This window comes from Corylus avellana, chromosome ca1, assembly GCF_901000735.1.
Source record: "Corylus avellana chromosome ca1, CavTom2PMs-1.0".
Lineage (NCBI taxonomy): Eukaryota > Viridiplantae > Streptophyta > Magnoliopsida > Fagales > Betulaceae > Corylus > Corylus avellana.
This window is the reverse complement of record NC_081541.1, coordinates 35499817-35571905: the sequence shown is the minus strand read 5'-3', so window position 1 is coordinate 35571905 and position 72089 is coordinate 35499817. Positions and strand designations below refer to the sequence as shown.

Below are 72089 nucleotides of genomic sequence, written 5' to 3'. Positions count from 1 at the left end.
ATAAAATAAAAACAAAAGGATAGGCACACAAAAAGAGTTTTATTTGTGCTCTTATATTTCAACCAATAGAATTAGTGACCTGATATCTTTCTTTTAACTATTAAAACAAAGGAAATCTTGCGTAGTTCAATATCTCTTGAGCTGTTCTCTGCCTCACTCACTCACTCTCTCTCTCTCTCTCAACATTTCTTTCATTCACATGAGAAAGTGCATTTTGAATAAAGGTTTTAGAAAAAAAAAATAATAAATGTTTTAGCATAAATTTTTCTACTGTGGGAATCTATCAAGAAATGTGAGATTAAGACATGACTGAGACTCACGTGAAACAAAATGCCTTCTTTGTAACAAGTTGGTTGAGTTACTTTTGAACTTGGTTGTCTGGGTGCTTGTTTATGCGTCCATCTAGAGCCATTTCTTTTGCAATGTTATTTATGCTTTATCACATCAGTGGTTTGCAGACATACTATTTGTCTAGCACCAGTACCGATGGAACAGATGATTACTGTGAGGGACTTGGGTGGAAAAAACTGCAGGAATACAACCCTACCCAGAGGGGTTGGAAATATCTCAGCACTTTAGCTGAAGGAAATGCCACGCCGGAAGAAAATCTGCCTTTTGAAGATGAACTAGAAGAAGAAGATTACTATCCAAGCTTGCCCTTTGCTGCACTTTTTTCTTGTTTCAAGGTATTGTTTGTTTAAGTACGATTATGATGATAAACTTTTTGTGCAAATTACATCTTTGTCCTGAAAGAGAAAAAGAAGAGATTCACACGTTATGGTATATGGTTGTTCATCTATGTGTTCGGTTAGTAGTCTTCCTCATCTAAGTATTTATTACTCCATTAGTGACCACCTATTTCCCCCTTCCAGTTTTTGTTTCTAATTTCTGGGCTGCTTATGTGGAGTTATTTTGCTATACCATATTTTCTATGACAACTCTCATTGTATGGAATTAGGTTTATGACTTCCATGATATGTGGGACACCTCTCTCTCTCTCTCTCTCACACACACACATTATTGGTGTTATATAACAGTTGAGACAAGACCTGCATCAACTAGCTGTTAATCCACTAGAGTTCATGCATGCATACTTATACTACGACAAAACCTGCAGAAGGCAGGATAAAAAAAAGTTACTACTTCGGACTATAATATAGCATCATCCTTGCTTCTAGATCAAGGTGATCTGTCATGCCTGACATCTCATCTATTTCGAGCACTTTGGCTTGAGTCCATAAATTGTGGACTACTCTCTCTCTCTTTCTCATAGTATCCTTAGGGGAGAAAGGACAAAGTTTTCATCCAAACTGGTTTGGAGGAATATCCTTCAATCTAGTCTATAAAAGTAATATGCGTCCCTTGAACATGTGAGATGCACATGTTTTTTTAATAGCAAGGACAAAGTTGGAATACATTTTATTAAAAACTTATGTGCATCTCACATATCATTAAAAAAATGAACACATGTTACTTTTATAGACTAGGTTGAAGGAAATTCTTCCAACCCAGTTTGGAGGAAAACTTTGTCCGGGGAGAAAAATTGTAATTAAATTGTGTTAATTTGTATGCCAGCTGTTCAGTTTTGCAGAGCAAGGCAAGTTTGACTTACAAAAGGTTTTGGTTTGTTGATCAGGCCAAAGGTTTGAAGGTCACCTGCTTATTATGCTACTGCTCAGAAGGGGACAACATGCCAGAAGCTTTCCATTTGGCTGAGGCGGCAAGCAAACTTCTGGGGCTAAGTCCCAGTAATTTCCATGGTATGTTTCCCCACCCCCATTATATAAGGCCTTTGTGTGAGTGACTATCTGATCGAGCTGAAAATCTAATCATTGCCACATGGCCATATGACTACAGTCACATATCTTGAAATCCCCCATTTTGAGCTTTCTTATTGTTACCATTGTAGTGCTCTTTTTGCAATTGTCAAATATAAGAATTTAGGGCATATATTTCGCATCTTATGGATGTTAAGACCAGCACATGCTTTAAAGCAACTTGAAGCTTGGGGATGTCATCGACATGGGGCAAAACCCTCTGCCACCTTCACCTACGCCATTCACTGGCCAACACAGTGTAGCCTGATAACTGAAATTGCAAGGTCTTTGGAAGTTTAAGCTGTTTAACGTTTAATCTTCTTTACCCAAATATTTTCCATGGATTCATTTCCACATCAAATTTTTTATCTCTAGGCCGGAACACCATTCCTATTAATTCATTTTATCTTTATGATTTTTTACTCCTTATGATGCTCTGTTTGTTTCATGTGGAGATATTTTCTGGCTGATTCTTGTTTCCGATGTGTAATCGTTCAACAGGTTAATTCTGAAAAATCGCTTTGATGGCTTGGAAATCTTTGAAAAGTTTCCAATACTACATTGTTTAGTTGAGAATAATTTTACAGGAAAAAAAAAAAAAAAAAAAGAGATGTATATTCATTCTTGTACCTTTTCATAGTTTTTCTTGCAGTGCATTCATGCAGTGATTTCTACGTCATTTTGAATTGTTATAGGATGCTGATATGTGCTTGAAATTTTATCATTAATTTGGCATATTCGTTTTATAGTGTTGTTCCAGAATTCTCTGGAATTCATTTCATTAAGTTTGGCTTCCTTATTTTCTTTTCACTCCAGATTTTAGCCTAGATTTGTGTAGATTCTGAATTTTATTATCACAGTAACTTCATTATTGAAAATTGCATATGAATATTAACATTTGCCATTGGGAATTTTGTAAATTCACACAAGATTATCTAATAGTTTGAGTATTTTAGGAAGAGCCGTTTTAACCGTAGATTTGTGATCTTTGTGTCATTGGCTTTTGCTTAGGCAATGAAGGTGGTAAATGGGTCATTCCATATTCGTGGAGGACTGTGTATGGACCACCCCCAGATATAGGCATGTTTTAGGCTGTATTGAGCTGATGACCTGAGATTGGATCTGCAAGAATATGAGGTGCTTCCTAAATCTTCATTCTTCTTCTTCTTCCCTTAAGGTGGTTTTGAGTTATGTGCAAGTGTAAACAGTAACTTATTACTGTATCAATGGATGAGCAGTTATAAAATTTTGTTATTTTCATTTTGTTCTCACTTCTCCCTCTTCTCTTTTCGCCAGCACAGTTGTTAAAAAGACAATTACCGGGTTGCTTCTGAAAATATTAATCACTGGTGATTAATTTATTTATTTTTATAAAGGATGTTTGGAAAATAACTAACTCTCAAAGAATGGTAGCTATGTAGAATAACATATTCTTCTCCCGAAGAACATTGATTTGGTCAATTTTTTATTTTTATTTTTTATGGGGCATGTAAATTAAACGTGTCTGTCATGTACCAAAAGTGCCTCCATTCTTTATTTCTTCTTCTACGGACCAATAATTCAAAGTTCAAACCAATCCGCAGCCAGCATTATGATAAAACGTTTAAAACGTTTGTGAGAAATGATGGAGGACAGCATTATAAAGTTTTAATATTCTACATATAATAATATTTAAAGGGGACATTCCTTTTCCCAGATCTGTAAATTGAAATTAAAGATTTCCAAGATCTAATTATAATTATAATAGTAGTTATATTCTGATTTCAATAAATGCGATTTTAAAAATTATGTTTTTGAAATCGCCACTTTGTAAAATTACACAGGCGTTTGGTAAAACATGTTAAAATTGCATAAAATTTTTTCACGATTTTAAAATTTGCATTTTTAAAATCGCAATTTCAAATACTCCAAAATTATGATTTAATTTAAAAACACACTCTCAAACGGACTCTTATCTTTATACGATATTTTTCATAGGATTCACGTGAATCACATATTTTTGATGCATTTCCTTCAAAGTTGAAACTATTACCCCTATTGTACCTTAATTGCCAATAACTCCTTCACAGCTAAAACGTACGAAAACATGTCTTCTAAGCGAAGTAGGGAGTGGGAAAGTCATGTCCAGTTGCAATCACTACGACGCTACTGGTACTGCACCAATGAATTCTTCTCTTCTGCTACTAAATTCTCTCACCGCTCACCATCACTCTTAAAAGCCCCAAACCGGAACGCCTCTTTTTATGATTATTCTGACTAAACAAATTTGAAATTTAAATGGAATACAACATACATAAATTTGCCTCGCTTTGAAGTACCATTAAAAGATAGAGTAGAAAGATTAATAATTTACGGCGGTTGTTAATGATTTACGGCGAGAAGAGTATGGGATGGTGGTGAATGATGCAAAAATTAACTTACAATAGTTTTCCAACTGGAAAGTAAGGCAAAAGTAGAGACCAAATATAAGAAGTTATCATTAAAAGATAAGAGTACAAAGAGTAATAACTTACAGCGAAAAGAATATGTAAGAGTATAAGATGGTAGCGAATGATGCAAAAGTTAGCCTACACCAATTTTCCAATTGAGAGGTTAGGCAAAAGTGGAGACCACCAATAAGAAATTATCATTAAAAGATAAGAGTACAAAGAGTAATAATTTACGGCGAGAAGGACCATGTAAGGGCGAGTACAGGATGGTAGTGAATGATGCAAAAGTTAGCTTACAACAATTTTTCAACTGGGAGGTAAGGTAAAAGTGGAGACCACCAATAAGAAGTTATCATTAAAAGATAAGAGTACAAAGAGTAATAATTTACGGCGAGAAGAACCATGTAAGGACGAGTATGGGATGGTAGTGAATGATGCAAAAGTTAGTCTACAACAATTTTTCAACTGAGAGGTGAGGCATGCAAGTCGCCAAGCCAATGAAGTGGCCGACAAATTTGCTAATCTTTCATTAGAAAACTGAATTGAGGGAGAATGTCAGCTAACAATAGGATAGGAGTGACCGTATGAGACTATGATAGAAAAATATAATAGTTACAAAAGAAAGATTAAAGTAATCATAAAAGAATATAGAATAAAGAGAAAGTTTTAAAAAATAATATTTAAAAAGTTAAAAAAAAAAATTTGAATAAAGAAGAAAAAGTAGCTTTAATTTAAAGAAAATCTACGAAAGAATATGAGAGTGACCTAAATCTACGGCTAAGAAAAAAGGTTGGATGGGCTAAACACTTTGAGAGAATCCCTTAAAAAAAAAAAAAAAAAAAAAAAAAAAAAAAAATCTTTTGAGAGGAAATGAATAAAAGAAACAAGCCGTCTCTGCTTAACTCAATCTACTGCTGAATAATCTATTTTACAAGCTGGAAGATCACTACTAAATTTTTTTTTTAGGGTCAGCAACTCATATATATATATATATATATATATATGTATATATATAGAAGAAACCAAGTAATACATACAAATCACAAAAGAGAAATAGAGACATTTAAGTAGCGACCAGCCTTCCCATTCCCCAACACCAACCATTAATATTCATTTTCGAAACTCCCAGCCATGTCTGCAAATTCTTCCTTCAAACTCCAACCCTCCTCCTCTTCCATTGATGATCACTCTGCATCTCCTCCATCAAAACTCCCACTAAAGCCCATCCCCGGCAAATACGGCCTCCCATTTCTCGGACCCATCAAAGACCGCCTCGACTACTTCTACAACCAAGGCCTCGAAACCTTCTTCCGAACCAGGATCGAGAAACACCAATCTACCGTCTTCCGAACCAATATGCCTCCCGGCCCTTTCATTTCCTCCAACCCCAGAGTCATTGCTGTTCTTGATGCTATCAGCTTTCCCATACTCTTCGACACGTCAAAGGTTGAAAAACTCGACGTTCTCGACGGCACTTACATGCCCTCCAAATCCTTCACCGGCGGCTACCGTGTTTGCGCCTACCTCGACCCCTCCGAACCCAACCACACCGTTTTCAAGCGCTGGTTTTTCTCTCTTCTCGCCGCCCGCCACCACAGCTTCATCCCGCTCTTCCGAAACTCCTTGTCGGAGCTTTTCATCAACCTCGAAGATCAGTTATCCGACAAACCCGGGGAAGCATACTTCAACACTCTTAGTGACAGCATGTCCTTCAACTTCGTGTTTAGGCTCTTCTCTGATCGAAGCCCTTCCGACACAAAACTCGGATCGGACGGTCCCAAACTGTTTGACATGTGGCTTTTTGTCCAACTTGCGCCGTTGATGACACTTGGGTTATCCAAGTGGCTAAACTATCTTGAAGATTTGTTGTTGCACACCATTCCTTTACCATCATTTCTGGTGAAGTCCAGATATAAGAAGCTATACGGTGCGTTTTATGAGTCAACGAAGCCGATTTTGGATAAAGCGACTGAGGATTTCGGGCTTAAAAGAGATGAGGCTTGCCATAACCTAGTCTTCATGGCTGGTTTCAATGCGTACGGTGGAATGAAGACGACGTTTCCCGGTCTGATCAAGTGGGTCGGATTGGCAGGAGAAAAGTTACACCGGCAGTTGGCTGATGAGATCAGGACCGTTGTTAGAAATGAAGGTGGGATCACTTTATCTGCGTTGAATAAGATGACTTTAACGAAGTCAGTTGTCTACGAAGCATTGAGGATAGAACCTCCGGTTCCCTTCCAGTACGGGAAGGCAAAGGAGGATTTAGTGGTCTACAGCCACGATGCTGCTTTTGAGATCAAGAAGGGGGAGATGATCTTCGGATATCAGCCGTTGGCTACCAAGGATCCCAAGATTTTTGAAAACCCGGAGGAATTTGTGGGCCATAGGTTTGTGGGTGAGGGAGAGAGGCTGCTCAAGTACCTTTACTGGTCGAACGGACGTGAGATTGATGATCCAACGGTGGGGAATAAGCAGTGTCCGGGGAAAGATCTGGTGGTTCTATTGTCTAGGGTAATGTTGGTGGAGCTTTTCCTCCGTTATGACACATTTACGGTTGAGGCTGGAAGGTTGCCGTTAGGATCATCGGTTACGTTCAAGTCGTTGACCAAGGCCACGGGGAGTTGATCTTGGTCAACTATATATAAACCCTTTCTTTCATATATAGTTTAATTTCACTTATCATGTTGTGTGGAATTGAAGTAGTACTTGAGTTTGCATGGAGCTCAGCTCATTTGATCATTGTAAAGCTCTTCCCATTGTGCATGTCTTTCTTCTTTTATTTAATTTATTTATTTATTTATTTATTTTTGGGTTGATTTAAAGAAAAGCATTTGTGTGATCAATTTATCCTTTAGAAATTTGATTTACCTGCTCATAATATACATTGCTTTTTATTTTTCATTCATTCAATTCAAGGCTTTTTTTTTTTTGGTGCATGATTCATGAGGATTGATTTTTTTAGTAAAAAGAATAAGCCACGTAAACTTTGAAATGAAAAAAAATAATAGAGTAAGGTAAAACGCATGATTCATGAGGATTGATTTTTTTAGTAAAAAGAATAAGCCACGTAAACTTTGAAATGAAAAAAAATAATAGAGTAAGGTAAAACGCATGATTCATGAGGATTGATTTTTTTAGTAAAAAGAATAAGCCACGTAAACTTTGAAATGAAAAAAATAATAGAGTAAGGTAAAACGCATGATTCATGAGGATTGATTTTTTAGTAAAAAGAATAAGCCACGTAAACTTTGAAATGAAAAAAAATAATAGAGTAAGGTAAAACATTACTTGCCACACATGATTTGTCCTCAAACAAGTCATATCACGTCGGCTCAGCTTTTATTTTTTGTCAAGTTGTACACGTACGTGGGTTATATGTATTTTACCTACTGATCGAGATCTGGGATTGAGATTCATTGTCAAATAATTTTGTAGCAATTCCGATAATAAAACTTTGGAATATACTTGCTCACCTCGGGCCGGTGACCAAATGATGGGTTCATGCTACTCTTTGTTGGCCGGGGCCCAAATCAAAAGAAGCATAAACAATTGGCTAGGGTCACCCGTGACCCATCATGATTATTGATTTCATACTAGTTACCTTTTGTTATATATATAAAAAGAAAATATAAGATTATGTGAGAATGTTTCCAAAAATAAGATTGGAAGCGATCCATTTATCTAGAACATATGCACGAAAGTTGGCACATCGAAAAACTTTCAAAGCATTTTAATTTTAAAAGAAAGAAATAACTAAATTAATATCATAAATACAATTAACAAAAAGTCCAAAAAAAGAATAAAGAAAGGTTGTTAATAGCCAACACAACCAGGCATCACCTACCAACATAAACTTATGCCAAGCCACCTCTCTCTCTCTATATATATGTATATAGAGAGAGAGAGAGAGGTGGTTTCCAATATCGATCGTTGTGTTCATATATATATATATATATATATATATATATATTGATTTGCTTTTGTCTTTGTGCCTGTGGGAACAGTGGGATTACTAATATATGTAAATCGCACCCCACCGAGAACGTGGGTATCACTGTACCTAACCTTCCCTGGCCTCGCTCAATTGCCCCCTTTGTCACATATCCTATATTAATATTAGATATAACCCACTGTTAATTACCTGCATTATCTATCTATATATATATATATAATTTCCTGGAGAAGCCTAATTCAGTTGTCTGAGTCTCAAAATAACACCGCCGCCCCTTGAATAGAAAGCATGCATGCAGGGGGACGTTTGAAGTTTGAAGTGGGAATTACGTATACGTGAAGGTTTTGGTAGCTTAGGCAAAACCAGGAAGATCTATCATATCCTTATGAGGACCTTATATACTATATATGTTGACCAAGTTTCCACAGTGCGGAAAGCGACGACCATGGCTTCCGTGTACGTAGGCTTCCAGTTGTAGCACTAACATCATCCATCGTCTTCTTCAAATTTCCTCACCTTGACTGTACGTTGACCACTCACCACTTCTCCCCACATGGAAAGCCCATCAATCCCCAACCCTAAACAAAGAGTTTGTATATATAAAGAAAGATATCTATATATATAATGTTTTGTTTAGACATAATTAGCCCAGACAAGAGTGAAAAAGAGAAGCAAATAATTAGTCTCAACCAGCTGTCACATCTTTTATTTGGACGAGGATTGAGAGAAAATAGAAGGGTTACGGTCCTTACGGAACCCACTATTCAACAATAATTGAGGCTTGATATCCACAAAAACTACAATAAAGAGATTTTTGGGCCAGGATTTTGTGATGGGTCTGCATGTTAAACTACAAGTTGTTTTAAAAGTTTAAATTTATAAGAAGAAGTAAATTAATTTAATTACTTAATCATTACTTTAACACTTTTCTTTACGTGTGGGCTCAACTTTCTTTTTAATAGGTGAGACTCAACACGTGAAATATCTAATTTAAATGGGGGGTTATTTGATAGAATCAAGGTTCGATCCCATGACCTTTGGATCTGATACCATTTTAAATTACTAGTTATTCTAAAAACTTAAGTTTATATATATATAAAAAAATTAATCACTTAGTAATTATTTTAATCTATCAGACTACAGAAGGCAAGTTGCAATCATTGTCTTCCTCAGAAAACCCCTAATCTATTTCATCCTGGCCTTATGCTCAATCCTGGGCCTTAATGTTGGGCTCTAGCTGTTGCCTTTGTTACTTCCTTTCAGCCAATCAATAAGGCTTCAGGCCCAAGAAAGGGGGTTTGAAAAGCCATGAGGCTTAATGAGATAAAAGGTGCTTTCCAAAGTTTACTCGGCTTTAGGACGTAGGGTTTGTTTGAGATTGTAATTTTAAATATGTGATTTAAAAATGTAATTTTTAAAAATGCACTACAATGTTTAGCAAAATTCTGATTTGATCTTTAAAATTGAGCGTTTTTTTTTTTTTTAAAAAAAAAACCCTCCTTATTTGTGATTTAAAAATGTAAAAATCTGCATTTTCAAATCACAATTTTTTAAAAACGCAATTCTAAATAATCAGTTTTTTATGATTTGGTTTAAAATCACATTTTTTGTCTATAAAATCACAATGCCAAACACACTCATAAAGAAGTAGACAAGTTATTAGAATTGTCCTTATTTTCTATTACTATATAAAAAATAAAATAAAAAATTGGCTATGTAGTTGTATGTTGTAAAAAGTTATGTAAAATATAAAGAGAAAAATATAAAAAAGCCCCCCAAACTACAAGTCGTTTTCGATTGAGCCCTATAATGTTCCAAAAGTGATAAAGTAGCCCCCCAAATTACCAAACTATTGTCTTTTTGCCACTCTGTTAGTCGAAACTGTCAATTTGGACGAAAACTGCAAAACGACGTCGTTTTGTTATGGGTAAGTTACTACAATGCCTTTTTATAAAAAAAAAAAAAAAAAAATTGGAAAAAATATAAGAAAGCCCCTCAAATTACCAGCCGTTTTCATTTTAACCCCCTAATGTTCAGAAAGTGATAAAGTATCTTCCAAACTACCAAACAATTGCAATTTGGCCACTCCGTTAGTCATTACTGTCAAATATGATGAAAAATTTAAAACTACATCGTTTTGACAAGTGTAAGTTACCAAAATGCCCTTTTTGGAAAAAAAAAATCATATTAAAACAAGCAAGCAAAACAACGCCGTTTTGCTTGAAATTAGAGTTTCCTTACACTTACCAAAACGGCGCCACTTTGGTAAGTGTTAAGAATTAAAAGAAATAACCCTACACCCCACGCAGGTGACCCACGAAAAAATCCCCAACCCTAGTTTATCTCTCTCCCCAAAACTGCCTGCCACCACGTCGTTCTATCTCCGGTAGCATATAAATCTTACCCATAACTCAATCTTTTATTGTCTTTCATGGTATAGTTGTCGGATCGGTGTTGTTTATCTACGAACGTGGTTTTTTTGTTTGATTTCTACAATGGATAATAATTTTTTGGTGGCGCTTCATAGCCACTGGATTTCTACAAGGGGTAATAATTTTTTGATTGCGCTTTGTTGGCCGGGGCCCAAATTAAAAGAAGCATAAACAACTAGCTAGGGTCACCCGTGACCCCATTAGGATTATTGATTTCATACTAATTACCTTTTGTTATATATATAAAAAAGAGAATAGAAGATTATGTGAGAATGCTTCCAAAAATAAGATTGGAAGCGACCTATTTATCTAGACTATGTGCACAAAAGTTGGCACACCGAGAACTCACCTCGGGTGACCAAATTATGGGTTTGATGCTACCCTTTGTTGGCCAAGGCCCAAATCAAAAGAACCATAAACAATTACTGTCTCTAGGGTCACCCGTGGCCCCATCATGATTATTGATTTCATACTAATTACTTTTTGTTATATATATATATATATATATATATATATAAAAAGAGAATAGGAGATATTGTGAGAATGCTTCCAAAAACAAGATTGGAAGCGATCCATTTATCTAGAACATGTGTACAAAAGTTGGCACATCAATAAACATTCAAAGCATTCTAACTTTGAAAGGAAGAAATAGCTAAACTAATATAAAAAATACAATTAACAAAAGTCCACAAAAATATAAAGAGAGGTTAATAGCCAACACAACCAGAAGAGCATCACCTACCTACATAAGCTTATGCCAAACGATTATATATATATATATATATATATATATATATATATTGAGAGAAAGAGAGAGGGGGGTGGTTCCCAATATCTATAGTATATAAGTTTGTGTTCATATATATATTGATTTGCTTTTGTCTTTGTGCCTGTGGGAACAGTGGGATTACTAATATATTTATATGGCACCTCACCAAGAACGTGGGTATCACTGTACCTAACCTGCCCTGGCCTCGCTCAATTGCCCCCCTTTGTCTCATATCCTATATTAATATTATATATAACCCACTGTTAATTACCTGAATTATATATATATAATTTCCTGGTGAAGCCTAGTTCAGTTGTCTGAGTCTCAAAATAACACCGCGCCCCTTGAATAGAAAGCATGCATGCAGATACGTTTGAAGTTTGAAGTGGGAATTACGTATACATGAAGGTTTTGGTCGCTTAGGCAAAACCAGGAAGATCTATCTTATCCTTATGAGGACCTTATATATTATATATGTTGACAAATTTCCATAGCGCGGAAAGCGACGGCCATGGCTTCCGGGTACGTAAGCTTCCAGTTGTAGCACTAACATCATCCATCGTCTTCTTCAAATTTCCTCACCTTGATTGTTGACCACTCACCACTTCTCCCCACATGGAAAGCCCATCAATCCCTAACCCTAAACAAAGAGTTTGCATATATATATATAATTGGTTATGCAGTTGTATGTTGTAAAAAGTTATGTAAAATATAAAATAAGAAAAGAACAGTGAAAAGCAAGAGAGAGATTAGAGAGATTTGAGGTAATTCGACTTTAGAGGCCTATACATATCCACCGTTAAAAAGTGCATTCAGGTCTACATTTTTATTGTATTGAATTGGATGATATAACTCGGTCACATCTTCTACTTACAGAAAAATGTTTGTAGGTAAAGTAGACTATACATAAAGGTAGAGATTTAAATGTTGGTAAGTAAATTGACCACGCAAACGATTTTATTTAAATAAAAAAATCAAATAAAAAAAAATGGCATGGTTCAACCTTTAAATAGTCTGCACGGCTGTACCTTACAACTCAAAATTAACACAAACTGACAAACCCAACCCATTTGATTATTGGCAAATTTGGCATATATGCCACGAAGACCGAAGTACTTGGTCAACAAAGCATGAGTCAAACTGTGAAAGGAAAGGGTTTATCGTTGACCCAGATCAACTCCCCGTGGACCCCGTGGCATTGGTCAACGACTTGAACGTCACCGATGATCCCAACGGCAACCTTCCAGCCTCAACCGTAAACGTGTCATAACGGATGAAAAGCTCCACCAACATTACCCTAGACAATAGCATCACCAGATCCTTCCCCGGACACTGCTTATTGTCCACCGTTGGATCCTCAGTCTCACGTCCGTTCGACCAGTAAAGGTACTTGAGCAGCTTCTCTCCCTCACCCACAAACCTATGGCCCACAAACTCCTCCGGGTTGTCAAAAATCTTGGGATCCTTGGTAGCCAACGGCTGATATCCGAAGATCATCTCCCCCTTCTTGATCTCAAATGCAGCATCATGGCTTTCGACCACTAAATCCTCCTTTGCCTTCCCGTACTGGTAGGGAACCGGAGGTTCTATCCTCAATGCTTCGTAGACCACCGACTTTGTTAAAGTCATCTTATTCAACGCAGATAAAGTAATCTTCCCACCTTCATCTCTAACAACGGTCCTGATCTCATCAGCCAACTGCTGGTGTAACTTTTCTCCTGCTAATCCAACCCACTTGATCAGACTGGGAAACGCCGTCTTCATTCCTGCATATGTATTGAAACCAGCCATGTAGAGTAGGTTATGGCAAGCTTCATCTCTTTTAAGCCCAAAAACCTCAACTGCTTCATCCAAAACCGGCTTCGTTGACTCATAAAACGCACCGTAAAGCTTCTTATATCCTGATTTCACCAGAAATGACGGTAAAGGAAAAGTGTGCAACAACAAATCTTCAAGACCGTTTAGCCACTTGGATAATCCGAGTGTCATCAACGGGGCAAGTTGGACAAAAAGCCACGTGTCCAAGAGATTGGGACCGTCCGATCCGAGTTTAGTATCGGAAGGATTTCGATCACAGAAGAGCCTAAACACGAAGTTGAAAGACATTTGTTCGCTAATGGTATTGAAGTATGCTTCCCCGGGTTTGTCTGATAACTTATCTTCGAGGTTGACGAAAAGCTCCGACAAGGAGTTTCGGAAGAGCGGGATGAAGCTGTGGTGGCGGGCAGCGAGAAGAGAGAAAAACCAACGCTTGAGAAGAGTGTGGTTGGGTTCGGAGGGGTCGAGGTAAGCGCAAACACGGTAGCCGCCGGTGAAGGATGTGGAGGGCATGTAAGTGCCCTCAAAAACGTTGAGGTTTTCAACTTTTGAAGTGTCAAAGAGAATGGGAAAGCTGATAGCATCAAGAACAGTAACGACTCTAGGGTTGGAGGAAATGAAAGGGCCGGGAGGCATATTGGTTCGGAAGACGGTGGATTGGTGTTTCTCTATTCTGGTTCGGAAAAACATTTCCTGGCCTTGGTTGTAGAAGTAGTCTCGGCGGTCTTTGATGGGTCCAACAAAGGGGAGGCCATAGTTTCCGGGGATGGGCTTTAATGGGAGTTTTGCAGAGCTGGACGAGGAAGAAGAAGAATTTGCAGACATGGTTAATGGCTTAATGCTTGGTGTTGGACTAGGAGGCTAGCTGAATGCTGGTTGCTGAGTGTCCTTTGCCTCTTGCTAACATATTATATATATCAACTCACTTGGCACACTTGGGCCCTACCTCTTTTCTCTATTCATTTCCCTCTCGCCTCTCGGCAGACTATGGTTTTTCTGTCAACTTTTTTAGCCGACGTTCTATTTCTTATCCAACACAGTGTACATTTGCTGGTTTAAAAATGAAAATGTGTTTAAAAATTACTATTTAATCAAAATTTAATAGTGATTAATTATAAGTTCAATAATGATTTTAAGAGTTGTATTATTTTTATAGAGATACAAGAGAAACTTTAGAATTATTCCTTACTAGGAAGGCAAGTGGACATGATTTTTCATTGGCTACTTTAATTTGCTGAGAAGATTGTTTTGGTATGCTAAAGTCGGGGGAGGAGCTAGAATTTTACTTTGGGGATGCAAATTTTTTTTTTTTTTAAAAAAAAAATTTGGGGTGGGAGAAAAATTAATTTTTAAGGGTATATATATATATATATATATATATGTATATATAAGCGGAATAATAATAATAAAGGAAATAGAATAAACACAGAGATTAAGGTGGTTCTACATATACCTTACATCCACATGCTAAAGCCATTATAGGCTATATCTTTCCTTGATGAATGATTTGATTATATAGCTCTATTTATAAAGCTTTAACATAATTTCAAATACAAAACAAATCCATTGAATTAAGGATAATTAATAACAAATTAAATAATCAATAATTACAAATCAAATCATCATTAATCAAAAGGATTTACATCCTTAACAAGCCCCCCAAGATGAATGGTCCGTTAGTGATCGTTGATTTTGAACATATCAAGTGACTGGAGTTGATGACACCTGATTTGAAACATGCTCTTGAACTTGAACTTTAGCGACTGTGGCTTGCTCTTAAGCATCGGCAACTTTTTGGCCTGCACCGGTTACTTTGATCGAAATTTTGATATCGACAACTTTTGGCTGAAATTTTGTCATCGGCAACTTTTGGCCGGAATTTTGTTATCGGCATTTGTGGCCAGAATGAGCCAACTATGGGCTTAAAATGGGCCACAAAGCCAAAAGATTTGCCTCTTCGGCCTTCCTTTTTTTTTTTTTTTTGTCTTGTCTTGTTTACTTTTTCTTGATAGTCAATATTTTTGTAGATCTTACAATTATATATGACCATATTAAAAAAAAACAAAAACAGGAAAAAAAAATGCAATCTGGCAGCTTTTTGCCTTCACCAACAATCATACAACTCAGCACCACCTCTTGCCATGGCCCAGTGTTGGGTTCCGCCATTCGCAGCCCAATTTGATCTCTCTGCCGCTGTCCCGGCCATCCACGGCTTTGATCCGGTGCCTTCTGCTTCATCACCATCCCTATGGCTTGTCATTGTCATTGCAGCCGCATTAAACACCTCCTGCGTCTTCTTGTTCATCTCACCCGGTAAGAATCAAGTTTTGGTTTGAGGTTCAACGACAAGAGAAGAAACTGACTTTTAGTTTGGTTTGGAAAAAAAAAAAAAAAAAAAAAAGATCAAAAGAGTAATTTCTAAAAAAATTTCTTTTTTAGGACCACCTTAAGGAGAAGAACACGTTTAACATTACAGAACACGTTTAACATTACAAAATAGTTATTGGCATTTAATTAAGCTTTAGCTGTACAAATTACCCTAGAGTGTTGTTGAAAGCCAATCATATACATATAGGGGGTAATAGTTTGAAGAAAATTAATTCTTTGATTGGCTTTTCAACAACCCTCTAGGTAATTTGCACAGCTAAAGCTTATGAAAGTGTCACATTGTGAAATATAATTAGTACGGTAATTCCTTTTATTTACATCTCAGAAATCTTTAATCATTATAGGTAATGGTGCACCACCATAAGTCATCATTTCTGATCACCAACTGGATTCGCTTTAAAAAATTGTGATTGGCTTTTCAACAACCCTCTAGGTAATTTGTACAGCTAAAGCTTATGAAAGTGTCACATTGTGAAATATAATTAGTATGGTAATTCATTTTATTTACATCTCTGAAATTTTTAATCATTGTAGGTAATGGTGCACCACCATAAGTCATCATTTCTGATCACCAACTGGATTCAATACTTGCAATTAATAGGAGCCCAATGGAATGGATGAGTGACCGTACGTTGGATCAGATCTCGATAATTTCTTCGTCCCTACCAATTCAAACAGGAGATTGTGAGAGACCTCCTATGAGCACCGGTTAGTTCAGGCGAGGCCAATTAATTGGAAATAGTATACGGTGTGGGCATTTATCACTTTTAAATAACCTTATGATTAGATTAAACAAAAATACTTAGCACAAATATATGAGCTTAGTCTCCAACATTGCAGTGAAGGAAATGCAGTGATCGAATAAAGCAATGAATTCACATATTACTTCCGAAATGAGATTTGACTTACGTGCTTTAAAAAAATTAGAGCACATGGCATGTGCTGTAATTTAAAAATAGATAAAGTTAGAACATGTCATTTTTTTTTCATTAAAAAAATTAAAAATAAATTTTGATCGTTGAAAAAATGGCAGCATACTATAATATATATTTCTTTTCAGTACCAAACTCATACATATATACCCCTCCGTCAAATTTGAACTCTTGAACTTTCAACTACAATTAATTTGAACCCCTCCGTCAAATTTGGACTCCTGAACTTTTAATTGCAATAAATTTGAACCCATCCGTCAAATTTTAACCATTAAAAGTGATACAATGACGTTTATACCCCTGAATTTTTTATAAAATTTCAAATTTACCCTTAATTTCAAATTAAATTTTTTTAAAAAATATATATATGATAAAATAAAAAAAACAAATCACAAGGTGACCCACGGTTGGGCCACCTTTGACCTTTTAATTTTTTTTTTTTTTTTTTTTAAGGGAAATTTTGTCATTGTAGGGTTTTAATGGCAAAAATTGACGGATGAGTTCAAATTAATTGCAATTGAAAGTTTAAGGGTCCAAATTGAGAGGTTTTAAAGTTTAAGGGAATTGTCAAATCGTGTGGTAGTTTGGGGGTCTAATGTAAAGTTTTCAAATATATATATATATATATAGGAACAACTGGGGGTGGCCGTAGCAAAGGGAGTTGCCAGCCACCCCTTAATGGCCCGCCACCCCCAATTGTCCTCTATTTTTATTATTTTTAGGATAAACTTCAGCGTAGCCCCTTAAACTTGCACGTGATTTGACAAACCCCTCAAACTTTCAAATATCTCACTTTGGACCCCTGAACTTTCAATTGCTCTCAATGTGGACCATCTGTCAGATTTTAAACGTTACATAACGTTTATACCCTTGACTTTTGTATAAAATTTTAACTTTACCCTTAATTCCAAAACATTTTTTTTATTTAAAAAAAAATGAAATTCAAGGATATTTTAGTCTTTTTTTGGTCTTTTTAATGGCTAAAAGTGACGAAGGAGTCCACAATGAGAGCAATTGATAGTTCTGGGGTCCAAATTGAGAGATTTGAAAGTTTAGGGGGGGCTTGTCAAATTGCGTGGAAGTTTAGGATGCTAAAGTGAAGTTTCCCCTTTTTTAATTTTTTATTATTTTTAAAATTTTTTAGGGGCAATTTGGGGAGAATGGGACTAAAAAATGCATGTGAGACGCACATGATAGATTTTCCGTTTTCTTAGACAAAAATGAGTGACGGAGAGGTTGAATTGCAAATTTTTGAAACATTAGGAGGGTGTGTTGCAAATTTTTTTAAAAAGAGAATAGGAGACTGTGTGAGAATACTTCCAAAAACAAGATTGAAAGCGACCCATTTATCTAGAGCATGTGCACGAAAGTTGGCACATCGAGAACTCACCTTGGGTGACCAAATTATGGGTTCGATGCTACCCTTGGCCGGGGCCCAAATCAAAAGAAGCATAAACAATTGGCTAGGGTCATCAGTGACCCCATCATGATTATTGATTTCATACTAATTACTTTTTGTTATATATATATAAGAGAATAGGAAATTTTGTGAGAATGCTTCAAAAAACAAGATTGGAAGCGACCAAGCTACCCATTTATCTAGAGCATGTGCACGAAAGTTGGCACATCGAGAAACTTTCAAAGCATTCTAACTTTGAAAGGAAGAAAGAACTAAACTAATATTAGAAATACAATTAACAAAAAGTCCAAAAAAAGAATAAAGAGAGGTTGTTAATAGCCCAACACAACTAGAACGGCATCACCTACCGACATAAGCTTATGCCAAACGAGTAGAGAGAGAGAGAGAGAGTGAGAGAGAAAGGTGGTTTCCAATATCGATCGTATATAAGTTTGTGTTCATATATATATACATATATTGATTTGCTTTTGTCTTTGTGCCTGTGGGAACAGTGGGATTACTAATATATGTATATCACACCCCACCAAGAACATGGGTATCACTGTACCTAACCTGCCCTCTCTCAATTGCCCCCTTTGTATCATATCCTATATTAAAATTATATATAACCTGTTTAAACACAATTTTTTGAATGATGACGTAGCATGAACCCTGTGAATGTTGTGATGTCCGAAGAATCACCTTACTACAAAATAATAAGAAAATGATCAAAGCGCAGGTGTTGGCCGGCGGGGAGTAGCTCCGACTAGAGCTGGCAATTTTGACACGACCTGCGAACCCGACACGAACACGACACGAAAAAATAGGTATTGAGTTTGAGCTTATCAGGTTCGGGTCGTAATCAGGTCTACCCGATTAAGACCCGGTAATTTCGTGTCTGGCGGGTCGACCCGGTGGGTCTGACGGGTTGACCCGCCAGACACGGTTACTGTGCGGGTCTAGCGGGTTGACCCGCCAGACCTTTTTTTTTTTTAGAATAAGTCGTCTGCCTCTTTCACTCGTCATTGTTGGATCTGGAAACTTCTTCAAAACCTGTAAAAAAATGAAGAAACAGAGAGAGCAATGGGGAGAGAGAGAGAAGAGAGAGAAGAGAGAGAAAGCTCCTTCTTTGAGAATGAGACCCTTTTGGTAGTTTGGGCTCTTGCAGGATCTGGAAACACCCAGATTGAATCTTCTTCAAAACCTGTAAAAAAAGAAAGAAACAGAGAGAGCAATGGGGAGAGAGAGAGAGAAGAGAGAGAAAGTTCCTTATTTGAGAATGATTGAATGAGACCTTTTGGCTTTTGGTGGTTTGTATAATTCGGTTCTATCAATGTTAAATGCTTTTTTTTTTTTTTTGGTTTATCCAAAAATAACAATTGGATCAAAATTTAATTGCGATCTATCACAAATTCAATTACGATTTTAAAGTCCTATCAATTTTGGAGGACACAAAAGAAACACAAGGAAAACATGTAGCAAAAGCAGAACAAAGAGAAATTCTAAAATCTAATAAAAACTCTATATTTTGTCCATAAAAGTCCACATGGCAAGATGCCACACCATTTTTTTTTTTTTTTAGGGAAAAGGACAAAGCAAAAACAAGATAATGTGGCATCTTGCCTCTAGCATATCTCCAGAACGAATGTTATCTAGTATTCGTATTTAAAAAAAAAAAAAATGAATTTCTATTGGTTTAGATATTACTTTTGACAAGAGAAAATGAGATATAGAATTTTGAGGCCTAAGACAACAAATTTAGGTAGGGCCTTTTTTATATTTAAATATTTAATTAAATGATTTTAATTTAAAAAATTCTTCTTGCTTTTTGCCCTTAATTTTTTTTTTCTTCAAATGATTTGTAAAATTCATCTACGTTATGAGACATTTAATTTCAACAGATTATAGATATTATATTTTGTGCTGAAATATACATAATTCTTTTTTAGTGAAATGTAATTTGAGCAAAATTAAATTTCTTTATACTAAAAATTATTTTAATAAATAACCTTAGTCAATATGCTTGCTTATTTTAAGTTTAAGTGAAATTATGAGTTTAGTAATTTTTTTTGGAGTACAATTACAGCCATTTTCCTTCTTTCTCTTTTTTTTTTTTTTTTCTTTTTTTTTCCTTTATTAAAAGCCTTTAATATCTTGAAACTCAATTTTTTGCATTGACTGTATTGATGTATTAGTATTATAATATTATTATTATAATTTTTATTTTTATTTTTAAATTATTGTTTATGGTAATCGGGTCGGGTCTACCCGATTAGACCCGATTATTTTAAACAAGTAAAACGGGTCGTGTCTACCCGATTAGACCCGATTATTTTAAACAGGTAAAACGGGTCGTGTCGGGTTACCCGGCTATTTTCATGTCATAATCGTGTCAGACCCGATTACCTGTTTAGCTAAACGGGTCGTGTCTGGGTATAGGCTAATCGTGTAACGGGTATCCGCGGGTTGTAATCGGGTCGTGTCAGGTACCCATTTTGCTACCCCTAGCTCCGACGCCTAAATCAGTTACTGTGTATAAGAGAAAATATAAACTTTGAGGATTATAAATGAAATGAAGAGAGTTGAGAATATCCAATTAAGGAAAAATAAGTCACCAAAAAACTGAGATGAGACCTTCTTTTATAGGCATCAGATAGTAGCTGCTTATCTGGCATAGTGGTCCTACCGAGGATCCACATGTCATATATTGTATTGATGAATAATAGGAGAATGCCACGTAAGCAAATAAAGCCTCCCGAGGAGAACCTTTGGGAGTACATGCTAGACTCGGTTTACCGAGTCTTTGAATTGAGTGTTGCATACCGGACTTAGGTGGGTATAAAATTACCAAACTTAAGTTCGGTAAGCAGGTGTAAATAACCGAGCTTGTATTATGGGCCGAATGATTGTTTTGTTGGGCTTAGTATGGCTGATCCATGATCCAACAGTTACCCCCCAATTTCCTAGTTTGACAGACTATGGAAATTTCATATTTCTAAGAATGGGTCAGCTTTCATTAGTTCGGCCTTGTCTTCGGTAAAACAAGGTGAGTTGGCCCTCAAAAATTAAATTTTAGAACTTTTGAATTTCAAGAGGGAATATTTGGAGCGACAAACGATTTATCTTCCCTCTTTTAACCACGTGTCAAGCCTATTGCAATTAAAAAATCAAGTAACCATGTGTCATCATATGCACAAGGGGTAAGAATTAAATGGCGCGCCTTCTCGAGGAACCCTAACTACTAGGGTTTTAAATGCACAGCTTGTGTTTCACCTTTCAGAAGCCTTTTTAAACCGTTTTCACCTTCATTCACCCCCTATTTTCATTCCAACAGAAGCCATTGTCGTCTTTCTTCAAGCTTGTGCTAGGTTTTTCATAACTGGCACTCCTTCATTCGGATTGCTCTACTTAATACTATTTCTTAAGAGTGGTATATTTTAGAACTGCGGTTGAGTTTGTCCCTTCTGCCGAGCCTTTTGTCCATCCAAATAGCCTAATACTCCATTATTTAGATTTTCTTCTTCCTCTGGTTGAACCATTTGTTGGTCATCTTCGTTTAAGTGTTACCCACCTTCTAATTCAACAAGGTTATCCTTTTATTCCTCATCAACTAGTCCCCGAATTTCGGTACCTGATGAGTCGTAGAGGTGGTGCTGGTCCCAGTGTATTGGGTAATTCATACCCAGCTACATGGGAAACAACTTTAATAGATCAGGCTGAACCTGAAGTTTGTTAAATCTGTTGCATCCCTAATTCGGTACAACTGCGCTTTGATAACGAAGGAACTGGAGCTATGGTTGATGTTGACAAAAATGAAGTTTGCTTATATATGGATATGTTTCGGATAGGTTTTAGATTATCCTTCCCGAGGATAGTTCGTGAACTATTGAGCTACATTCGAATAGCTCCTCATCAACTATACCAAATGGTTGGAGAACCTTCTTTGCTTGCATGATTGTTTGGCCGAAGGTTCTTGGGACAGAACATCCCCTTACTGTCATGGAATTTCTGAAGGTGTACAGACTATCAAAGGGTCCTAGAACCGGCCATTTGTTTACCTTCCAAACTCGGAAAAGATTAAAGCTCCTCTCCTTCAGGAGCTTTTATACCAGAAACAATGGATGGAAAGATGAATTTTTCTTTGTCCAAGGTGAATGGGAATTTGCACCTTTAAAAGTAATCAGAGACCCAAGTATCCCTCGGGAAACCATTGCCCCTTCAAATTGAGGTATAAACCGAACATTGTCTTCTTTTATTTTTCTCTTTTTGCAGCAAAGCTAATCTTAACATAATTTATTATTTTCAGGTCAGCAAGAACGTTCTTTAACCACAGAAGAGATGAACCGAGTGAGGCAAGTTCTGGCTTATGCCGAACTACATCCACTGGAGGTGGATTATGATGCTATCATGACAGAGAAGAATAAGAGGCTATACTTGAGGGCTTTCATAGCGAAGAGACCAACAAAAGTTGCTCCACCGAAGAAGTCCTCTGCTGAGGCTTCAGAAAGATCAATTGCCGAGTCTGCCGAGCCTCCGAAGAAAGGAGCTAGCAGAGCTGAAGTGCCTTCTAAAGGAAAAGGCAAAAGGAAAGTTGGAGATGCTTTCCCGAAGAAACCTTTGGCAAGACCTCCAATTGCTGCAAGAGTATCTCTGGTGATTGCTGACGAGCCTGAAGATTCTGATATTTCTCCTCCTCCTCCTCCCCTGAAGAAGAAGAAGAAGAAGAAGATAAAGGAAATCGAGGGTGGCTCAAAAATAGTGAAGCCTGTTATTGATTTGGAGTCAGAAGGGCTTGAAATACGCTCGGGACCAGAAGCAGTGGGAGCAGTATCTGATGTCCTCCCTGAAGAACAAGGAATCATAACTACTTCTGATTCAGGAGCAAGTGGAAAGAGAACTACCCCTGAAGTAGGAGCACTTGCTCCTCATGTCAGAGCGTACTGTAGTGTTCTCGGTGGCATCAAGAAGTTTCTTGGCACAAAAGATACATCAGTTCGAGATGTCCTTCTTGCAAACCGACCTTCCCGGTCATCTTCCATTAAACCAACAAGAACCAAGCTTCCTTTTCCTGCAATATTTGAGGTTGAACCACTCTCTGATGTGCCTCTTTCCTCGACTCCTACTGAAGTTGTGCCCTTGAGTGTTTCTGAGTATGAAGAAGGAAGCCCTGTAGATGTAGGCTATATCCTCAGAGATCTTGCTTCAAAGATGACAATAATAAAGCCACTTGCAATGATCCTTCCAGGGCAAACTGAAGCAGAAAGTTCATCTGTAAACCTTTAGGTTACTAGCACTGAGGCTGCAGTTTCTAAATTTGTGACTACTGGACTTATGGACAAAGCCCCTGTCATGGCTGAACCTTCGATTACCGAGCTTGCTGATAATGTGCTAGTAATTATAGAATCTGTAGTTGCTGAGCATACAGTTGCTGAGAATGTGACTGCTGAATGTGAAGTTGCTGAAGCTGCAGTTACCGAACAATTGGCTGCCGAACCTGTAGCAGCTAGATCAACGGTTGTGGAACTTGTAGCTGCTGAACATGAAGTTGCAGCTAATGAATTTGAAGAGGTTAGCTTTAACTTTCCAACTGGTGGGGAATTTGTTAAACCTGAAGAATTAACTCAGCTGCCGAGAAATAATCCAGTTGGTGATGATGCACAGAATCCTGCCAGAACTTCACAAGCAGCTGGTTCCTCCGTAAACCGTACACTTAAACCAATCACTTGGACATTCGGAGAACTTCTTTCTCGACTGGGTGATAGTTGGTTTGGCAACCCCTTCATTGCCTTAGCTAATTTAATCCAGGCCAATTATGCAACAAATATCAGTGCTCAATTCCTGAAGGAAGTAATGGAACACATGTTGGGTCATCAACTTGAGGTAAATATTTCTTTTATCACTTTGAATTTTGATAATAATATTCTCATTTTGATAAACTTCTTTTCCTTGTAGGGATCAATGCACAACATGAATTACTACCTCCATTTTAGAAGGTCTGTTGAAAGTTCGGCTTTGGAAGCCGAGAATTCAAATAAGAGACTTGAAGATGCTGAGGCTGAGATTAAACAACTGGAAGGAGTATCATCTCAGCAAGAGAGTGAGCTTCTCCTTTCTGGAGAATAGATAACTAAATTGGAAGCTCAATCTGGTCAAGCAAATTCTTGAATCCGATAATTGGAAACTGTGTTAGCTGCTGAGAAGGCCAAAAATGAGAGGTTGTTAACCGACTACTCGACTCTTAAAGATGAAGCTAATCAGTTTAAAGATAAGCTTGTTGATGCCGAACTTCAATGCCAAGCTACCGAGTCTCGTATCAATTCAGTTTCTGAAGAACTTGAAGAAGCACAAAAATAATCTTCTGTTCAATGTACTAGAGCTGAGATAGCTAAGGGAAAGCTGAAAATAGCTAAAGAACAACTTCTAGCTACTGGGAAGAAACAAAAATCAACAGACAAGAAGCTTAAAGCTGCTGAAAAGAAGACTTTGAGTCTTAAAAGAAAATTTTCCCATGCTAAAGACCAAGTGATCAGATACAAGGATAAAGCTCAACATTTCTATAAGCAGCTTTCAATTGCTTCTTGGGGTCGAGATTATGGTTGGGGCATAGGTTTCATCTCGGGTTTTGAAACTTTTCGAAGCTGGTCTAAGAACCTCCCCTGAAGGTGTTGACCTTAATACTATTAAACCCGAAGATATTCCCCCTACCGAAGTAGCTATCACGAAGATTGCTATAGTTGGACCGGAGCAAATGCTAGACTGCAACGGTATTACATACTTCGGTTTCAAACCATTTGCCAGATATGAAATTGGGAAACCTTCTGCTACTAAAGAGCATCCCGAAGAATCTTCATTTGATGATAACTCGAAAAAATTAATAAATGTATCAGATGAAGAATGGGACCATGTATCAGATGGAGCTGATTGAATCCCCAAATGTAATCCTTTGCAATGAAATGAATTCTTGTTTCTTCCATTTTTGAAAATGAATAGAAAGTTTTTGCTTTTTGCTCTTCTTACTTTGTGATTTGTGCTTTGTGAATGAAGTGCTTTGTAAATTGCTTCATACATGTTTACCCCCAGATTCCCATAGGTTATGAGCTCAATTAATAAACAATGGGAATCTTTACAAATTACATGGTGGGAGTTTAATCATTGTGATTGTTTTGCATGATACTTGGTCTCGGGAAAAAACTTTGTTTGACTATGTTTCATTGAGAATGTTTGGTTCAGAAAGTACTTGGTTCAGCTATAGTAGTTGACCATTTGCCTTGGGAAAGCGCTTAGTTTATCTATTTTTCACCGAGGTCTTTGCCATAGGAAAACACTTTGACTATATTTCTCCAAGTGAAACTTGGTAAAGTGCCATAGCTATATTTTGCTAAGTGGTGCCTCAGGAAAGAGCTTTGATCAGATATATTTCTCTGAGGACTTTTGCCTTAGGAAAGCGCGTTGGCTATATTTCTCGGAGTTATGCTTAGGAAAGCGCCTTTGCTATATTTCACTAAGGTTAACCTTCGTTTAAAGGTTAAGTTTGGAAAGCGCTTAATTCAGCTATATTTCCGAACTCGTCCTCGGGAAAGCGCCTCGGTTGTATTTCACTGAACTAAGCTTGGGAAAAACTTTGGCTATATTTCATCGAAGGGTTTGGAAAGCACTTTTGACAGCTATATTTCCAAATTGGATGCTTGAAAAAGCACTTAGTTCAGCTATATTTTCCTAGTGTGGAGTAGAGCACCTGATTTACTATGCACATTTAGATTTTTTGTATGATTATAACCTCAAAAGATTCTTTATTCATAAAACACTTATTTTACAATAGGTAGATAAGAAAAAATGAATCTCTAAAATTATAATGCTTATACAAAATACTTTTGAAGATGTTCAGCATTACATGGTTGTTGGAGTAGTTTTCCTTCGGAATCTGCGAGATGATATGCTCCTGCTCTTGAACATTCGATTACCTTGTACGGTCCTTCCCAGTTTGGTGCTAATTTTCCATCAGCTGAATCTTTAGTGGCTATAGTGACTTTTTTCAAGACTAAATCTCCAACTTTAAAATTGTGATGTTTAACTCCCTGATTAAAATACCGAGCTATCCTCTGCTAATATGCTGCCATAGTTATCTGAGCTTGATCTTGCTTTTCTTGCAACAGATCGAGATGTAACTTCAGACCTTCATTGTTAAACTCGGAGTTGAAAGTTTCTACACGAAAACTCCCTGATCCGATTCAGCTGCAATTACTGCCTCAGTTCCAAAAGGTAAAGCATAAGGATTTTCCTTAGTTGGGGTTCTTCTGGTAGTGTGATATGCCCATAAAACTTCTGAAAGATCCTCTGCCCAGTTTCCTTTGCATTCACCGAGCTTTTTCTTCAGAATTTTGAATATAGTCTTATTTGTTGGTTCCACCTGCCCATTTGCTTGAGGATGCCCTGGAGATGAGAAATAATTTCTAACATGAAGTCTAGCACACCATTCCAGGAATAAATCACTGTCGAATTGCTTGCCATTATTTGTGACAATTGCATGTGGAATTCCATACCGGCAGATAATATTTTTTCAAAGAAATTTTTCAATCCTCTTTGTTGTAATATTTACTTAAGCTTTTACCTCCGCCCATTTGGTGAAATAATCTACAGCAACTATAGCAAATCGAACACCCCTCTTCCCTCGAAGTAACAGTCCTACTATATCCACCCCCCACTATGAGCATGGCCAAGGTGAAGAGATTGAACTAAGCTCCCCAGGAGGTTGTTTAATGATATTAGCAAACCATTGGCAATTGTCAGAAGTTTGACTATCTGCACAGAGTCTTGATTCATATTTGACCAGAAAAATCCTGCTCTAACAGCTTTGTGTGCTAACATTCTTGCTCCAGAATGACTACCACAAATCCTTTCATGGATTTCCCGAAGAATATAATTACCTTCTTCTTTAGAAACACACTTAAGAAGAGGTAGTATAAAACCTCGTTTAAAAAGAACTCCATTGAGTAGAGTGAACCGAGCAGCTTTTTTCTTTAATTGCACTACTTTCTTTTTATCCTCGGGTAGAACACCTTTTTCTAAATATTCAACTATTTCTTCAGCCCAAGCAGGCATGACTTCAATTGTTAAAACCATGACCTCCTCGGTTATAGCAGGTTGTTGTAAAACTTGAATTGGTTGATCAGTGTCTTCCTGTTCATCGTCAGTTGCTGAACCCATCTGAGCTAATAATTCTGCTTTTTCATTTTCCTCTCTTGGGATTTTAACAATACAGAACTTTTGGAAAAAATTTTGCATACACTGTACTTTAGACAAATACAACTTCATTTTACTTCCCTTGGTTTCAAACTCACCACAAATGTGGCCAACTTCATTAGCCAACCAATTGGAATAATATACTTCTTCAATAAACCGAGCTTTGAGCAGTTTATCTACTTCCTCGGCAATAGCCATGTTTCTTTCAGGAGCAAATTTTCTTCACTTCTATTTCACTAGTTTTCATCTCTGGATTCACATTTAATCGAAGAATAATATCTTTCGGATCAATCCCAGACATATCTTCATGAGACCATGCAAAGACTCCCAAATTTTCTCGAAGAAACTGAATAAGAATTTCTTTAACTTCTGAAGTCAACTGGGACCCGATCTTCACAACTTTCCCACCTGCTATCGGTATATTAATCAACTGCTTGGCTAGTTCTTTTTTCAACTGAAACTTCTTTTCACTGCTCACATTATCGATCATCGACAATGCTGACTCTGAAGATCTTTTCAGAGATGTTTTATAACACCTTCTTGCTACAACCTGATCACCTTTAACCTCACCAACCTCTTCAATTGTTGGAAACTTCATCTTCAGATGATAAGTGGAAATTGCAGCTCTTAATTGATTTAAAGCTGGGCGACCGATAATTGCATTATAAGCAGATGGTTGGTCAACTACCAAAAAATCTACCATAATAGTAGATTGTTTAGGGGAAATCCCTGTTGTAATAGGAAGAGAAATCAATCCTATCGGTTGAACATGCTCTTCTGCAAACCCGATCAATGGTGATAAAATAGGTTTGATTTTTTCCCGACCAATAACCAATTGCTGAAAGATTGTCCAATACAAAACATCTGCTGAGCTACCATTGTCCACTAAAACTCGGTGAACAGCATGGTTAGCCACTATTACAGTTATCACCAGTGCATAATCATGAGACATTGAAATCTCTTTCGCATCTTCTTCTGAAACCATCAGGATCATTGGATCTTGTTTTTGTATTTTGGAAGGTTTTTCAAGAAAGAAGATTTCTTCCATTTTTGCTTGCCTTGCATAAGCTTTCCTTGCCGACCTAGATTCTCCTCCATAAGCTAATCCTCCTGAAATTGCTTGAATCTCACCAACAATAGTCTGATTTTGAGAATTTTGTTGATTGTTCTGAGAAATCCTTGGTTCCTCACACCTTTGCTTTTGATTACGCAAATTATCACTATTCTACTCCGACCTTTGATTCTGACTTTCTTGAGGATTTCTATCTTTCCCTTGTTTTTCAGTTAGGAATTTTAGTAACTTCCCATTTTTTTAAAAATTTTCAATCTCCAACTAAAGACTTATACAATTTTCAGTATAATGACCATGATCATTATGATATTCACAAAATTTCTAAATATTACGATTCTGGGGAAAAGCTTTTATCCTTCCTGGCCATTTGAAGTTCGGTTTCCTCACTTCCATGAACACCTTGTAAACAATTGTATTTAAAGGTGTCCATCCTACATACTGCTGTTGATTCTGCTTGTGTGGTAGCTCAATCTTCTTTTCTGGATTTTTAAAATTTTATTGATCTCTCTTCTTGTTTTCAACAAAAGCCCTTGGTGTTGCTTTAGCAGAGCCAGAAATAGGCTTACTTCCTTTGGCTTTGGACTTCATCAAAGTTGAAATAGTTTCTTCTTGATTGATAAATTCCTCAGCTTTATTCATAAATTGCTGGAGAGTTCCCAAAGTTGGTTTCCGAGCTAATTCAGCCATCAATGGGCCATCAGTTTTTATTCCATGCATCAAAGCTGAAAGAACTGTCTGCTCATTTGGACTTTCCACTGTCAACTTCTCCCAATTAAACCGTAGCATATAATCTTTTAAAGATTCAGTTTTTTCTTATGTGAGAGATAATAAGTATGCAGGACTTTTCTTTCTTTTCCGAATTGCAAGGAACTGACTCAGAAATTGTCGTATGAGAGAATCAAAACTATCAACAGATTTAAGACTCAAGCCTCCAAACCATTCTTTAGCAATCCCTTTTAAGGTTAAAGGAAATGCTCTGTAAGCAATTTCATCAGGGGTATCACGAAGAATGATATGAGCTCAAAAACTCTCCATATGATCGGAAGGATCTCCACTTCCATCATACTTATCAACTCGATGAATCTTAAACTTATCAGGAAGATGAAATCTCATTACCCGATCAGTAAAAGGTAAATTGGTATACTGCATAAGATCTTCGGTCACATACCGATTTTTACCATTTTGAATTAAAGGAACCATTTTTTCATATTTTACTTTAAGATCTTGAACATCTTTGTTTACAATAACCTCCTCAAGCTTGACATGATGTGAGTGACTATGATGAGAATGACTATGATGAGATTTAACAAAATTAAATTCACCATGATGAGACTTGCCACCAAGATGTATATCATTACAAGACCGTTCTTGGTGAGAATTTTCTTTTGTTTGGACAGTGTTATGACTTCCATGTAGTGAACTTTCATCATCTTCCCGAATTGATTGTTGTCGGATTGGTGGTTGTGGCTTCCTAAATACTTCTTCATGCCTCTCTTCAAATCCTGGATCTTTTCTAAGAAGTAACGTAAAAACAATATCTTCATTTTGTTTCTTCATAGCTTTAATTGATTCAACACTTCGCCTCATAAAACCTTCTAATAAAACTGTTTGAGTATTCGGATCATGTGACGTTCTAGGAACATCAGTTTGAACATTCGGAATAGGGTGTGGGGATGTATTCACCATATTGGAATTTTGAAATTAATAAGAATCGATAAAAATCGAATTCCCACAGACGACGCCAAACTGTTTAAACACAATTTTTTGAATAATGACATAGCATGAACCTTGTGAATGTTGTGATGTCCGAAGAATCACCTAACTATAAAATAATAAGAAAATGATCAAAGTTGCCGGTGTTGGCCGTCGGGGAGTAGCTCCGATGCCTAAATCAGTCACTGTGTTTAAGAGAAAATTTAAACTTTGAGGATTATAAATGAAATGAAGAGAGTTGAGAATATCTGAGTAAGGAAAAAGAAGTCACCAAAAAACTGAGATGAGACCGCCTTTTATAGGCATCAGATGGTAGCTGCTTATCTGGCATAGTGGTCCTACCAAGGATCCTCATGTCATATATTGTATTGATGAATAATAGGAGAATACCACGTAAGCAAATAAAGCCTCCCAAGGAGAACCTTTGGGAGTATATGCAGGACTCGGTTTACCGAGTCTATGAGCCGAGTGTTGCATACCGAACTTAGGTGGATATAAAATTACTGAATTTAAGTTTGGTAAGCAGGTGTAAATAACCGAGCTTGTATTATGGGCCGAATGATTGTTTTGTTGGGCTTAGAATGACTGATCCATGATCCAACATAACCCACTGTTAATTACCTGCATTATATATATATAATTTCCTGGAGAAGCCTAACTTAGTTGTCTGAGTCTCAAAATAACACCGCCGCCCCCTGAATAGAAAGCATGCATGCATGGAGTGTTTGATGTTTGAAGTGGGAATTACGTATACATGGAGGTTTTGGTAGCTTAGGCAGAACTACGAAAATCTATCTTATCCTTATCAGGACATTTATATATTATATATGTTGATCAAGTTTCCACAGCGCGGAAAGCGACGACCATGGCTTCTGTGTATGTAGGCAGGGTCGGCTCAAGCCCTAGCCTAGGGTCCCCAATTTAATAAGACCCAAAAAAAAAAAAAAAAAAAAATTGAGCCAAAAAACATTTGGAAAAATATATATATATTTTGGACCCAAAAAAAAAAAAAAAAAAAAATGAAGGCCCAAATTTTTTTTTAATAGGGCCCAAAAAAAATTTTCATCAAAATTTAAGGCCTCAATTTAATAAGGCCCCAATTAATAAGCCCATTATAAATTCTAAAAATAATTCAAGAAAAAAAATTTAAAAAAAAATAAAAGAAAGGGACAAAACCTTAAAGGCCTTACATGCCTAAAGCCTTACACGCATACACGCCTACATCATGCTTTTTTTGAAATTTCTTTGTTCTTGGTGAGAAAATCTAATCATTACAAATAAAATATTATGATTTATTTCCTATTTATTATCTAGGGAAAGCCAACAGCCAAAAATATAGACTTGAGTATAATGCTGGCTGCCAGCCTAGTAATCTTACCATGGACATTTTAAATACCAGAGTCTCTATTTGCCACTCTACCTCTTCTCTTTGCTCGCCCTTTTCTGAGTTTCTCTTCTCTGCCTATCTCATCTGCTAAGTGCTAATTTTTTCTTCCTCTCTTCCTCTCTTGTTCTGTTTCCAAGAACTGCTACATAATTCCTTTGTCAAATCAGGTTTTATTGTTCTATTTTTGTGATTTATTTTATTATAGTCATATTTTTTTTTTTTTGATAAATTGTGTTTGTTTGATTTGTTAGTATTTTTAATTAAACATGTCTACTAGAAAATATGCATATGGATATGAAAAACTTAAAAAAATTAAAAATTAAAAATTAAAAAATTAAAAAAGAAAAAGAAAAGAGTAGACAAATTGATTGAATCTCAAGGAAGAGCTCTAAATAAATTTGTTATTAGCAATAAACAAAATACTGAGGATAATTTAGGTGAAAAACTCATAAATGAACAAGAAACTGATCAAAAAGAATTAGAAGATAATGAAAATATTATTGATGTATCTAACTCTATTGCTATAAATATTTATGACTCAGGCCAATGGAAAAATATTAATGCAAAATTAAGGGATTTGTTAGTAGAAAATGGTCCAATAAGATACAATACTATAGATTTTCCTAAAGATGAGAACTCTAGCCATTTTTTTAATACATATTATATATGAAAATTATCAAATGGGGAGCAACATAATATAAAATGGCTAGTTTATTCAAAAGATGTAGATAAAGTATTTTATTTTTGTTGCAAGTTGTTTAATTCAAAACCTAATAGAATGCAACTAGCTAATGACTGGAAAAATCTTAATGCTAAACTAAAAAATCACGAAACAACCAATGAACATATTACTAACATGAATGACTGGATTGATTTAGAAATGAGATTCTTAAAAAATAAAGCAATTGATAAAAATGTCCAAGAAAAAATTAACAAAGAGAAAGATCATTGGAAAAGAGTATTATTGAGAATTATTGTTGTAGTAAAGAATCTTGGTAAGAATAATTTGGCATTTAGAGGATAAAATGAAAAGATTTACCAAGAAAATAATGGAAATTTTTTAACTCTAATTGAAATGATTGCAGAATTTGACCCAGTAATGTAAGAGCATATTCGTTGTATTAAAGATGAAAAAATTCATAATCATTATCTTGGACATAATATACAAAATGAATTGATACATTTGTTAGCAACAGAAGTAAAAGGGAGTATTACTGGAAAAGTTAGAGAAACAAAATATTTTTCAATTATACTTGATTGTACCCAAGATGTAAGTCATCAAGAACAAATGTCTCTCATTCTAAGATGTGTTAATATTTCAGAAAATCCAATAAAAGTAGAAGAACATTTTGTAGAATTTATAAGTGTAGATAATACTACCAGAGAAGGTCTTTTTATTGAAATGATTGGGTTAATCAAAAAATTTGAACTTAACATTAGTGAAATACGAGGACAAAGCTATAATAATGGATCTAATATGAAGAGAAAAGAACGAGGGGTGCAAAAAAGACTACTAGATATAAATCCTAAAGCTTTTTACACACCCTGTGGTTGTCATAGTCTTAATCTTGTACTATGTGATATTGCTAATTCATGTCCTAAAGCTATATCTTTTTTTAGAATTGTACAACGTATATATACTTTGTTTTCGTCATCTACAAAATGATGGAAAATATTACTAGATAATGTGCCAAGTTTAACTCTTAAGCCATTATCACAAATACGTTGGGAAAGTCGGATTGAAAGTATAAAAGCAATAAAATTTCAAACTCCACTACAATTAGCAAAAACAAGTGAAAATCCTAAAATAAAAAGTGAAGTTAATTGTTTAGCAACCTATGAGATTGAAAGTTTTGAATTTTTATTGAGTATGACTATTTGGTATGATATTTTATTTGCTGTTAATACTGTTAGCAAAAATTTACAATCGAAAGACATGCATATTGATATTGCTATAGATCAATTAGAAGGTCTTATTTCCTATTTTAAAATTTATAGAGAAATTGGATTTGTATCGGCTATGATTTCATCTAAAGAGATTGCAACCATAATGGAAATAGAACATGTTTTTCGTGAAAAACGTGTAATTCGTAGAAAGAAACAGTTTAATGAGAATGCTAAAGACAAGACAACACAATCTGCTGAAGAATATTTTATAATTGATTACTTCTTATATATAGTAGATCAAGCTATTTCTTCAATTCAAAGTTGGTTTGGACAATTTCAAATATACGAAATTTTTTTTGGTTTTTTATTTAATTTTAAAAAAATTAAAATCACCAGATGATGATGGTTTGCAAAATAAATGTCTTAATCTAGAAGGTTTCCTAAAACATGATCTTGATGGTTTAGATTTATTTTCAGAACTAAAAGTTTTTTTTAAAAATTTACAAATAGAAGAAAGTGCTCCAATTGACATATTAAATTATATAAAAAGACTCTATTCTTTTCCAAATGTATGTATCGCTTATTGAATTTTATTGACAATACCTATTATAGTTGGTTCTGCAGAAAGAGTTTTTCAAAATTAAAATTGATAAAATCCTACCTAAGATCAACAATGTCACAAGAGAGAATAAATGGATTAGCCATATTATTAATTGAAAAAAAGATGTTAGCAAATCTTGAATATAAAAACTTAATCAGAAATTTTGCATCTTAAAAAGCGAGAAGAAGAATTTTTAAATATATATATATATATACTTTAAAAAGAAATTATTACTTTAAATAAAAAAAATTTTAAGCACAATTTCAAAGTTTTGCTTAAGGTCCTAAAATACATAGAACCGACCCTGTATGTAGGCTTCCATATGTAGCACTAACATCATCCATCGTCTTCAAATTTCCTCACCTTGATTGTTGACCACTCACCACTTCTCCCCATTGAAAGCCCATCAATCCCTAACCCTAAACAAAGAGTTTTGTTTAGACATAATTAGCCCAAGAGTGAAAAATAGAAGCAGATGATTAGTCTCAACCAGCTGTCACATCTTTTATTTGGACGAGAATTGAGAGAAGTAGAAGAGTCACGGAACTACAGAAACACTATTCAACAATAATTGAGGCCTGATATCCACAAAAACTACACAAACACTGATAAAGAGATTTTTAGCTCAGGATTTTGTGATGGGTCTACCAGACTACCACAGCTTGTGAAAATGAAGGCAAGTTGCCATCATAGACTCATAGTCTTCCTCAGAATGTCACAAGTATTTTGATAGAAGGAAAAGGAATGGTGCGCAGGAAGAAGAATAAGAAAGACTTAAGCTGGGGGAAATAAAGGTGCAGTGCGTGGCAGCTTGGTAAGAGATTAAGTGAAAGAGCAGTTGGGTATTTGACATGTGGAATCCAGCTGGCGGCAACTGCTTAACTGATTGTAGTTGTAACTAATTGAGTTTTATTCCTCTGTGAGAAGTTCCATTGTAACACTGCCTAGGATATAAAAGCTGAGTTGTATTCTTTTGGGAATTACGCAAGCATTCAGTTACAATTGTAATTCATTAGCTTAGCATTTGTAGAGTTGTTTAGCTAGCTAGTTTTCAATTGTAATCCATTACCAGTGAGTGAATAAAGATCTGTTTCACATTCTTTTCTCAAGAGAATTTCCTTAAATCAAACACTAGTTCCTCTTATTTTCTTGTGAGAGCAAATTGAGTGTTACAAGTGGTATCAAAGCAGCACAATCCTGAGGAGAAATGGCAGATGGTACTAGGATGAACCAGATGGCGGAAAATATAGCAGTAATCAGGAAGCAACTTGAGAAGCATGATAAGGAATTGGAGCGAGTTGAGAACTAGGGAAAACAGCTTTGTGCTGAGATGAATCTGTCTAATGAGAAAAAGTTTGAAGAAATGATGTTCAAACTTACTCATCTTACTGACATAATGGAGAAGCAAAGGAATCCAGAAGTATTAAAGCGAGGAGGTGATACCAGTGGGAAAGCAACAGGAGTGGAAGAGAAGAATCAACAGTTTGTTTCACAAACTGTGGGGGGAAAAAATAAAGAGGTGTTGAGAGAGGAAGTGGAGTTAAGTGGAGGGAATGGTGCAGTACCTTGGCATAGAAGAGAGGAAGTGGATGTACCTGGAGGAAGTGGCCCAGCACCATGGCAGAGAAGGTCTCAATTTCCTCAACATTGTGGTGAGTCTCCACAGTTTCCCTATCTAGGCAACAGAGATGCAAGGTTGCATTGGCAGCAGGGCTTCTATGAGGATTATAATCCAATAGTTCCAGAAGGAAGAATGGAGGGCAGATATTCCCAACATGCACAGCGACACACGAGAAGGCAGTATACAGAAGACAGAAATTATAGAAATGACCAGCAAGGAGATGATCAGTTGGCTATTATAACCAGGTCAGTAAGAATTGAATTTCCTAAATTTGATGGTACTGATCCTTCTGGATGGCTTTATAAGGCAAATAAGTTCTTTCAAGTTCATAACACTTCTTCATATCAGAAGTTTTTGCTTGCTTCTATTCATATGGAAGGCAAAGCATTAGTTTGGTTTCAGGATATGGAAATGTCTGGTTGCTTGCATGATTGGACTGTTTTAACTCAAGCATTGCTAGAAAGATTTGGTCCTTCGGGGTATGATGACCCTATGGAGGCTCTTTCTAAACTGAAACAAACCACTAGTGTCGATGATTATAAGGAAAAATTTGAGGCTTTGTCCAATAGAGTAAGAGGAATTGATGATCAAAATAGGCTGAGTTGTTTTTTGGGAGGGTTAAAAACTGAAATCAGGCTTCCTGTTAGGATGTTTAAGCCTCAATCATTGTTAGCAGCCTATGGTTTGGCTAAGGTTCAGGAAGAACATGTATTAAATGGGAGAAGATTTAAGACTTATGGGGGTTCTGGGGGAAATTTTTCAAGCCTCAGCATGCCACGGGGTGAGGGTTTTAATAGCCACAATTTAACCTTAGGAACTCCTAAAGCCACAGTTCCTATCCAGAAGATTTCTCAGGCACAGATGGAGGATAGAAGGAAAAAGGGATTATGTTATAACTGTGATGCGAAATGGCAATATGGGCATAAATGCCAAAACCCTAAACTCTTTCTGTTGGAAGGATTAGATGAGTTAGAAGTGAGCCCTAACTTGGACTTGGAGAAGGAGGATTTGATGGAGGTTAGCTATGCTCAGGAGAATCCAGAAATATCCTTGCATGCTATTACAGGCAGTCAACATCCCAAAACTATGAGACTTGTAGGTTGGATTGGGAACCTGAAAATCATGATTTTAGTGGACAGTGGCAGTACTCATAACTTTGTAGATTCTACAGTTTGCAAGAAAGTTAGGATGTCCATATGTAGTGAGCAGAGGATTAAAGTGAAGGTGGCTAATGGGGAAGAAGTTCTGAGTGAAGGAAAGTGCACTAATCTGAAAATTCAGCTTAAGGAATTCTCTTTTCTAGCTGAAGCATTTGTCATTATGTTAGCTGGTTGTGATATGGTTTTAGGAATCCAGTGGTTGGTAACCTTGGGGTCAATCACTTGGAATTTCAAAGATTTAACCATGGAGTTTACTTTGGGGCAGAGAGCAATTTTGTTACAAGGATTGGTTGCTCCACATTTGTGGGAAGAGGCACAGCTGGATAGCTCTATACAGAAGAATTCAAAAGGATTGATATTACAATTGCTTGACAGTGTGGAGGATACAGAAACAGTACCTAAAGGGTCAGAATTGGAAGGGTTGCTAGCTGAATTTTCTGATATCTTTGCTGAACTTAAGGGTTTACCACCTCATAGGTCTCAAGACCATGCAATTGTTTTGAAGTCAGAAGCTAAGCCAATATGTGTAAGGCCTTATAGGTATCCGTATTTTCAGAAAACAGAAATTGAGAAAATAGTTAAGGAGCTCTTGGAGTCAGGGGTTATTAAACCATCTCAGAGTCCTTTTTCTTCCCCTGTGTTACTGGTAAGGAAGGCTGATGGCTCTTGGCGGATGTGTATGGATTATAGAGCATTAAACAATGAAACAATCAAGGATAAGTTCCCTATTCCTGTGATTGATGAGTTGTTGGATGAATTACATGGCTCTAGGGTATATTCTAAGCTGGATTTGAGGTCTGGCTACCATCAGATTAGGGTGAAGAAGGAAGATATACATAAGACAGCATTCAGAACACATGAGGGTCACTATGAGTTTTTGGTAATGCCCTTTGGCTTAACCAATGCACCATCAACTTTTCAAAGTTTGATGAATGACATCTTCAGGCCACATTTGAGGAAATTTATTCTGGTGTTTTTTGATGATATCTTGGTTTACAGTCCTAACCTGATTCTCCATTTACAACATCTGCAAGTTACCTTACAAATTTTGAGGTCTCATCAGTTGTTTGCTAAGAGGAGTAAATGTAGTTTTGGCTGTTCTGAAGTGGACTATTTAGGTCATCTGATTTCAGCTGAAGGAGTGAGGGCTGATAGAAAAAAGTTGTCTGCCATGGCAGAATGGCCTAGACCTAAATCCTTGAAAGCTTTAAGGGGATTCTTAGGTCTTACGGGTTACTATAGGAAATTTGTTAAGGGGTATGGTTCCATTGCAGCACCCTTAACTGATTTGTTGAAAAAGAATGCTTGGCAGTGGAATGAAATGGCTGAGAAAGCATTTGAAGATTTGAAAAAAGCTGTGGTGAGCCCCCCAGTGTTGGTTTTACCAGATTTCAATTTACCATTTGTAATTGAGTGTGATGCTTCAGGTAGGGGAATTGGGGCAGTTTTGATGCAACAACAGAGGCCAATTGCTTTTTTCAGTCAGGTATTGAAGGGGAGATTTTTGTTGATGTCTACATATGAGAAAGAATTGCTTGCTTTAGTGGCAGCAGTAAAGAAGTGGAGGCCATATCTCTTAGGACATCCCTTTCTTATCAAAACTGATCATCAAAGTTTAAAATTTCTGCTGGAACAGAAAATTGGTACGCCCATGCAACAAAGATGGGTTGCTAAGTTGCTGGGGTATGATTTTGTGGTGGAGTATAAGAAGGGACAGGATAATAAAGTAGCTGATGCCCTTTCTAGAAGGAATGAAGAGGAAGAGCCCCTGGTCACACTGTCCATCATTTCATATCCAACTTTGGATTGGTTATCAGAAGTAAGAAACAGCTACCATAATGACCCTAAAGCTCAAGAATTGTTGCAGAAGGTATTGAGTGGGAACATGGGACATACAAAATATTCTGTGGTGCAGGGGGTACTGTTTTACAAGAAGAGGGTCTATGTTACCGAGACCTTGAAGAAGCAGGTTTTGCATTTTATTCATGCAAGTCCCCTGGCAGGTCATGCAGGATATGACAGAACCATGAATAGGGCTCGAAAGGATTTTTTTTGGCAAGGTATGAAAACAGATGTGAAGACATACATTCGAGAATGTGATACTTGTCAAAGAGTGAAGGCAGAAAACCTTTCACCTACAGGATTACTTCAACCACTGCCTATTCCAGCAAGGCCCTGGTTGAGTATTTCAATGGATTTCATTGAGGGATTACCTATCTCTAAAGGATTCAGTGTTATCTGGGTTGTGGTGGATAGGTTGACAAAGTATTCTCACTTTATACCTCTCAAACACCCTTATACGGCAGAGAAATTAGCTCTAATTTTTATGAGTCAGATATTCAAGCTTCATGGAATGCCTCAGTCCATCATTTCAGATCGAGACTCCACTTTTACAAGTAGGTTCTGGACTAAAGTTTTTAAGCTGCAAGGGGTATTCTTAGCTTTCAGTACTGCTTACCATCCTCAATCTGATGGGCAGTCTGAAGCAGTCAACAAGTTTGTGGAAAATTACTTACGTTGTATGGTTTGTGATAGACCAAAGGAGTGGGTTACTTGGTTGGATTTAGCAGAATATTGCTACAACACTTCATTTCATCACTCTACTAGAGTGACACCCTTTGAGGCTCTCTACGGTTACTTACCACCCAGGCTGCTGACTTACATGCCAGGAACAACTAAGATAGCTGCTGTGGAAGACCAGCTTCAGACAAGGGATCATTTGCTGCACCTCTTAAAAGAGAACATACAGAGAAGTCAAAACCGCATGAAAAGATATGCTGATTTGAAAAGAACTGAAAGGAGCTTTCAAGAAGGCGATTGGGTGTATTTGAGGTTGCAGCCATACAGACAATTATCTGTGAGTTGGAGGAGAAGTTTAAAATTGTCGCCCAGATTTTATGGCCCTTTTCAGATAGTGAGGAGAGTGGGAGCTGTGGCTTATCGATTAAACCTTCCAGCAGGGTCGTTAATTCACCCGATGTTTCATGTGTCCCAGCTTAAATTGAAGCTGGGAAGATCAACTATCCCAATTTCACACTTACCTCCAGTCGATGCGCAGGGGATCATCAAACCAGAGCCAGAGGAAATCTTGAACCGCAGATCACGGAAGATTCACAATCGTGCGGTGGTGGAATGACTGGTGCGTTGGCAAGGACAGCTTCCAGAAGAAGCTTCATGGGAAGCTTTCCACTCTCTCAAACATGCCTACCCACACCTTGTGGGCAAGGTGTTTTGATCGGAGGGGGTATTTGTCACAAGTATTTTGATAGAAGGAAAAGGAATGGTGCGCAGGAAGAAGAATAAGAAAGACTTAAGCTGGGGGAAATAAAGGTGCAGTGCGTGGCAGCTTGGTAAGAGATTAAGTGAAAGAGCAGTTGGGTATTTGACATGTGGAATCCAGCTGGCGGCAACTGCTTAACTGATTGTAGTTGTAACTAATTGAGTTTTATTCCTCTGTGAGAAGTTCCATTGTAACACTGCCTAGGATATAAAAGCTGAGTTGTATTCTTTTGGGAATTACGCAAGCATTCAGTTACAATTGTAATTCATTAGCTTAGCATTTGTAGAGTTGTTTAGCTAGCTAGTTTTCAATTGTAATCCATTACCAGTGAGTGAATAAAGATCTGTTTCACATTCTTTTCTCAAGAGAATTTCCTTAAATCAAACACTAGTTCCTCTTATTTTCTTGTGAGAGCAAATTGAGTGTTACACAGAAAACCCCTAATCTATTACATCCTGGCTTTATGCTCAATCCTAGGCCTTAATGTTGGGCTCTAGCCATTGCCTTCGTTAATTCCTTTCAGCCAATGAATAAGGCTTCAGGTCCAAGAAAGGGGGTTTGAAATGCCATGAGGCTTAAAGAGATAAAAGGTGCTTTCCAAAGTTTACACCGCTTTAGGCTGTAGAGTTAGTTTGAGATTGTAATTTCAAATGTGCAATTTAAAAATGTAATTTTTAAAAACGCATTACGGCGTTTAGCAAAATTTTGATGGCCTTTAAAATTGAACGTTTTAAAAAAAAAAAACCTCTTAATTTGCGATTTGAAAACGTAAAAAATTTGCGTTTTCAAATCGAAATTTTTTAAAAACGCAATTTCAAATAATCAATTTTTTACGATTTGATTTAAAATTACATTTTTTGTCTATGAAATTGCAATGCCAAACGCATTCATAAAGAAGTAGACAAGTTATTAGAATTTTTCTTATTTTCTATTACTATATATATATATATATATATAAAATAATAATAATAAAAAAAAAGGTTATGCAGTTGTCTGTTGTAAAAAGTTATGTAAAATATAAAATAAGAAAAGAACAATGAAAAGGAAGAGAGAAAGTGAATAGACAGATTTGAGGTAATTCGACTTTAGAAGCCTATATCCACCATTAAAAAGTGCCTTCAGGTCTACATTTTTATTGTATTAAATTGAGTGATATAACTCGGTTACATCTTCTATTTATAGAAAAATGTTTGTCGGTAACGTAGACGATATGTAAAGGTAAATTGACCGCGCAAACTTTTTTATTTAAATTAAAAAATGGCACGTGTCAACCTTTAAATAGTCTGTAACTTACAACTCAAAATTAACGCAAACCCAACCCATTTGATTATTGGTATATATGCTACGAAGACTGAAGTAATTGGTCAAACAACCAGCAATTCAACAAAGCTTGAGTCAAACTGTGAACGGAAAGGGTTTATCGTTGATCCAGATCAACTCCCTGTGGCTTTGGTCAACGACTTGAACGTCACCGATGATCCTAACGGCAACCTTCCAGCCTCAACCGTAAACGTGTCATAACGGATGAAAAGCTCCACCAACATTACCCTAGACAATAGCACCACCAGATCCTTCCCCGGACACTGCTTATTGTCCACCGTTGGATCCTCAGTCTCACGTCCGTTCGACCAGTAAAGGTACTTGAGCAGCTTCTCTCCCTCACCCACAAACCTATGGCCCACAAACTCCTCCGGGTTGTCAAAAATCTTGGGATCCTTGGTAGCCAACGGCTGATATCCGAAGATCATCTCCCCCTTCTTGATCTCAAATGCAGCATCATGGCTTTCGACCACTAAATCCTCCTTTGCCTTCCCGTACTGGTAGGGAACCGGAGGTTCTATCCTCAATGCTTCGTAGACCACCGACTTTGTCAAAGTCATCTTATTCAACGCAGATAAAGTAATCTTCCCACCTTCATCTCTAACAACGGTCCTGATCTCATCAGCCAACTGCCGGTGTAACTTTTCTCCTGCTAATCCAACCCACTTGATCAGACCGGGAAACGCCGTCTTCATTCCTGCATATGTATTGAAACCAGCCATGTAGAGTAGGTTATGGCAAGCTTCATCTCTTTTAAGCCCAAAAACCTCAACTACTTCATCCAAAACCGGCTTCGTTGACTCATAAAACGCACCGTAAAGCTTCTTATATCCGGATTTCACCAGAAATGACGGTAAAGGAAAAGTGTGCAATAACAAATCTTCAAGACCGTTTAGCCACTTGGATAATCCGAGTGTCATCAACGGGGCAAGTTGGACAAAAAGCCACGTGTCCAAGAGATTGAGACCGTCCGATCCGAGTTTTGTATCGGAAGGATTTCGATCACAGAAGAGCCTAAACACGAAGTTGAAAGACATTTGTTCGCTAAGGGTATTGAAGTATGCTTCCCCGGGTTTGTCGGATAACTTATCTTCGAGGTTGACGAAAAGCTCCGACAAGGAGTTCCGGAAGAGCGGGATGAAGCTGTGGTGGCGGGCGGCGAGAAGAGAGAAAAACCAACGCTTGAGAAGAGTGTGGTTGGGTTCGGAGGGGTCGAGGTAAGCGCAAACACGGTAGCCGCCGGTGAAGGATTTGGAGGGCATGTAAGTGCCCTCAAAAACGTTGAGTTTTTCAACTTTTGAAGTGTCAAAGAGAATGGGAAAGCTGATAGCATCAAAAACAGTAACAACTCTAGGGTTGGAGGAAATGAAAGGGCCGGGAGGCATATTGGTTCGGAAGACGGTGGATTGGTGTTTCTCTATTCTGGTTCGGAAAAACATTTCCTGGCCTTGGTTGTAGAAGTAGTCTAGGCGGTCTTTGATGGGTCCAATAAAGGGCAGGCCATAGTTTCCGGGGATGGGCTTTAATGGGAGTTTTGCAGAGCTGGACGAGGAAGAAGAAGAATTTGCAGACATGGTTAATGGCTTAATGCTTGGTGTTGGACTAGGAGGCTAGCTGAATGCCGGTTGCTAATCAATTTGAGTGTCCTTTGCCTCTTGCTAACATACTATATATATCAACTCAATTGGCCCACTTGGGCCCCACCTCTTTTCTCTATTCATTTCCCTCTCGCCTCTCGGCAAACTTTGGTTTTTCTGTCAACTTTTTTAGCCGACGTGCTATTTCTTATCCACAATGTTCATTTGCTGGTTTAAAAATGAAAGTGTGTTTTAAAATTATAATTTAATCAAAATTTAATAGTAATTAATTATAAGTTTAATAATGATTTTAAGAGTCATATCATCTTTATAGAGATATAAGAGAAACTTGTAGAATTAATCCTCACAAGAAAGGCAAGCGGACATGATTTTTCATTTAAGACTGTTTTGGGACGCTTTAGTCATGGGAGGAGCTAAAATTTTACTTTGAGGGGGCAGAATTTTTTTTTTTTAAAAAAAAAAAATTTGGGGGGAGGAGAAAAATTAATTTTTAAGGGTATATATATATATATATAGTACCTTAATTAATTGCCAATAACTATTTTGTAATGTTAAACGTGTAATATTTTGTAATGTTTAAGGTGGTCCCAAAAAAATAAATTTTTTTTTTTAAATTTTATATATATCCTTAAGGAGAAGAACACGTTTAACATTACAAAATAGTTATTGGCAATTAATTAAGCTTTAGCTGTACAAATTACCTAGAGGGTTGTTGAAAAGCCAATCATATATATATAGGGGGTAATAGTTTGAAGGAAATTAATGCTTTAAAAAATTGTGATTGGCTTTTCAACAACCCTCTAGGTAATTTGTACAGCTAAAGCATATGAAAGTGTCACATTGTGAAATATAATTAGTATGGTAATTCATTTTATTTACATCTCAGAAATCTTTAATCATCATAGGTAATGGTGCACCACCATAAGTCAACATTTCTAATCACCAACTGGATTCAATACTTGCAAATAATAGGAGTCCAAAGGAATGGATTATTGACGACTGGTTCGGATCTAGACAATTTTTTCGTTCCTACCAATTCAAGCAGGAGATTGTGAGAGACCTCCAATGAGCACCGGTTAGTTTGGGCAAGGAGACCAATTAATTGGAGATAGTATATGGATCTATAAGCAGCTGTGGGTATTTATCACTTTTAAATAACCGCAACCGCTCTTAAGATTAGATTAAACAAAAATACTTAGCACAAATATATGAACGTTCAGCTTAGTCTCCAACATTGCAGCGAAGGAAATGCAGTGATGGGATAAAGCAATAAATTCACATATTACTTCCGAAATGAGATTTGACTTATGTGCAATCAAAAAATTAGAGCGTGTCCCTTTTTTACATTAAAAAAAATTTTCGATCGTTGAAAAAATGGCAGCATACTATAATATATATTTCTTTTCAGCACCAAATGCATACGTATATTAGAAATCCCAGCTACCAAAGACAAAAGGAAATACGTAGAGAACTTAACTCTTCTGACAAGATTGATTCTCGTCCAAGCTAGGATTCAAGATGATGGAAATCACCTATATACGACAAAATTAGGTAGCATTAAATCAATTACTCATCACGGGCATGTGAGGCTTCTAATAATAGAGGTATTTTAATAAGATAATATGTTATTTTTATAGATAACATTTGAAGTAAGGATAAAAATTTAAATATTAAAGATAAATATTATCATTAGATCGAGTAACTTATTTTACTTAGTCTTTTATTTTCACTAGACATTGTAATTATCTATTTAAAGACATCAAGCTTATTAATAAATTAAGCAAAATTAATCCAAAACTTTGAATTTGAAAAAAAGTTTTAGATTTCCTTAAAAGTTAAAAAATGTAGGTTCTCTCAAAATCTAATGTTTAGGTTTGAGGCGAGTAATGATAATAGGAACTATTATTTATTTATTTATTCATTTCATTATAACCATTTTTTGTGGTGGTAAAAAATTACACTGGAAGTCATTGTTGGCCATTGGCATTGGAGGTTAAGTGAAGTTGCAGTCACTGAGTTTCTATTAGAAATTTGATTAGTATTGCATTAGAATTTTTATTTGTATTTCGGCCCCATTCGGACAATTTTTTGTTGAAGAAATTTGGATTAGTAAACCTCAATTGACATGTTTATCAAAGTTCAAGAACTTCAAGTAAACAATGCAAATGAATATTATAAATATCTTTCTCAATTTTCTTTGTAAGTGTATGAATTAAGAATGACAAGATAGGCCAAATATATCTAGACAAAAGATTCCAACGTTCAGTGGTAGGTGATCATGAGATTACACATTCAAGATATAAAAGCAAGAAGTTATTAAGTTGAATTGCATTGGAGATGATGATTTGGTTTTCCCCATTTGATTCATTTTGGTTTTGGATCGGCTGATTTTCCTGTTGGTTCGTCGTATTTATAGCATTTCTGCATCGTATTCATAATTCATAGCTTGTTCGATTCTAGCTTGATCGAAAGCCGGCCTAAACCGATTTCTCTCGGATAATCCAATTAATTAGATACACAAAGAGAGGACGGTTTTCTTTAATTATTCACATATAACTCAAGTTCTCATTAAAGAAGAGTTAATTCATATGGAAACCACTTCTATTAGTTAACTAACAATTTAATAGGATTAGCAGTAAGTAACCATAGAACATTAATAGTGTTTAACAGTTTATCATATGTGCCATCAAATTCTTAGTGTATAGAGGATGGGTTGTTTACAATCGTGTGGGTATTTAAAGGATATAAGAAGTAGCAATATTTGAAGCATTCGAAATGAATCAAGCCATGGAAGTAGAGAAAATGAGTAATTTACACTCTTGCTTGTCTTGGCTTTGTGCATGACTCAACCGCTAATCACTAATGCCTACAACCTGGCCGACAACTACAAATATGTTGTTCACATTCAAAATAGGTTATCAAATCATACTCTACAAGTTTCTTGTAAGTCCCGATCCAGAGACGGCCAAGTTCTTGGCCACCATCATATCTCTTTGGCTAAACAGTTCCAATGGGAGTTTCGCATTAACAATCTTTGGACCACATACTGCTTCTGCCAACTGTTGTGGGTAGGTAGACATCAAATCTTTGGTGTTTTCTCAAGTAAATGCGGTTTTCTCTATCATAATTGTCCACTGTTGGGCCTTTCGACAAGTTCCCGCCGCAATGAGCTTCCAATGCCCCTTCGGTTTTCGGTTCCCGACGTGTGCGTGATTGAAGTGTGCTGTTTCTTTTCTTGTTTTATTTCCTTATTCTGTTGCTTCTTTAAGATTTATTTGTGTTTTGGCGTGTGTTTTTTTTTTTCCTTTGTTGTTTAATTTCCCTGTTTTGTTAGGCTTGTAATAAGGCTCTTTCCTCTCTCACTCGATCTATGTCGCCTTCGGGTTAATTAGTTTTGGTCTAGACCTTTGGGTTGTGGATGTGATCATTATCCTGGTCTTCGGGTAGAGGAGGGAGAGTTTCGGCATGAAAGTCTTTCCGCTCTTAGGGTCGAGGAATAATTGCTATCTATGCATTTGGTTGAGTCTGTCTGTCACAGATCTAGTACTAAATCTGATTTTAGTCATGAGTTAGTTGATTGGTCTCAAATCTTGTATTAAACCTGGTAATCTTGTAGTTTTATGTTATGATTGCTTCAGAGCTTTGCTCTGTGATATAAAAGTGTTATGCTCGTGGTATTATTGAATGAAATATTATGTTTTTCTCAAAAAAAACTGTGCACCATTGGGAAATCATTATGTTCAGGAGTGCTTTTGGCAGGCCAAAAATGATGGAATATACTTGTCCAATTTTTCGACTAGAAAATATATTTTACAATATAAGTGGGAACACTGATAAACTTGAAGGCAAGCAGATCTATTATAATGAGGTTGGACAACTTTGTTAATTTTCTCTAATAAATAAAACGAAAAGCAATTTATGGTCCCAACGTTTTGAAGGTTTTACTCAATAACATAGTGAATATGTATTGCTATATATGAGAAGGAAAAAATGAAATAAAACATTAACATTTGAGTACTTCTTTTTTTTTTTTTTTTTTTTTTCCATAAATGTGCAAGTTAGAGCTTGTTTGGTATTGCGGTGGGAAATTGAGCTTTTGGATGTAGAGCTTTTGTCTGTGAGCTTTTGTCAAAAGCGCTTCTACTAAAAAGCTGTTACACGTTTGGTGACTACATGTCTGAAGTTTTTTTTGAGAAGTTATTAATGTTTGATAACAAAAACTAAAAAACTGTGCAAAAATGACCATAAAGGACATTTAATGTTATTGAGAATAATAAACACACTTACATCATTAAAATAAGAATATATGATTCCTTAAAACATCATTTTTATTTTTCTCTTCATCAAAAAAGAAGTAAATAAATAATACAAAATAAATAAGTAAATCGAATGAAAATTAATAACTTGTAGAATGTTAAGGCCCGTTTGGGAGTACGATTTCAATAAGTGCGATTTTAAAAATTGCGTTTTTAAAAATTGTGTTTTTAAAATCGCTACAGAAAAGAAGGGTTTTAATATATTTTAGGTGAGTATTCTTGGTATTTTCTTCATTCCCGTTCTAAAAAATTTAACTATTGCGCCAAATATCTTTTTAATAGAAATCGTGATTTTGTTTTAAATTCGCACTTTTTTAAATAAGCACATTCTAATCAGCTTATGAAAATTGCAGATTTTTTGCGATTTTAAAATTTGCGTTTAAAAATCAAAATCCCAAATACCCTAAAGTTGTGATTTAGTTTAAATCGCAGATTATTTTTTAAAAACGCACTCCCAAACACACCCTAAATGATTAAAATTAATTCCTTTATTTTTCATGAAACTATAACCCTTTTGTTGGTCTATAACAAGAGAGAGAGAGAGAGAGAAGTCATGTATTGAAATTTTTGGGATGAGTGTTCCGTTGAGAGGAGAGATTGTGGGTATTTGTCCTTGTTGTAGGGTGTGAGCTTTGGCAGAACCCACGTGATGCTCCTTGATATCAACATAAAAAATACACAAAAAAAGAAGTAAATAAATAATAATAAAAAAATTAAATAAATCTCTGCACGCCTACTGCACACTGCACATGGCAAGTGTAGGCCTGAACACGCCTGTTGCAATGGGGAAACACCCCCTTATATGCCATCTTCGTCTATATTTTTCCCCCTCACACGCCATTTGCAGGTCATCCTCACATGCCATTTTCGGCTGTATTTTTCTCTTTATTTTTTCTTTATGTCTCTTTTCTGCAGGTTTCCCTAACATGCCATCTTCGGCTATATATTTTTTTCTCTATTTTTTCTAATTCTCTTTTCTGAGGTCTCTCTCTTACATCTTGAAAACTTCAGATCTCTATATGAAAGACCCTTAAACCCAGATTTTACATACCAAGCAAGAACCTCAACTTGGATCTCCCTCGCTCTGGAGCAGATCCAACCGTAGCAATGGAAAGGACAAATCGAAGGGTTGAGATGAGATGTTTATGTATGGGTATGGTTATCATTTGTTGAAATTGGTGTGTGTATTTCTGTCTGTTCATATATTTCATTAAACGAAAACTGCGGCGCGTTTTTCTTCCAGAAGTCCGTTTGAGGAGAAGCCTCATTTTCCAGCTTTGGCTCAAACGTGGTTTTGAGCGTTTGAAACCTCAAAAGCGTTTTGAAAATATTTGACCCAAATGACTATTTTTTCTCAATTGGACTTCTCTTGCCTTAGAAGCGCTTTTGCAGACCCAAACATGCTCTTAGTTATTTAACATACTTTTATGTCCAACCTACAACAGCTAATTAATAGATGGGTGGAATAAATTGGCATTGAAACTTGAAAATAGGATCCAAATAACATTGAGCTGTTTACTATTTTTGCGTCACAGTTGATGACGCTATCATGGTAATAAATCCAACCTCCTTACAATTATATATAGGAATATGACATGTGCCTTGTCCGTAAACATATAAAGTTGACAACTTTTTACCCGATTATGGTGGATCTTGTGTTAATCCATCTTATTCTTTCAACACTTATCTTATCTTCACACACGCACGTACACACAAGCAATATATATATATATATATATATATATATATATATAGAGGTCTTCCTGTGCCTTTTTTGTGCTTATTACTCTTTTCTGGTTAGCCTTTATTTAATAAGCAGAACTATTTTTGACTTTACTACCATATAATTTTAGGGTCACATGTGCAATGGTAGGAACTATTCATTTTTTTCTTCTTCATTATAACCATTTGTTTTTTTTGGTAATAAATTACACTGAGTTTGCCGGAAGTCATTGTTGGCCATTGGCATTGGAGGTTAAGTAAAGTTGCAGTTGCTGATTTTCCGTAAAAGCCAAATGTTGAAAATTATTTTTAATTAAAATTTTGATTTTTTTTTTGGTTGGAAAAAATGCTATTTAGCATTCTTAAGTATTCATCGTCTAATTAATATTCCTTTTTATGTGGCACATTTACATCCACTTTTAAGAAAGAAAGAAAAAAAAAAAAACCGAAAGACAAAAGAATAAAGGAAATGGTAAGAGACGTTTAGATGGACGCTTAAAAATGCTACTCTTTTATTTTTTTAAATGATTTTACTGAAAACAAATGGAGCTTTAAAGTAGGAAGATTAAACGTATCGATCCAACTAATATTCCAAGTAACTCACTACTCAGTTAAATTGTTCATACATGCAGGAAGGTTGAAGGCACAAAAATGCAAGAAGGAAGCACAATAATTTTGTTCTTCATCCATCTTACTCTTGGAGATAAAATCCCTATATGTATATACATGTTCCAGGCTTCCAGCCGCGTATTTAGAACATATTGCTCCATTATTTTACTCATAATTAAGAAAGTTGGAGGTTTTGAAGATAGATAAACATGCATAAAATCAGAACAATTTTTTTTTTTTTTTTAATGGTAAATGTCTAATAAATCCTTGAGTCAACTCATGAACATTAAAAGCACCTTCAATTTTTTTATTTTTTTTCACTTTCAACTCCTTAAGTTCATTGAAAATGTGTAATAAACCCTTCTGTCGTTTCGCTCATAAAGTGAAAAATGGAATCTTATACTCTGTTCACTCCTGTTTTAATTTCATGTTCTAAAACAGAGGAAGTGAATCCTACGGTTTTCTGTCCTTTTCAAAATTCTTCTCATATGCGATATTTAATCAGCAATGGTATTAACTGTGTGGAGTAGCCCCAATTTTTGAGTTTCAGAGAAACTAACTGACAGTAGACAACATGGAAGAATGCATTACCTCCACATGGGCCATTGAAGAATGAGTAGATTCCCCTAGGCTTCAACAACACAGGAAGATGCCTTGTCTTAAAATCCCTTTTGGAAGCCGTTTTTCTGTTCATCTCTCTCCTATATATATGTTTTTGAACAATAAAACAAAAGAAAAGAGAGAAACTCTGCATAGTGATTTCAACACATTTTTCTTGCCCAGAAAAAAGATCCATTAAAGAATGAAAAAGATATATTGTATTAAGCAGTTGAGAGAGATTTATGCGTTGACACTGTATCCATATGGCCAACCTGTATTGCATTTTGGTGATACGATAACTCTCTCATATGTTGGCGTTCAGATATTCTTTGACACTGCTTAAATTGTTATGAAATATCTCCATATGGCCAACCTGTATGACACCCTTTGTTGATATGGTAACTCTCTTATATGCATGTATTTTCTTTGACACGTATGGAGAGTATTATGAAGACCTGAGCAAGAGAGAGAGAGAGAGGGAGAGACTCACGGCGAATGGGAAGCGTTCTAGGCTGTTCATGCTCTACAGTCTCAAATGCAGCAAACTTGTTGTATTTGGAAGATGACCCACAGGCCACAGTCTTCAAGACTTTGGTGCTGCTTCTACTCAAACGAGAGAAAGAAGTAGACCATATTTACCAAACAAGAAAAAAAAAAAACACATCATAACATCACACAATCCTTCAATTTTTTTTTTTTTTTTTTTTTTGACTAGGAGAATTCTAAAAGGTTAAACGGTGCACCAAAATAAATTAAGATGAAAAAGATTCAGGGAAAGACAATTACAAACGAGATCAAATCAGAATGAAAAAACAATGTTCCTTGATCTTTTAAGAAACAAAGAAATATTGCTGCTATGTTTAGAAAAAGAACTATTATTTTGCTAACACAAGTTATTATTCTTTGTAGGTTCTTTTATGCTATGGGATATACACAAATTTGGAGCTTCTTGAACACTACGGGTTTCTACTAAACGAAAATTCCAACGACAAAGTTTTTATTCCTCCAGTTCTTGGCCAAAGGAGTTGTTGTATATGCATCAAAACAGAATGCCATCATTTTCCCTACGGTTAGCTTTGCAATTATGGGCAACACTTCCTCTGCCTTAGAACATGAAACCATAGGTAAACAGAGCATATGATTCAATTTTTTACTTTCCGGGCAAAACGGTCGGTATTGGGTTAGATTGACAGACGTTAGAAAATTGGGAGAAAATATAACGAAGGGAATTAAAACACCTTTTCCATGACTCAGAGAGTTAAAATTGAAAAAAAAAATGAGGGTATTTTTAGTTTTCACGCGTTGACTAATTGATTTATTATGAATAAGGAAAATGGTTATATGGGAGGATCATTTCCACTCCTGATCCGAAAGAAAAAAGGAGATTCATAAAAACGAAAGAGTGCCCCTTCTATCAAGATGGGCCGTAAAACAAGAGTTTTACAGCATCCAATAAAAAATTGACACATAGCTTAAAACACCAACTAATATATACATAAAAACACCGGATCTTTTCCATTCTTCTTCCTCAACTGTTCCTTGGTTTCTTAGATTTTCTTTCTCGGTTTATTCCTCTCAGATCTTCCCATAGGCCATGGGGTGGTTCGGCCACCCCTGGCTGGCCATCTTAACTAAAGTGGGGTGGTTCGGCTACCCCGTATGGCCAAGATGGGGTGGCCAGCTACCCATTTTTTTTTTTTTATTAATTTTTGTTTATATTTTTTTAAAATTATAAATAATATTTTTTTTTATTTTTTTATTTTTAATGGGACACGTGTCCCATTTATGGCCCTAGGATTCTTCTAGGGCCGTCCTGGCCATCAATTGGATTTGGATTGAAGATAATCCTATTCCCTAATTCAGAGGGGTAAAAAGAAAAATAGAGAGAGAGAATTTGAAAACATTTTGTTTTCTTCATTAAGACAATTAAATATATTACAAATAAAACTCATATGTTTTAATTGTTTCACTTTGAGACATAAATAGAAAGTAAGAGAAAATAAAAAGGAAATTAAATAAAGAGAGAGAAAGAGAGAATTTGAAAACCTTTTGTTTTATTCATTAAGACAATTCAATGTGTTTATATATATATATATATATATATATATATATATATATATTTTTTTTTTTTGACATGTCTGCACAAGAGGGGGGATGGAGATTCGAACTAGTGACCTCCACTTCATTAAGTGTGGTCCCAACCGATTGAACTACCTCTTGGGGACCAATGTGTTGCATATAAAACCCTTATGTTTAAATTGTCTCACTAAAAGGCAAATATCAAAACATTTACTCTACTATTTAAAATGCCATGTGTCACAATTTTAAGCACTCTTTAATAGGGCTGGTTCACTCACAAAAAAAAAGGGTTTAGGACACCTATCGCAATTCTTAGCATTCTCTAAAGCCAAAACTCTCTCTCTCTCTCTCTCTCTCTCTCTCTATATATATATATATATATATATATATATATATAAATGAGATATAAATAGAAAGTAAGAGAAGAAAAATAAATAGAAAGAGAAAGAGAGAATTTAGAAGTCTTTTGTCAATTAAATGCATTCCAAATAAAACCCATACGTTTTAATTGTCTGACATTGAGGGTATAAACAGAAATCAAGAGAATATAAAAAGAAAATTAGAGAGAGATAAAATTTGGGAATCTTTTGTTTTCTTCATTAAGATAATTAAATATATTACAAATAAAGCCCCTACGTTTTAATCGTAAAATTTCCCGAATTCAATGTAAAATTTGCAAAAGAGAAGTAATCAATTTGAATAAAAATAATATATAAGAGACACAAATGAAAATTGAAGAACATAACCACATGATAAAGATAAAAAAAGAAAAAAGAAAAAAGAAAAAAGAAGAGTTAATTCATATGGAAACCACTTCTATTAGTTAACCAACAATTTAATAGGATTAGTAGTAAGTAACTTTAGAACATTAATAGTGTTTAACCGTTTATTATATGGTGCCATTAAATTCTTAGTGCATAATGAATGAGTTTGTTTACAATCGTGTGAGTATTTAAAGGATGTAAGAAGTAGCAATATTTGAAGCATTCGAAATGAATCAAGCCATGGAAGTAGAGAAAATGAGTAATTTAGCACTCTTGTTTGTCTTGGCTTTGTGCATGACTCAACCGCTAATAACCAATGCCTACAACCCCGACAACTACAAATATGTCGTTCACATTGAAAATAGGTTATCAAATCATACTCTACAAGTTTTTTGTAGGTCCGGATCCGGAGACGGCCAAGATCTTGGAGACCATGATATCCCTCTGGGTAAACAGTTCCAATGGGAGTTTCGCATCAACAAACGTCGGACCACATACTTCTTCTGCCAATTGTCGTGGGTACGTAGAAATCAGATCTTACATCAGATCTTTGGTGTTTTCTCCACTGAACGCGATTTTCTCTATCATAACTGTGCACCATTGGGACGAAATCGTAATGTTCAGAAGTGCTTTTGGCGGGCCAAAAATGATGGAATATACTTGTCCAATTTTTCGACTAAAAAATATATTTTTACATATAAGTGGGAACACTGATAAACTTGAAGGCAAGCAGACCAATTATAATGAGGTCAGGTAACTTTGTTAATTTTCTCCAATAAATAAAACAAAAAGCACTTTCTGATCCCAACGTTTGAAGGTTTTACTCAATTACATGGTGAATATGTATTTTTGCTATATACGAGAAGGGAAAAAATGAAATAAAACATTTGAGTACCTTTTTCTTTTTATTTTTTTATTTTTTTATAATAAATGTGCAATTTAGTTATTTAACATATTTTTATGTCCAACCTACAACAGCTAATTAATAGATGGATGGAATAAGTTGGCATTGAAACTTCAAAAAAGGATCCAAATAACATTGAGCTGTTTACTATTTTTGCGTCACAGTTGATGACGCTACCATGGTAATAAATCCAACCTCCTTACAATTATATATAGGAATATGACATGTGCCTTGTCCGTAAACATATAAAGTTGACAACTTTTTACCCGATTATGGTCGATCTTGTGTTAATTCATCTTATTCTTTCAACACTTATCTTATCTTCACACACGTACACACAAGCAAAATATATATAGAGGTCTTCCTGTGCCTTTTTTGTGCTTATTGCCCTTTTCTTGTTAGCCTTTCTTTAATATAAGGAGAACCATTTCTGACTTTACTACCATCTAATTTTAGGATCACACAAGTTTAATTTGTTTTTTTCTTCATTATAACCATTTTTTTTCTGGTGGTAATCATAAACTAAACCAAGTTCGCCGGAAGTCATTGTTGGCCATTGGCATTGGAGGTTAAGTGAAGTTGCGGTCGCTGATTTTCCATGTAAGCCAAATGTCGAAAATTGTTTTTAATTAAAATTTTTATTCTTTTTTTTTTGGGGGGGAAAGGGCGAAATGCTACTCAACATTCTTAAACGTTCATCCTTTAATATTCTTGTTTATGTGGCACATTTACATCCACTTTTAAGAAGAAAAATAAAAACGAAAAATAAAAGAACAAAGGGAATGGTAAGAGATGTTAAGATGGACGCTTAAAAATGCTACTATTTATTTGTTTTGTTTTTGGTTTGGTTTAAAAAACAATGATTTTGGTGAAAACAAATGGATCTTTAAAGTGGGAAGATTAAACGTATCCAGAAAGGATGAAGGCACAAAAGTGCAACTAGAAAACACAAGAAATTTGTTCTTCATCATCCATCTTACTCTTGGGGATAAAATCCCTATATGTATATGTTCAAGGCTTCCAGCCTCGTATTTAGAACATATTACTCCATTATTTTACTCATAATGAAGAAAGTTGGAGGTTTTGAAGAAAGGTAAGCATGCATAAAAGTAGAACAAGTTGGTAATGGTGTATTCTCTTTCGTGAAGATTGCATACAATACCATCGATCCTGTTTGATTTTGTTGAACAGGAAGAAAACGATGCTTAATGTCATTTAGTGTCTCAGACAACTTGTGAAAATGAAGGCAAGTTCTGGCCTTACGCTGAATCCTGGGCCTCAATGTGGGGCTCTAGCCGTTGCATTTGTTAATTCTTTTCAGCCAATCAATAAGGCTTCAGGCCCAAGAAAGGGGGTGCGAAGGGTATAATGTCACATCAATTAAGATTATTAAATAACATAGAACTATATTTAATAATTTATCATATCACAATATATAAGCCCAAATACCAATATAAAATAAAAGATTGAGAAAGTAAAAGGGTGGTTGGTTGACACTTGGCACTGATGAGTCTGCAACTTGAGAACGGGTAATGTTATAAGTCTTTTTAGAATCTTTCCAAATGTAATATGACTTTTAAAATTATCATTGAATTTGAGATATAATTTATTGACTTTTAATCTATTGATGATTTTAAAAATCACATCATATTTGTAATAACTTTTAGAGAACTTTAGAAAGACCCATAGTTAATCCTTACAAATAGTTAGTGGTTGGCTGGCCCCCACCCTAATTGGATTCGAGAGAACACGTAGCGAGGATGGTGAGAAAATTGAATGAGCTGTCAAAATAATTGGATGCTGGTGAGGTGGCACTCTTAGCTGTCGAACAAATATCTTCTAAGTTCGCAGTTCACACTCGCGAATTTGCTAGAAAAGCCGCCCATTAAAAGCTCGCTTTCTCTTCAATATCTCCGACGGTCAAATCTCTTCCCTCTCTCTGCCTCTCACACGCCAATTGAGAGAAAGAAAGATTCGTTTCAAAACTTCAATGGGAAAGAAGAGCTACATAAGAATGAAAACGGATCAAGACACGAACCAGCTGATCAGCTCTGATCTGAAAGAGCTTGGAAACGCCGCTAAAAAGCTCGCTACCCATGTCGGCAACCTCACCAGCTTAGGCTTCGGCACCACATTCCTTCAATGGGTTGCTTCCTTCTCTGCAATGTATGTCTCTCTCTCTGTGCCTGTGTGTAGAGAGATATATGTGATCAGTTATGTTAGCAAGCTACTATGTGAATCTCAGGATCTTCCTTTACTTAATACATGAAGTTTAGATGCAAAAAGTTATTTTTTCTTTTCTGTTCTTGGAATTTTATGATAGGTATAAAGTTGATATTGGAGCGAATAAAACATTACGTTACTTTAGCAAATTAACAAGCTTTTGGACAATTGGTTGTGAATTGTGATATAAGATCATCATTAGTTATTATCAATTTATATCATGAGATCTTTCTTTTCGTGGGTGTGTGTGTTTGTGCACATTTTTTATTCTTTGGTTGATGGTCAATTTGATTCAACTTCTATTCACTCTGGTTGATGGTCTGCAGATCATTCTCGTGAAAGTCAACCCCATAGTAATTTTTTTTTTCGTTTCATTTTCATGGCATGATTTTACTGAATTTGTCTGATATCACTTGTTCATGAGATGTATTGAGGGATCATTCAGTTTATGTTTTTTGGTAAACTGATCTTCTAATAGGGTTTAAATATGTTTGCTTTTCCTGCCATGGTTTAATGGGGGGTGTCTTCGATGAATTTCTGATTCTAATGAGTAATGCTATATAGTACAATTGTCATATGAAGTGGCAGAGGAAGTCGGCCATTGAATTAGCACTTGTAAAAAAAATGAAAAAAGAAGAAGCCAATAGCTCTGAGTTGTATGATAGTTGTATAGGGTCTACTAAATAGAATTACTAATGGGATTTAAATTTGCTCAATTTTACTTTCCTTCCTAGAGAGTATCTTTTTTTTTTTTTTTCTTCAATTTGGTTCCTTTTTGATGGATCAAATTGTTTTTTCTTTTCCCTCTTTTTTGGGCCTTTTCTGTTCTTTATAGTTTTCTCTGCAGGTTTTGCTGCAACCAGTCTTGTCGCATTCCTTTTATGTCTCAAGATTCTATAATTGAATCTACCGAGTTGTTTCTTTTCACTTTTATTTCACTTTTGATTAGTCAAGAAAATTTTATGTCCTTTTGCTAGGAGGTCTACTATGTTTTCTGTTGCTTGCCACGGCATTCAATATTGCTGGAAAAATATGCATCCTGTAGGTTGAATCTTTAAATTCTACATCATTGATTCATTGTGATATCTTTGTTACAGATGTTGTCTTCCCTACATGAAAACTTTAATCAATTGACCGTAAACATGCAGCGTCTGATGGCAGTGAATTGATCATTGAACTTTTAAGTGAAAACGTACAGTTACTTTGGAATTGCCAATTGATCAAATGAGAGCATACTCTTGCCATGTTTCTCTAACGTATTATGTTTTTATCTAGTTATTATTACTTGTGGTTGTGTGAGAATTTCGTATGTATGGCCTAATTGATTCCTTTCATATGCTTATTTTAGTTATTTGTTGGTTCTGGATCGAACACATTGGAAGACAAACATTCTTACGTCTCTGCTAATCCCGTACATCTTCTTCAGTTTTCCTTCACTACTGTTCAACATCTTCAGGTGATCAGTTGTACTATTGTAACACTTTTTCAATGATCTCAATCTTTATTGTACTTATATGCTACAAATTGTATGGTGATGCAGAGGAGAGATTGGGAAATGGATTGCTTTTGTTGCGGTTGTGTTGCGCCTTTTCCTCCCACGACATTTCCCAGGTATAGCATAAGTTTCAGTCAGCGTTGATTGATCATGCTCATGTTTTAATGCTTTATAAATAATAAGTTAAGCCTATATTGTAAATCTAACTTGGAATTTGAAGACTGAAATCCTAAACTTGCCAACTTCATTTAGGGGGAATATACAACTAGTTCACTTCAATACGACTTTGTTATATATGCACTTCTTCTCATGCCTAGGCAGACATTATTAACTTGCTTAAACATTAGTTAAAAAGGGTGTCAGCCTGCTAGTACAAATTCTGCCATACAACCAAATATGTACTGATTATGACTGTAACTGCAGATTGGCTGGAACTTCCAGGCGCTTTGATTCTTTTGATGGTGGTGGCTCCTAGTTTACTTGCAGACACTGTAAGGGACGACTGGATTGGCGTGGCAATATGTCTTGTCATTGCATGTTATTTGCTGCAAGAACACATCCGGGCATCTGGCGGTTTCAGAAATTCCTTCACAAAAGCCAATGGCATATCAAACACGGTTGGTATAATCCTTCTGTTGGTCTATCCTGTCTGGGCACTGGTACTTGACTTCATATAGCCACACTCTGCAGCATGTGGATTGCCTCGAGGCTTCCATATTTTATGAACCATCTTGTTTGTATCATTCAGATAAACTGACAAGTTTGTTACTCAGAAGATATGTTGTTATCATTTGCACCAGTATAAACGCCAACAGAAAAATTGTGCTTTATTCTGTTGAAGGGGATTAGCATAATTTTTTTTTGTTATTTCATCCTTATCATGTGATCTTTTTTGAGGCTTCCAAATGTTTTGATTGTCTTTTTGTGTCATTATTGGGTTAGGATAGATGAATTCGATAACAACGTCCAATTACTAAGACACATCACATGTTACATGGGCAATTCCAAAAAATAACACATCATCGGACTGTAGATGATGGAAGCCCGTCAGTCTACTGACAGTCGGAGGAGTAAGTTCTGTAACAAAAAAGTTGTGGTGCGTTTGTTAAAGGGTTTTGGTCAGCAAAAATTGATTAATTTAATAAAAAAAAAAAAAAGTGAAAAAGTAAGAATGTTTTGCATACAAAAAAAAAACAAAAATTTAGTGATTTTTTTATTTGAATAGCAATAAAAAATGATTGATGTGACGTAAAAAATAAGAGAATGTTGGAAAATAAAAAAGTGAGATGAATAATATTGAACTAAAGTTGTTTAGCAAATGGGGCCTTAATTGTTTGTGCCTTCCAACATGTACTTGTATCTTGATTGCTTGTTCAAATCTTCATATATATTTTCTGTTCGCGCTATTGTATGAAGTCAAAATCCATTTTGTTGGTATGCGGTGTTTGTTTGTACCTGGGTGGTAAACTTGATAGTGCAATCTTTCTAAGGCGAATAGATAAAGATGGGGATGTCCAACAATCTTCCTGCTTAGATTGCAAGGGATATTTGCAATTGGGAGAGGTCTTTGATGGAGTTTATTTGTCTGAGTAAGTATTCAGGCAAGTGAATCCTACTACGAGTGGTCGGAATTCCTAGCAATTAGCTGCTTATATTGTTGGCAATTCAGGTAACTAATTGTGAGAGGACTACTTATAGGGTTTACTTATTTAAGCAGGTCTCGAGCTGCCTAAACATTTGTCCGGACAAGTGGGCCCTATGTAGGTCTTTTTACACTTGCGGTCTAAATTGTTAACAATTCAAATAGATAAGTGTATTGAATCTCAATCCCTTGTGATCTAGTGATCCCATAGATGATCACAGAAAGCCACCTAATTACTGTAGCAGAAGTAATTCAACATTTCAACAGTGCACAATTGGCTAAGAAAGTGCTCTTTGCTTGTTATTCATACCGCCACTACATTAGAGCTGGATCAGCCATCCACGGCTGCTTGACCCACTTTAGATTATTTGGATTATATAAAAGCAAGCAATTTTTCTTGTTTGGTCCAACTAATTTAACCAACTAGGGAAAAAGAAAAATCTAGGCTCACGTTGGTGCCAGGCTCGGGAAACGTTTGTTACTCTTGTAGCGTAGGTTGTCCTAGTTTTGCAACCCAATTTTATGACCTCATAAAATGACAATAGCACCAAGATCCTCAAAATAGAAAATCTCAAACAATTTTTTATCTATAATTTATAAAGAAACATGGACAAGGATCGGCATACCTAGCCATTGTGGGTAAAATATATGGGTGCTTTTCTCACACTAGAGTTGTTAGACAAGAAAGAAAAATAAACAAACTTATGGGAAACTATAACAGTTGATAATATCTGAATTACAGTTTGTACTTTGTAGCTACCAATCCTGTTGTCACGCCCTTATTCCCTTGCCTTCACTGTACAATTGATCAACAATATCCTACCGATGACATTGGCAAAAACATAATACTGATGCCGCATAGGCCAACACTCTGACTTTCATAGTAGATCAATAGAAAGAATACAAAGGATATATAATAAGAGGAAGAGGAATGCGGATTCGGCTTGGGTCCTATTTCAGTTTAAATTGGACCCGATTTAGACTTGTGTCCTGTTATGGGACACAAAGGACACATGTCCCAACCCAATGGATCCAGTTCTAATTAGAATTGAACCCAAACCAAACCCAGAGGTTGGCTACTTAGCTTGAAATACAGTCCTAAATAACGCACATCATGCTTTTGGACTCTCTGCTTTAAAATTCAGGTTTAGGTTCAAATAATAGTAAAATGCCATGGGACCTTTTTGTTTAATCCTTCATGTTTTCCATAGAAAATCACAAAACAGTAACCAACCTATGAATTGATCAATTTATACAACCTTTTACAAATTTGAAAAGATGGGATTTTTCCCACTTTTGATTGGGAAAGATGGGAAAGACATAGCTTGGGTCCAATAGCAATTCATAGTTAATAACTTGGCAGGCAGGCAGGTAGGTAGACCTTTCATAGACAGAGAGAGCACAAGGCATAGCTTGTAGTACTTGAGCAATTGTTGTCTTTTCAATTTGAATGTTGGAGTTATCAGATCCCTCTCCATGTCAAATGGATTTGGTTCCAAATGCACTGCTTTTAAAATCTCAAAACCTCGAAGCTGTCAGAATGTGTTTCAGTTAAATGAGATGACATATCTCTGGATGAAATTAGCAACAGCCAATCGAGACAGATATATGTACTTGGTTTTTGATAATTTTTTTTTCTTTTTTTCTTTTTTTATAACTATATCTTTTCTCCATAAACTACCACTTATTTGTCATTTATCTCATTTAACTTTAACTTGAGGAATGTTAGGCATACAAACACATTTTACCAAAAAACTTTTACAAACTGATGTGGCACAACATGATTGGATATGAGATAAATTCAAATTTTGAGAAACCTAATCATGTTGTGCCACATCAGTTTGTAAAAGTTTTTTTGTAAAATGTGTTTGTAAGCCTAGCATTTTTCTTTAACTTTAGCTCAATGTAATTTGGATCCTATTTTGATGTTTCAATGCCAATTTTCTCCATCCATCTATTAATTAGCTGTTATAGGTTGGACATAAAAATATTTTAAATAACTAAATTGCACATTTATGAGGAAAAAAAAAAAAGAGTCAAATGTTTTATTTCATTTTTTCCTTCTCATATATAGCTATACATATTCACCATGTTATTGAGAAAATCCTTTAAAATATTGGAATCAGAAGGTGCTTTTCGTTTTATTTATCAGAGAAAATTAATGAAGTTGCCCGACCTCATTCTAATAGATCTGCATGCCTTCAAGTTTTCCAAGGTTCTTTTATATAAGATGTTGGATCTTTATCTGAGAGCAAGTATATTCCATCATCATGGGCCTGCCAAACGCAATTCGTATCATTATCTTTGAATGGATCCCATGATATTTCACAGAAATCGGAATATTGCTTGGAAACTTCAAAGGTCTTATCTCCACCCGGCCACGACAGGTTGCAGATGTAGAATTTGGTCTCCCAAAATTTGAGGTAATACTCCCATTGGAACTGTTTACCTAGATCGACATACTGTAGGCCAAGATCTTGGTCTTTGGAATTACAATGAACTAGTAAAATATGATTTGATAACCAATTTTCAATGTGAACAACATGCTTTCTGGAGAACCAACCGGCGTTGGTGATTAGCGGTTGACTCATGCACAAAGCCAAGACAAGCAAGAGTGCTAAATTACTCATTTTCTCTACTTCCATGGCTTGATTCATTTCCAATGCTTCAAATTTTGCTACTTCTTACATCCTTTAAATACCCACACGATTGTAAACAACTCATTCATTGTACCCTAAGAATTTAATGGCACATATGATAAACCGTTAAACACTATTACTGTTCTAAGGTTACTTACTCCTAATCCTATTAAATGATTGGTTAACTAATAGAAGTGGTGTCCATATGAATTAACTCTTTTTTTTTTTTAATCTTTATCATGTGGTTATGTTCTACAATTTTGGTTTGTGTCCCTTATATATTTTTTTTGAAATTGATTACTTCTCTTTTGCAAATTTTTCATTGAATTCGGGAAATTTTACAATTAAAACGTAGGGGTTTTATTTGTAATATATTTAAGTGTCTTAATGAAGAAAACAAAATGTTCTCAAATTTTCCCTTTCTTTCTCTATTTTTCTTTTTATATTCTCTTGATTTCTGTTTATATCTTCAATGTGAGACAATTAAAACGTAGGGTTTTATTTGAAATACTTTTAATTGACGTCTGAATGAAAAAAAAAAAAAACAAAAGGTTCCCAAATTCTCTCTTTGTTTATTTTTCTTTTTTCTTCTCTTACTTTCTATTTATATCTCAACCCATATCATATATATAAGCCGAGTTTTGGCTTATAGAGTACCTAGAATTGCCACAAATAGCGTTTTTGAAGTAAACTTCCATTTTGGTGAGACAATTAAAAAGTAATGAATTTAAAAGGTAAGTGTTTTATTTGTAATGCATTTAATTGTCTTAAAGAAGAAAATAAAAAGTTCACAAATTCTGTCTCTTTATTTAATTTTCTTTTTATCTTCTCTTAGTTTCTATTTTTTTTTTTTTTTTTTTTTGAAGAGAATAGAGATTTCTCATTAATGAATCAATCAGATGGAGTAGAGACCTCCGACATCACAGCATCACAAATACACTCTGGCGGCACTAGCTGCCATGAATTATTCACACAATTCTTCACTGCAAAATGCGCTAGGAGATCTCTTAGTTTCTGTTTATATATCAATGTGAGACAATTAAAATATAGGGGTTTTATTTGTAATATATTTAATTGTATTAATAAAGAAAACAAAATGTTCTCAAATTTTTTTATTTTTTTATTTTTATTGCTTTCTGTTTATATCCTCAATATGAGACAATCTTAGTTTCTGTTTATATATCAATGTGAGACAATTAAAATATATGGGTTTTATTTGTAATATATTTAATTGTCTTAATGAAGAAAACAAAATGTTCTCAATTTTTTTTTTCTCTCAATTTTTATTTTTATCTTCTCTTTCTTTCTGTTTATATCCTCAATATGAGACAATTAAAACGTAAAAGTTTTATTTGGAATGCATTTAATTGATGTCTTAATGAAAAAAAAGTTCCTAAATTCTCTCTTTCTCTCTTTGTTTATTTTTTTCTTCTCTTGCTTTCTATTTATATATCAATGTTATTTTGTAAATTTTACACTCAATTTATGAAAAAGCCAAGAGAGAGAGTTTTCAATCGTTGTTTCTCAATGAAAAAAATAGAATACAATTCTTTTATTTTTGTTATAACAGTTCTTTTCAATTATATTAGTATTTTAAATTTTTTTCGTTTTTATCTTTATCCTATGGTTATGTTCTTCAATTTTCGTTTGTGTCCCTATATATATATATATATATATATATATATATATATATATATATATTCTATATTATATATTATTTTATTGAAATTGATTATTGCTCTTTTGCAAATTTTACATTGAATTCGAGAAATTTTACAATCAAAACATAGGGGTTTTATTTGTAATATATTTTGATGCAGTGTAGGGCTATGATGGACAAGAAAACAGCAAGTAGAAGGGATAAAGATTCCTAAGAGTGTGAGACTATCAACAAAATCAAAGAAATTTTTTCTAAACAATAGATACCATCTAAGATTTGAAGGAAAAACCATAAAGAAACTTAACTCTGAGTATTTTTATTGAAGAAAACTAAATATAAACATAAAACTACGTTTTCAAGGCTCTAACCATCTATTTATAGCCGCAAGACTCCTAGTCCTAAGATAACAATGAAATAAAGTCGGTTTAAAAGTTTACGGGTGGCCGTCCGGACGGGACATACCCCTATTCGGACGGTCCATCACAAAACCGATAGGCAAAAAGCTATGAGTTCGAACGGAACACTCCTTCGTCCGGATGGGACCACTGAAAATATAATACGACACTGCAAAGGAAAACTAAACCAAATAAACAACTAAAAAGAAAGACGAGTTCTAATCAATGACTGAAATTAGGATAGGTGTCCGGTCAGCTACCGAATGGCCAGTGAACGAACGCCTTGGGTTTTTGTATGGAGAGATCTCCGAATGCTTCGCGTTCAGATGGTCTCCATCCCGTCCGGATGGTGATCTCTAAGACTTTGACGATAGCCTATCTGCTTGTGTCTGAGCTCTTGTCTTGACTCCTCCAAGTGCTTCCAGACTCCCATTTGCTTGGGTCTTCTGCATGTAATCCCAAGTAATGTGATCTACATCATCCTCCCAGGTTGGAGAGAATTCACCTCGAATTCACACCGTCATCATTAACATTCGTAGGGGTTAATTTCCACCCTACATCATTCTCTCCCTGTTGGATACAATTCGTCCACGAATTCCACCGGTTCTTTCTGTGGTCCTTCAGATGCCCCGTCACTCATTCCATTTTCCTCTGCTCTTCAAAAGTACAATAATGTAACATCCCGATATATCTAACATTCCTTTAATTACCACAAGAATGTGAATATCATCTTGAACCTCCTTTACAATAAGTCGACATAATGCAATCTTCACACGCAATCCACTTATTCTCTCCCATTCTCGGGCCATGAAGATCTCCCAAAAGGGATCAACGATCTCTTTTGTTTTAAACATCATATTCTTCTCCGCATAAAAATCATCATTAACCTTAGCATCAAGGGAATTTGATAGAATCTGATCTACCCCAAGGAAATTGACTTCGTTAACATCCATATCAAATACTTCACTTTTAGGGCTTTTATCAAGCACATGCTGTATAAAACTCACCTATTTGTCGGGATAGGTGTCATAGATTGGTGGAGAGGCCTAATCTATCGAGCAATCTTCCTCAATAAATCCACCATCCTCCTTCACAACTGATTGACTACTAATCTCCACCACCTCTCTAGGCCCCTTCTTTTTGTCGATTTTTTCTATTTTTTCTTTTTGGGTGTTGAGCTTGACACCTGCGTCTCGTGATATAGCATGGGCTTGTGTTGTTGGAAACTCTTTCTGCACTCCGCTCCCCGCATAAAGATTGACAGGTTCACTCAAACGATAGATTTGTCTTTCGGCCCCGCATACCGCGGTCTTGGTTGACTACGACATCTGTTGTGACCACTTATGTTGGAAACAAGGGTAACGAGGGCTTCGAATTGATCCCTTATAGCCGTGATTTGTTCCTTCATGTGTTTCAAACGAATCGTTGGTTGCTGCTTACATGCTGCTTTCGTGCGCATGTGCACTTTGTTTATGTCTGCACAACGGTTGCCCTTCCCCATTCATGGAAAGTAACTTGGGCTCTAATACCAACTGATGTAGTGTAGGGCAGTGATGGACAAGAAAACAGCAAGTTGAGGGGATAAATATTTCTAAGATTGTGAGACTACCAACAAAATCAAAGAAATCTTCTCTAAACAATAGATATTATCTAAGGTTTGAAGGAAAAACCATGAAGAAACTCAACTCCGAGCATTCTTATTGAAGAGAACTGAATATAAAACATAAAATTGTGTTCTCAGGGCTCTAAGCATCTATTTATAGCCCCAAGCCTCCTAGTCCTAAGATAACAATGAAATAAAGTCGGTTTAGAAGTCTACAGGTGGCTGTCCGGATGGGACATACCCCCGTTCGGACGGTCCATCACAAAACTGATAGGCAAAAAGCTACGAGTCTGAACAGAACAATCCTCCTTCCGGACAGGACTACTGAAAATATAATACGACACTGAAAAGGAAAACTAAAACAAATAAACAACTAAAAAGAAAGACGAGTTCTAATCAATGACTGAAATTAGGATAGGAGTCCAGACGGCTACCGAACGGCCAGCAAAACGGACGCCTCAGGTTTTTCTATGGAGAGATCTTTGAATGCTTCACGTTCGGATGGTCTCCATCCCATCCGGATGGTGATCTCTAAGACTGTGACAATAGTTTGTCTACTCGTGTCTGAGCTCTTGTCTTGACTCTAGGCGCTTCCACACTCCCATCTCACTACAAAAAACCGGATGGTTACTGACGTGGCAAACAGTAACCAAATTTTGCCACGTCAGTAATATATTTATTGACGTGCCAAAAGTGGCACGTCAACAAATTTTTTTTAGACATGTTGAATATGCCACATCAATATTTATTGACGTGTTACATTCAACACGTCAGGATTTCCTAACGTGTCAATATTTGACACGTCAAAAAATTTAAATTCAATTTAATTTTTTAAAATTTTATTTAAATAACTTAATATTTAAATATTTATTGATGTGCTAAAATTAGACACGTCAATAATTTATATATATCAGGTTTATTTATATTATATATATTTCATCTAATTTTTGTTTTTTATTAGGAAGGAATTTAAGTGAAAATGAGACTCAAAATCTTTCCAGATCTTTATTAAATAACTCTGTTGCTGCTCTTAGCCTTTCGATCCGGATTTCTTTGATTTATTATTCTCCATGTAGTAATATAGAAATTAAAAAAAAAAAAAAGTTTTCTGCTGTATTTCTATTTTTTTTTCATTAAAAAACACTATTTGTTTGTAGATAAAACAAAGAAAAATGAAATGAAATTTCTGACGTGTTAATGTAGCATGTCAGAAATTTCTGATGTGCTAGTTCAGCATGTCAGAATTTTTTTTTTTGATATGTCCACACAAGGGAAGCAGGAGGGAGAATTCGAACTAGTGACCGCCACTTTATGAGGCATGGTCTACTACCGATTGAAATACCCCTTGAGGAACAACATGTCAGAAATTTCTGACGTGCTAAACTAGCACGTCAAAAAAAAAAAAAAAAAGCGGGACATTCAACTTTAATTTTTCCTCTTCTTTCCCTTTTTTATTATTTATTCTTTCCGTTGGATCTTATTTTCTTATTTAATTCCAGATCTTCTTTCCCTCTCTGTCTCTGCACGCCTGGCCATGGCCAGCTCCCTCTTCTCTCTCAATCTCTCTGCACGGCCAGCGCTGGCTCCCTCTTCTCTCTCAATTTCTCTGCATGGCAGCAGAGCTAGAAGAAAAGTAGAAGCTAGAAGAAGAAAAAGAAAAGAGAAGAGAAGAAGAAGAAAAAAAAAAAGAAGAGAAGAAGAAGAAGAGAAGATAAGAAGATTTTTTGGGTTTGATGTTTGGGTTTTTGATTTTTAAGGTTGATTTTTTGATTTGGGTTTTTGATTTTTTGAAGATTTTTGGGTTTGGGTTTTTGAAAATGGAGGAATGAAGAGAGAGAGTGAGAAAATGGAGAAAAGAAGAAAGGGAGAGAGCTGGGGGGAGTATTGAAAATGGAGAAAAGAAGAGATCAGGGAGAGAGCTGTACGGTGGTGAAAAGAATTACAAAAAAGAATTATTTTAATTGAAAAATAATTTAAATTAATAAATTTTTTAATTAAAAAAAAAATCAAGACAAAATTTAAAAAAAGAAAAATTATTTTTTTTTAATAATTTTTAAATTAAATTGACACGTCAGAAAAAATTTTTACGTGTCAAAAAGTGACACGTCAGAAAATTTTTATGACGTGCCAATTTTGACACGTTAGAAAATTATGACGTGTTACATCTGAAACGTCATAAATTTTACATTTCTGACAGCCAAAATTTTAACGCCTGACGCACGTCAAAAATGCCACGTCAGAAAATTTTCTGACGTGTCAGACCACCTAACACGTTAGAAAACGCATGTCAGCAAAAAATTCTTTTTTTTTTTTTTTTTGTAGTGTCTGCTTGGGTCTTCTGCATGTAATCCCAAGCAATGTGATCTATATCATCATTTCTAGATCTTAAGACTATCAAGTAATCAAATAAATCTTCTTAAAACAATAGATACTATCTAAGGTTTAAGGAAAAAATACAAACGAAACTCAACTCTGAGTATTCTTATTCAACAAACTCAATAATAATCCAAATCTATGTGTATGAAGGCTATAAGCATGTATTTACAGCCCCAAGACTCTTAAACCTAATAAAACTACGAATTAAAATCGGAATTGAACTTTTACGGTGCCCGTCCAGACGGGACAAACCCCTGTTCGGACGGGCCCTCCTAAAACTAAAAGGAAAGTGCGTGAAACAATGAAAAGCTAAAAATAACATATAACCGTTCGGACGACATGGACGGCTTGTGAACGGGCTGCCAACGGACGCCCTTTTGATCTAGTAAACATCGGAATTAGCAAACTCTTGTGAAACATGACTTTGTAGATCTTTGAGTTAGCTTTCTAAAGCCACAAAGATTGCTCCAATCGAAGGTCTGAAATGCTATATATGATCTTTTTAGTATAACTTGTTAGGTGCGAATTTCTCTCTAATCATTGCTCTTCTTTATGGAATCCTTAGTTTTCCTGGTCTACATCATCCTCCCAAGGTTGGAGAGAATTCGCTCTTGAATTCACATCCTCATCATTAACGTTCGTAGGGGTTAGTTTCCACCCTATATCATATTTATGTCTTAATGAAGAAAACAAAAGGTTTTCAAATTTTCTCTTTCTCTCTATTTTTTTTTTTTTTTTTATATTCTCTTGATTTTTGTTTATATCTTCAATGTGAGACAATTAAAAAGTATGGGTTTTATTTAGAATGCATTTAATTGACGTCTTAATGAAGAAAACAAAGGGTTCCCAAATTCTCTCTTTCTCTTTGTTTATTTTCCCTTTTTCTTCTCTTACTTTCTATTTTGGCTTAGAAAGAAAACAAAAGGTTTCCAAGTTTTGGCTTAGAGTGTGCCTAGAATAGCGACATATGTCATAAACCTATTTGTTTTTGTGAGTGAACCCGTCCTCTTAGAGAGCGCCTATAATTGCGACACGTGGCCTTTTTTAAATTAAACTTCCATTTAGGTGAGACAATTAAAATGTAGGGGTTTTATTTGTAATGCATTTAATTGTCTTAATGAAAAAAAACAAAAAGGTTCACAAATTCTGTCTCTTTATTTAATTTTCTTTTCATATATCAAAGCCTAGTTTTGGCTTAAAGAATGCTTAGAATTGCGATACATGACGCTTTTTTAAGTAAACTTCCATTTAGGTGAGACAATTAAAAAGTAATGAATTTAAAAAGTATGAGTTTTGTTTGTAATGCATTTAATTGTGTTAATGGAGAAAACAAAAGGTTCACAAATAATGTCTCTTTATTTAATTTTCTTTTTATTTTCTCTTGGTTTCTGTTTATATATCAATGTGAGACAATTAAAATATAGGGGTTTTATTTGTAATATATTTAATTGTTTTAATAAATAAAACAAAAGTTTCTCAAATTTTCTTTTTTCTTCTCTCGATTCGGAACCAGTTTATGACCTCACAGAATAACAGTAGCACCAAGATTCCTCAAAATAGAAAATCTCAAACAATTTTTTATTTATAATTTATAAAGAAACATGGACAATGATCGGCATACCCAGCCATTGTGGGTAAAATATATAGGTGCTTTTCTTGTACTAGAGTTGTTAGACAAGAAAGAAAAATAAACAAACTTATGGGAAACTATAACAGTTGGTAATATCTGAATTACAGTTTGTACTTAACTTGTAGCTTCCAATCCTACTGTCACGCCCTTATTCCCTTGCCTTCACTGTACAATTGATCAACAGTGTCCTGCAGATGACATCGGCAAAAACATAATATTGATTACGCATAGGCCAACACTCTGACTTTCATGGTAGATCAATAGAAAGAATACACAGAATAATAAGAGAAAGAGGAATGCGGATTCGACTTGGGTCCTATTTCAGTTGAAATTGGACCCGAGTGAGACTTGTGTCCTGTTATGGGACACAAGGGATGCATGTCCCAACCCAACGGATTTAGTTCTAACTAGAATTGAACCCAAACCAAACCCGGAGGTTGGCTACTTAGCTTGAAATATAATCCTAAATAACGCACGTCATACCTTTTGGACTCTATGCTTTAAAATTCAGGTTTAGGTTCAAGTAATAGTAAAATGCCATGGGACCATTTTGTTTAATCCTTCATATTTTCCATAGAAAATCACAAAACATTAACCAACCTATGAATTGATCAATTTATACAAGCTTTTACTTATTTGAAAAGATGGGATTTTAATTTCCCACTTCTGATAGGGAAAGATGGGAAAGACATAGCTTGGGTCCAATAGCAAGTCATAGTTAATAACTTGGCAGGCAGGTAGGTAGGTAGACCTTTCATAGACAGAGAGAGCACAAGGCATACCTTGTAGTACTTGAGCAATTGTTGTCTCTTCAATTTGAATGTTGGAGTTATCAGATATAATCCCTCTCCATGCCAAATGGATTTGGTTCCAAATGCACTGCTTTTAAAATCTCAAAACCTCGAAGCTGTCGGAATGTGTTTCAGTTAGATGAGAAGACATATCTCTGCATGAAATTAGAAACAGCCAATCGAGACAGATATACATACTTGGTGTTTGCGACCAGTGCTATTAAGCTCATCTAAAATGTATTTCCTTGCCTTCAGGTTTCTGCACAATGAATTAAAATCACCACTCATATTATGGTTTACTGCCCAATCCTCTACTGCTTTTTGGTCTGGGAAAACCACAGGTACAAGAAATGACTCAAAACTGTTCCCATAGACCCAAATCTGTGCCACAGAAGAAAGAAAATTGCACTTCCAAGATTAGAGAACTTGAAAAAAATTGTGTTAACAACTCACTAACAGGACTTATCGATTCTTAGGCATAAAGAGAACATTTGTGGACACAAGCAACCTACCGATGTTATAAGAGGGCATCGCAAGTATGTACTTTCAATGTTCTCTACAGCAACATATTCACCTTGAGAAAGCTTAAATATATTCTTTGTTCTATCAATGATTTTCATTGCTCCATTGGGCTGCCATTCTCCAATAATGTCACCTGCAGTTTTGTCAAAATGATGCCCATTAAGATTCATATTCAAACTGGGGATGAAGTTTTTTATGTCTTACAGCAGGTAAACAAATTATTGATAGGTTCCAAATACAACCCATGTAGTTATATATATATATATTCTCCCTGTTCTGTCACTGCATAGTACTTCCAAGATTTACCTGTGTGAAACCAACCATCAACGAGGACATCTTCAGTTAGATCTTGTCGTTTGTGGTAGCCAGAGAACAAGATATTTCCCCTCAGGCAAATCTCTCCACGTGGCACGCTAGAAAGGGCATCATATCCCATTCTGGGACTGACTCAAGCCTGACTTCAATGGTTGTCATGGGGACTCCAACAGTTCCCACCATACTATATACATTGCCTATGGATGTAAGACACCCACCTATACTTTCAGTGAGACCTGTGAAGAACAAGTAGTATAAGTGGATAGAAAGAAAGATGTCCAGAAAACAATGGAAAATTATTATTACAACATACAATTTTTTGGAAAATAATTATCATAATTGGTGCTTCGATCTTCCACACACCTACTAATAAGCAAAACAGTTGGTCCAACTTACCATATCCTTGTGATAAAGTAGAGCAAGTGACAACCCTCAAAAACTCCTCCACATGCCTAGACAAAGGTGCAGCACCTGATAACAACATACGGATTCTCCCCCCTAATCCTTGTTTAATCTATAATGATTAACACATTATTATCATGCAAACCATATTTTTGAGAATAAAAAAATGGGGAAGGATATTATAATGACGGACCTTATCAAAGATAAGCCTGTCCATGAGAGGAGCTGCTTTGTCTTGTGGGAGACCCTTCTCCAGATTTCCCAACTTGCTGTCAGTATATTCTTTATTAGCCAAGCCCAGGCAGTAGGGAAGCAAAGCAAAGGAACATAGTGTTTATAGGTAAACGTACTAGGTATAAGCATATTGGAACAATGTCTTCGGCAATGCACCTCCAGATGATATTTTACTATTTATGCCTTTATGCAAAAGATATAAAGCCAATGTTTAGAATGACAAAAATAAATATACATCATCGATCTTATTATTAAATATAAAGTACAGAAATAATTATACCAGCGTATATACGATCATAAACTCTTGGAACCCCACAAAATGCAGTTGGCTTCAGTTCCTGGATGTCCTCCAT

The 72089-nt window shown here is 35.6% G+C and overlaps 5 protein-coding genes and 1 pseudogene across 5 annotated transcripts in view; 3 read left to right on the top strand and 3 right to left on the bottom strand.

The window, feature by feature from the left end:
- The window catches only part of LOC132168208 (uncharacterized), a 4785-nt gene extending 1705 nt beyond the window's left edge, over positions 1–3080 (top strand). Inside the window, exons 5-7 of the mRNA XM_059579332.1 lie at positions 449–686; positions 1637–1760; positions 2829–3080. Coding sequence (XP_059435315.1) covers positions 449–686; positions 1637–1760; positions 2829–2908 — 442 coding nt within the window. The 3' untranslated portion in view covers positions 2909–3080. The remainder of the gene's footprint in view (positions 1–448; positions 687–1636; positions 1761–2828) is intronic.
- A 2200-nt stretch (positions 3081–5280) lies between these two features.
- On the top strand, positions 5281–7036 carry LOC132164170 (allene oxide synthase 3-like). The gene has a single exon (XM_059574611.1). The coding sequence runs from the start codon at positions 5378–5380 to the stop codon at positions 6869–6871; it is 1494 nt and encodes a 497-aa protein (XP_059430594.1). The 5' UTR covers positions 5281–5377; the 3' UTR covers positions 6872–7036.
- Positions 7037–12444: 5408 nt separating this feature from the next.
- Positions 12445–14042, bottom strand: LOC132167622 (allene oxide synthase 1, chloroplastic-like). The gene has a single exon (XM_059578629.1). The coding sequence runs from the start codon at positions 14040–14042 to the stop codon at positions 12573–12575; it is 1470 nt and encodes a 489-aa protein (XP_059434612.1). The 3' UTR covers positions 12445–12572.
- A 27193-nt stretch (positions 14043–41235) lies between these two features.
- LOC132167667 (allene oxide synthase 3-like) lies at positions 41236–42836 on the bottom strand. Its single transcript, XM_059578679.1, has one exon. The coding sequence runs from the start codon at positions 42789–42791 to the stop codon at positions 41331–41333; it is 1461 nt and encodes a 486-aa protein (XP_059434662.1). The 5' UTR covers positions 42792–42836; the 3' UTR covers positions 41236–41330.
- Positions 42837–55675: 12839 nt separating this feature from the next.
- Positions 55676–58427, top strand: LOC132168106 (cold-regulated 413 plasma membrane protein 1-like). The gene is made up of 4 exons (XM_059579184.1): positions 55676–55975; positions 57381–57488; positions 57573–57643; positions 57951–58427. The coding sequence occupies exons 1-4, from the start codon at positions 55800–55802 to the stop codon at positions 58202–58204; spliced, it is 609 nt and encodes a 202-aa protein (XP_059435167.1). The 5' UTR covers positions 55676–55799; the 3' UTR covers positions 58205–58427.
- An 11185-nt stretch (positions 58428–69612) lies between these two features.
- The window catches only part of LOC132170972 (probable CoA ligase CCL6), a 19094-nt pseudogene continuing 16617 nt past the window's right edge, over positions 69613–72089 (bottom strand).

Bases quoted from the DNA above. Each gene is read 5' to 3' on its own strand.
- LOC132164170 (XM_059574611.1), top strand. From the start codon at position 5,378: ATGTCTGCAAATTCTTCCTTCAAACTCCAACCCTCCTCCTCTTCCATT.
- LOC132168106 (XM_059579184.1), top strand. From the start codon at position 55,800: ATGGGAAAGAAGAGCTACATAAGAATGAAAACGGATCAAGACACGAAC. The intron at 55,976-57,380 runs GTATGTCTCTCT...TGCTTATTTTAG, and splicing joins GTTGCTTCCTTCTCTGCAAT to TTATTTGTTGGTTCTGGATC. The intron at 57,644-57,950 runs GTATAGCATAAG...CTGTAACTGCAG, and splicing joins CCTCCCACGACATTTCCCAG to ATTGGCTGGAACTTCCAGGC.
- LOC132167667 (XM_059578679.1), bottom strand. From the start codon at position 42,791: ATGTCTGCAAATTCTTCTTCTTCCTCGTCCAGCTCTGCAAAACTCCCA.
- LOC132167622 (XM_059578629.1), bottom strand. From the start codon at position 14,042: ATGTCTGCAAATTCTTCTTCTTCCTCGTCCAGCTCTGCAAAACTCCCA.